Genomic DNA, 72,089 nt, shown 5'->3' with positions numbered 1-72,089 from the left:
TTTTCTCTGAAAAAAAAAAAAAACCAAACTTTGTCTAACTGATCATCCTTTGTACTTCTCGTGAATCTGGAAAGAAAATATTTATATTCTCCTAAACCCCAAGTGGAAGGAGAACTTAGAGAAGCCTTGCCCAGTATTATCTATCCAACTTACTTTCCTAGCTAACAGTGACAAAATGCTTGACACAGCCAGTCTGAAGAAGGAAAGTACTTCGGCTCACAGTCTGAGAGTATCTACCCATGGATTCCATCAGCAACCCATTAAGACTGGAAAGGCAAGGGCAGGAGCTTGAGGTGGCTGGTCACATGACATCCACAGTCAGGAAGCAGAGAGAGAGAGGAACGTTACCACTGAGATTATTTTCTCCATTTTATCCAGTCTGGGATTCCAGTCCATGGAACGGGGCTACCCTCATTCCAAGTGAGTCTTCACTCCTCTGTCAAACATTTCTGGAAACATCCAGAGGCATATTTCTAAGGTGAATCTAAATGTCTGTCCCCAAATTGATAATGAAGAGTGACGATGTATCATCCTTTTTGCTGTTAGGGAATTCATCTTGTATTGTTTTAGTTTTTCAGGATGGGATGTCACTCTGAAGCCGAGAGTGATCTTGAACTGATAACCTCCTGGCCTTAGCCCTTCTCAAATGCTGGGGCTACATGTGTGCACTACCATGGCCAGTTTATTCATTTTATTATAAAACGTCATTCTAATAAATTGAGTTATTTTTATTTCTTTTAATATATGTGTAATATATTAATAGCATACGTGTTTAAATATAAAAATATTTTAAAGTTCAATTTGCAGCAGAGATTGTATTGTTATGAAAGTCTTCAAATAAGTGGTTGGGTGTGGCATCTATCACCAACAGCAGACACAGCACAGGACAGATCAGAGGAGTTAATGATGTTGGCTACACATGTAATCAGTTCAGCAAAGTTGCAATTTGACTTTTCACTCATAATTATACGCAAACACTATTTGGATTCTCTGAACACTTTATTTCGAATAAAAATTGAAAAAAATAGGTGGGAAAATCAGCATAACATGCAAAGCAAGATTAAGAAAGGATATACAGAGGCGTCATATAGAAAGGTATCTTTTTCATTGCTCTTTGGCCATTTCACATGTGCATATATGAGTTTGGGGCATGTTCCCATTCTCTTCCCTCATCCCATCTCATGCCATCTTCACTCTTGATGCAATGATTCTTCCGAAGAATTCCCCTCCTACTTTTCTGTATTTTCTTTCTCACCGATTTTAACGTTTTCAGCATGCGCATGAGTAGGAGATGTTAACTGGAATAACAGTTTATTAGTGGCTATGCCTCTAAGGAAAATGGCAGCTCTCCCCCAAGCATCCTTTAATTGGTGAGGAGTGGTGAGCCGTGAGTCCCTCCACCATCCCTGATAAAATGGTGTCAGGTTCAATCTTGTGAAGGCTTGTGTAGGTAACCGACGTCCAATGAGTTCATGCAATGACTATATCATATCCAGAATACACTGTTACATGCTTCCTCCGTGACCTCTGATTCTTGCATTCTTTCTACTCCTCTTCCATAAGCGTTGAGCAGGGAGAATCAAATGTTCTGTTTAGGGATAAGCACTTCAGAATCTCTTGTTCTCAGCATCTTTGAGCATCTGCTCTTCTCTGTTACCAACTTACACGCATTGCAAGAGGAAGCATCTCTAATTGAAGGCAGAAAGTATGATTATTTTTTGTGCTTTATCTCTGTTGTTTTCCTTGTGACCGACCCTGTAAGGATAAGCATTCAGCGCTTCAGAGTAAGACCCGCATTTTCCACCTCCGGTTAGTGCTGGGAGAGGCTGGGGAACTGGGCTTGGTCATTTGAAGGTGAGTGTTTTGGATCACTTTGTAGAATTTTTAACTTTTGTCCCAGATAGAGATGTTATTTTGAGCCTCAAACTTATAAAACTAGATAACTCTGTATTCCATTGGACCCGTCTTTTATAATTATCTGCAATAAAATTGCTTTGTATCTTTCATATAGTCTACTACCCCACAGCTCTTTTCAAATTGGAAAAGTTTCAAATCTCCAGAAAAATTATAAAAATCGAAACAAAATACCCATATACAACTTTTACCAAACATCTCCCCCCTCTCTCTTCTTATCGCTCTTTCTCTCTCTCTCTCTTTCTATCTTTCAAACACACACACTTTCTGAATTATTTGAGAGTAAATTACTAGAACATGACCCCCCAACCTTCTGCATATCTCCTAATAACAAAGATATCCTAAACTGTCACAATGCTATGATTGCATTCAGTAAACTTTCTATTATCACAATGCTACCTTCCCAACAGGGTTCTTTTAGAAAGCGTTTTCCCTGATTCAGAATCTCATCTGAAGCTTTCCATGATGCTCAGTTGTACCACAACAGTGGGGTAACTTTGTCTGGCTACATTTATTTTTAGTCACTCCTCCCGTATCAGGCTAGATTATAAACTCTTGATGACACAAGTTGTCTTAACCAGCTATCTAGGTAATTAAAATCAGTGCTTTTGCTAAAAGCACTGTCTTGGCAGATCAAAGGGTCTCAGTAACTATTCCTTCAAAGACCAGTTGGAATTTATTGTGGGTTTCCTATAATTAACAAGTGCCAACCATGAATTCTGGCACAGTAATATTTATATTTTCTAACGGGGAACTCAGAAACACTGTGTTCTTTACATTTGTACTGGTTAGATGAAGCAAGAGTGTGCCTACGGTGTGAAGACCAGGTACCCCACTCTGAGCTTCACGCTCTCTGATGACCCAACTGACTCTTCAAACATCCTCATAACCTTTGTATCCACTCTACACATGTAAAATGCAGTTACCTTGCCGGCCTCTTAGTTTGGGGAACTTGAGCAATGAAAAGAACAACAAAGTTAAAATCTCATCCTGTCCTTTCTTGGTTTGAGTCATTCATATCTAGAAAACATCAGGGCACACAGGGTCAACCTTTCCAAGTTGAGGTGCTTTCGCAATGCCTTACACAGCAAGTTCTTTTCCTTCCTCACGTGGTACATTGTGTAGTGTTTAACTGGACTGTCCGAACATGAATATCATAATCAATTTAACAATTAGCATTTTCCCAGACAATGGACACATTATTGGTAGGAACACTGGTCAAGCCGTTAGACAGAGAACCATTGAGCCACTCCTGGGTGGCCCCCTTAGTACTTTTGTCTACGTAGGCTTAATAAACAAGGATGGCCAGTAAGAAAAAAAAATTAAGTAAAGTATTTTATTCAAATATCATGAATTTCCATATCTTTTCCAAAACAACACAAAATGAGAACAATATGGCTTTTAAAGATAAATTCCCCACAGTAATGTTCACTGTATACTTATAAACTCTCTACAATTAATATAACTGTTCATTTTATGCTATAAATATGATAATTAATATAATTATGTTATATTAACTAATTATGTAAAATAATATATCTATCATTTTATTAACTTTTGAAAACAATTTATGCCTTTAAGAGCTCAATGCATGTTGTATTTAATTATTTTGTATCAATCTAATTGCCTATTTCATCCATAAATTGCTAAATAAGAATTTTCCCTGTAATGGGAAAAGGAAAACAAGGTTTCTTTGAGATTTAGTAATCAAAGCAACAGAGCAGCTTTATTCCTAGTCACTAGGCAGATAAAGTGTTTAGGGAACTGGGCAGTTGAATAAGGCATTTCCTTCCCCTGATAAAAATTTACAGCTATCAATGAAAAGGGGCATATGTCACCTCGTCTATAAAAGAATCAAATAAGGAGCAAGAATGAGTTGGGGCCAGGGAGTAGCACTTGATTAAGAGGTTAATTTAATTGTCACCATCAGAGGGGCAGAGGTTGAATACTAAACTGAGGACAAGCAATGGAGTGGAAGCTGTGTTTTTGTTTTGTTGTCTGTGTTCTTTTCTGTTACCGTGAGTTGTTTAATTCCTTGTTTCCCCAAAGGCTGTGGACATAAGAAGTGCCTAAGAAATATTTGTAACTTGGAAGAAGATAAGAGGGCAGGATAGATGGGAGAGAGAGGAAAGAGAGGCCAGGTAGGTACCTGCCAGACCAAGGAACCTCCTGAAGAAATCCCGGAACCTCTCTCCTGCTGATTCATAAGTTTCTTCAAAATCTTCGTATCATTTGTGTTTTTTACACTCCTTTATCCCCTGCTTCACACCTCATGGGATTTATTGTGAAGCGCAGACACCAGAAAGCTGTATATTTCCTGCCCTTGCCTAACCATGAAATGTATTATTTTGATTGGGAGCAGAAATTTTGTAATACTTGATATCAAAAGATTCTTAAGGAAGTTTATTCTGATTCGCTCAGTATGAGGTGGAGAAATTGGATACACTGTGCTTTGTAATCTTGAAACAATGTGGCCGTCCCATGTTAGTGTTGAGGGCCTGGGACCCCAACACTTACAGTCAAGAAAGGAGCAGGAGGATTTGAGTTCAGATGAAATCTTATCTCAAGGAACAAACAAACAGAAATAACCAGCTCATAGCACAAAACAAACAACAGCTTTTCCCAATTGTTTTTGAAACAATTTCAAAATTTCAGAACCTGTTTGGCTCTTCCACACTCCATTATCTGCTTACATATTTCAGAGTGTATTTTCCACAGTAAATCAATACAATAATTAAAAATACTTAAAGCATTATTTGTATGTATATTTATATAACATACACATTCGCCCTCTAATACACACCGTCCCATTTGAGTTTCACTGTGAACATCCATTTGAGGCAAAAAGACATGTATAAGTCATTTTGGCACGTGGCGTTCAATATTTCTTTGATGCTTTCACAATTTTCACCATCAGCTCTTGATCAAGTTTGTGTCCATCAGGATCGGTTACTATAGTGTTTCTTGTGAGAACTATAGACTGGCTCTTCTTTCTATTTTCTATTCATCTTTTCTTTTCTTTCCTGATCCTCATCCTCCCTTTCTCTTCCTTACCCTGTGTTCCATTATCGAGTGTCAACTTCAGGTCATTGAACAAGTTAGGCAAACTTTCCAGCAATGAGATACACCATCCTCAAACACAGAATGATGGTTTTCTTTTCTCTATTTTTCCTTGACTGAATAATGATAAGGATAATAGTCATAGTCACTATTATTATAATCCCTTCAAATAATTTTCCTGAGAAAATTCCAACATAAAGACTTACCACCCTTTGTGTTGATGTTTAAATTGTCCATTGGTCATGTCGTGTTACACCTTTTGAAATATTCCAATCCTTCATTGAGCATTTTTGTTTACTTTTTCATCATAACATGCCTAATTTTTATTTAATAACAATCATATCCCTTCCCTGGAGGCAGAAGTTCTGCCATTACAACATGGATTTTAGCTAAGGACTCCCGGTTCTTACCATGGTGTGGACTTTGTATGTTTGTGCGTGAGTGTTGGTGGAATACTTGGTACTAGGTGTCATTGCTCTGAAGTTCTCCCACCTAATAGAGCTGGAGACTGTCTGCTAGTCCACACAGGTTCACACAGGTATATGTGCTCAACACATCATTAGTACATACTAATCCATCTATAACATATATTGAAAACCTTGTGTTTAAACCAAACACCATCGAGTCCATGGACATTTTCTTCCTTACCCTCTTCTGTCGTGATATTTCACTTGTTTTTTTAATATATAAAGCTTGCCTGAAGATAAGAGAGTAAAACAGTCACACCGGTCAGCCTTACAGACCAGGCAGTGGTAACACACACCTTTAACCTTAGTAGCCACACTAGTTCGCCATAGAAGCTGGACGGCGGTGGAGAACGTCTTTAATCCTAGCACTAGAGAGGAATATAAAATGGGAGGAGACAGGTCTCAGCTCAGTCTCTTTCTGAGCATTTGTGGAGGCAGGATTGCCATTTCTGTCCGAGGTAGAGGAAAGAGTCAGTGGCTGGCTGCTTTACTTTTCTGATCTTCAGGCTGAACCCCAAAATCTGTTTCTGGTTTTTTCCTATTTGTGCTACGCTCTCCCCAGCCGTGAGAAGCCGAGCTCCATTTATCATCCCAGGCACTACATGTTCATTCGTTCTGTTCCCCAGGAGGCAACCAATTCCCCCACCCAACTGCCAGCAGCCATGTTCATGGGGATATTCTGCTTAGAGCACCCATCACTTGACTATTCCTCCAGCCTGAACTCCAGCTGACCTTGCCCTCCTGCTCCAACATGATGCCTTCTGAAGCCCATTTTCTTATTCCTAGACCATGGCTGATCTTACAGCAGCATCCTTCACCCAACACCCTGCTTCTTAGGCTTTAGTGGGCTTCACAAGACGGTACCCTTGCCCTTGGCCCCACTGGGGCAGCAACACACCTGGCAGGAGGCAGTCTTCTCTCAATACAGAGGCTCTTCCTCCCCTTCTGCATTCACTAGGCAGCCAAAACCTCAGCCTTGCAAGGAGGCTTTTTAATCATCTGAGCTCTCATGAATGGGGTTCATTCAAAGCCTACCCACCCTGGACCAGCACCCACACATTCTACTGGAAGGCCATCTAAGATTCTTCAAGCAGGGCATCCAAGCAGGGTGACTGTCTTCCCCATTCTCAAGAGTATTTTTTTTTCTGGCCAGGGTTATCAGACTGAAGAAGAGGTGAGGAAAGGGAATGACTTAAAAAGTGGTTTTCATCTTTTCATCTCTTTATTAGCCACACATTATTAATACATCTTTTTATAATGCAGAGAAGGGGCCTAAGAGATGAGTCAGTGATTTTTAGAGGGCCTGCTGCCCTTGCAGAGGACCAGAATTCAGTTCTCAGCACAACCGCTAATAATTCAAGGTCCAAAGCCCTCATCTCGCTTCTGTGGGCACAATCACTCACATGTGCCCTTGTGACACACACATACACACACACACACACACACACACACACACACACACACAGAGCGTACAAACACACGCCCTACAGATAAAAACTTTTTAAAAACTCTGTGGTAATATCTAGGACAGGCCACCTCCCTACTCACTGGGTGGTAAATACTTCTTTAAAATGGTCCCAAGCACACAGGATATAATGATGTTTCTTCTGGGATAATCGGCAGGTAGCAATTGATGGAAAAACCTATGGAATTACATTGCCACATACATAGCAATTCAGTTGCAATTGAATTCCACATATAATTTTGGGACAGCTATATATTCTTTATTGTGATTTATAACTAATGAATTGGGTACATATTAAGGGAGTAGGTGAATAAATTTAATCTAAGTATATTCTAGCAATTATTCGCCCTACTTTTTTGTATTCTAGCCTTAAGCATGAAAGAAAATTCTTTCTCTTCATAATTTTTAATGAAAAATCCATACTGAATAATGCTTTCTTTTGATCTAAATCATGGCAATAGGCAAGAAAGACACAACTGTGACCAAAATCTATGCCTTCAATTTGACAATAAAATGTCTATTTTTTTTGTAAATGATTTGATTTGCAACAGCCATAATGTCCCATTATAACACTGGCCACTTGAAGTGACTCTCTCCTTATGCCTTGGCATTTGCAAAACTGAAAGAAAATCTATTTTTACAATAAGCTCCTATTGGAGGGATAAACATTTAAAAGAGCTGGTGTCAAAGAAGTCAGTAACGGCAGTACAGTTTTTATTTAATTTATAATTGAATGTCCCCTAAAAACCTTTGTAAGTTAACAGTGGAGTGTGTGGTATATTCTGTTGGTTTGATGGCTGTCTAAATATTATTAAAGTGCCATAAATAAATGCATGGTATATACACATTGCAAATGACAGAGACAAATTTCCTGTTTTACCAGTCAGCCCTTCAGGTGATTGGAAATTTTACAAACCAAGAAATGGCAGAGGCTGAACACTAATGGACAATCAATGCACAGTTTTCATCCATATCAGGAGCTAAAAGTAATTCTGCCCTGAAACCAAGTCACTGAGCCCTGGGGAGGATGTATATGATCATTTAAGGATGTGGCTTGAACTGCATTGAATTTAATCAAGATTTCTCTCAAAACATACTGATGTGTCTTTTGCTAAATATCTCATACAACACTTTTGTTGTATCAGGAGAAAGAAACCCAGACAGACATCTTCGGATTTTTCTACTCTGCACACTGTGAGCTGGAAACTCCTGAACAGCTGGGACCCCGCTGGCTAAAGTCCTGCTCAGCTTGGAGAAACACTAAAGTTAGATTTAGATCCCTGCACTGTGGGTGGTCATGGCGTTTTAAATCCTCCCTCTTAGATGGCGTTTATCAATTTCATCATGACCTGTAACTCAGAAGCAATTTATCAAGCATAACCCCACCCCACCACACCACCCCGTGAACAATCTGGCAGTCCAGCGGCAGCTGTGGGTGTGGGTCCTGTCTGCGGAATCCTCTGCTTTCAAACAGGTCCTGTGGCTGTCTCGCCTTAGGCTGGTGATTCTGTATTATCAAGAAACCCGGAACAATGCATATTGTGATTCGAATCAGATTACCATACTTTAATTGCTATCTTTATTTCTGTGACTTATTTCACTCTAATTAAAGCGAGTAAAATTTTCACTGGTAATTTAATTAACAAAGCAAACTCTTCCTTGTTGGGCATCTCTTTTTTGCTTTCCTTCACAAATCTAACCAAAACCTGGTACCCAAGGATCAGTCACATAATGCGTCTGTCTGACCATGGAAAACCCTTTCCTTCCTCAGAAATGTCTGTAGATGATAGTGGCCCCAACAACCATCTCTAAAAGAATCGTTTCTCTTTCAGTCCCTGAATGATTTGGACTTCAGCACCTTACATTTGTCAGGCCCAATTCTGTATCTGTGCCCCCAACATAATATACCAAAATAGTAGTCACATCAATTAAACCCGTGAGGTGGGGGTGATTAAAAGCCCCATTGCACTGATTGAGTTAATTGCTTAGTTTAGATAGGATGTTTGCTATAGTTTTCATAGAAACCTAAATTCTAAAATAACTAAAAGGTCCAAATGGATTTATAAATCCAAAAGTTATTTCTTCCAATATATGTACCTGGAAGCTGGCTTTCCCAGTTGTCTCATAGAGCATATTTGACCCATGTATATTGGCCCTAAACTTACTCCCTGAATTACTACATCTCAGAAGCAAGTTCACACTTCATCTAGCACTGAACTAGAACACATCTGGGTCCTCATTTAATTCCAAGATTACCCATTTTCTAAACTATTCATTTCAGGGTTTTTTTTAATTTTTTATTTTTTAGACAGGTTTTCATGTAGCCCAGGTTGGCCTCAAACTCATTATGTAGTCAAAATGACCTGGAGCTGCTGATCATCCTGCCTCCATCTCTAGTGCTAAGATTAGGGAGTTGCTCCATCACTCACTGTACTATAAGGCTGGGGATGGAACCCAGGGCTCCATGCAAACCGGGCAAGCGCTCTATAAACTTAGTCCCAGTCCCTGCATCTCTGAGTGTTTTCATAATATTTTTTTTTAAAAAATGCTTGTGTAGTTAAATGCTTCATATATGATGAATATTTCTTAATGTCAGGATACCCTGGTGATCAGACTTAGCCATGTAAAAAGATTGTTAGTGTGACTAATGTACAACTTCAGTGTTTGCTCTGGATGAACAGAACCCCCAAGAATACCCCTCTAAAGGCTGACCATGTTCAGCTAGGGAGGGAATGAGTTAGGAGTTCTTCACGGATTTTTTTATTCTGAATATACTTCAGTTCTTTTGATTTCTGATTGAAAATGATGGGCCATGGTTTTGTTTCCCCATCACTTCAGTGACTAGGATGTTCAGAGGATACGTGGATGTCTGTAAATTAGTCACCTCTGGCACACCAATCACCTAAAACTGTTGCTTGAAATAGCTGAATTGTGAAAGTTTAGTTCGGCTCACACTCAACAGCCATGCAGATTATGAGACACTGTCATACACTCATCCCAGCGATGACTTCAATTAGCTCCTAGGTGTCTTTGCTTCCTCCCAAGCTGATGTTCATGTTGGCCTTGTCATCTACAGTGAACAAGAGGACATCAACAAAGGAGATACCAGCAGAGACTGGAAAAGCTTTTCCTCTTGCTGATCTTACTACCTCTTGTCATGGGAATGAGCTCAAGCTAGCTTGATAGATGATAAACACATGGCTCGGTTCTCTCCATTGCCCCTGCTGACACCCAGTCAAGCCCTGAAAGCAGAGCTGCTAGGGAGACTGACAGCTGACTACAGACACATGACTAAGGCCAAGAGAACAATTGCTCAGCTAAGCACATTCCAAATCGCTGACACATACAGTTGTCAAAGAAGAAAGTGGCTGTTCTTTTGCATTGTGAGTATTGTGTGGGTCGGGTACCTAGAAAAGATTAGCCCACGTGAGAAGCAATAAGAACTGCACATTCACAGAGGGACACAGGTAAAGAGGAGCACCTCATTATAAAGTTCATAATTAAACTCTGTCTACAGAGGAAGACACCATGAAATCATGATTGAGCGCCTCTGAAATGAGCACAAGTAGGAGAACTCTCACAACCCAACTTTAAAACTTGCTAGATGGCAAAAGTAATGTAGAAACTAGGGCTGACACAAAGACAGACCGACAGATTGTTGGAAATGAATACAGAAATCCAGAACTCCACCTCTACACTGGTGTCAATTGATTTCCAGCAGTCAGAAAAATTCACTGGAGAAGTTTTTGTTGTTGTTGTTGTTATTCAATAAATGAGACCCTTACAATTACATATTTATATGAACAAAGAAAAATAATTATGACCTAGGATCCTTATCCCATGCCATCTCAGATGAAAAAAATCAATTCAAATGTGTCAGAGACCCAAATATGAGAGCCGAAGCGATAATTATAGGGACAACACAAAATAAAATATTATTGACACTGATGTAGGCAAGGATTTCTTAAATATGATCCTAAATTGGCGATTAGTTAGAGAAAAATTGACAACTCAAACTTTATCAAAATTAAAACTTTCTCCTTTCCAAAACATATTATTAATATTAAAAGACAGACTACAAATTGAAAACATTTTAAAATATATATTTATATCAAAGATATTAAGAACTTCATAATCCAATTAACCAAACAGCCCAAGTCAAAAATGAGAAAGAAGTTATAAGGACCATTGTACATAGATAATAAGCAAGTAACCAATAAACGTGGGGTTGGGGGAAGGTCCGTGGCAGACTGGAGAGACAGTAAGGCATTTGTGTTGCAAATGCAAGGACCCAAGTTCCATTCCCCCAAAACCCAAAATTGAAAAAAATAAAAAAATAAATAAAAGATATGGTGGCAAATGTGCTGGAAAGATGGCTCGGTGGTTACGAGCCCTTGTAGAGAGTGCGAGCCTGCTCCCAGCACTTATGCTTGCCAGCTCATAATGGCCTGGAAGTCCAGTTCCCTGGGATCCAATGCCTTCTTCTGGCCTCTACAGGCACCATACACAGAGACATATATATATATATATATATATATATATATATATATATATATATATATATACCAAACAGAGAAATAAAAACAAACCTTTTTTAAAAAAGTAAAGAAAAGATCTGTGGCAAAATCAATACCCCTTCATGAAGTCAATATCCCTTGACTAGAGCAATAAGAGAGAAATGAAGAGAGACAAATAAGAAAGGAAGATTCTAAGTATCCTTGTTTGCAGATGACCAGCTCTTGTACTTAAGTGACCTAAATGACTTCAGCAGAAAACTTACAGAAGTGATAAACACTTTCAGCAAAAAAAAAAGCAGAATATAAAATTAACAAACAAAATCCAGCAGCTATTGGATAAACCAGTAAAAAACTTGTCAAGAAAAAGAATTCTATTTATAATGGCTTAAACAAACAAAAATATATACAGGAATAAACTTAAGAAAAGGGACAAAGGTCCTCTATAATAAGAAGTTTAAGATACTGAAGAGAGGATTTGTAGAAAACATTACAAGATGAAAATGCTTCCCTTGTTCAGGAGTTTGCAGAATAAGTGATGTAAAAATGACTGAGAGCAATCTACAGAATCAATGCAATACCCAGAAAAATCCCAACGACATCCACAGAACCTGAAAGAAACCTTAGAATTAATGTAAGACACACAATACCGTGGACAGTCAGAACACTAAGTAGAAAGCAAGGAGGAACCATCAGACTACCTGATATCAGATTACACTACAGAGGCATAGTAACAAAACAACACGATAGTGCCAGAAAAACACACAGAGATCAATGGGGTAGAATAGAGGACCCAGAAATAGACCTGCAATCCTATGGCACCTGATCTTTGATAAAAGAGGACAAAGTATACATTGGAAAAAAAAAAAACTTCCAGGCAGTCAATGAATAAATTGGTTAATAAACTGAAAAGAGAATTCTGTTCAGAGAATTCTAAAGAAAAAAATACAAATTACTGATATTTGAATAAAATGCTCAACATCTTTAGTTATCAGGTCAACTAGATTTCATCTTATCCTAGTCAAAATGCCTGCCATTAAAGGGGGAAAAGTCAACAATAAATGTTGCCAAGAATATGGGGACTATGGGGGGGGCAGAGACATCTAGAAGAAGGAGCAATGAAGAAACAAGAGAAGGCAATAAAAACATATAACATGAAATCATAGTGTGGTAGATTATTTGGGGAAAGGGTGGGGCCCATCACGAAGTATAGAGAGGGATAGAGGATGGCAGGGGTGGTCAATACAGATAGTGTTGTATGACGGAGATCAGTATCACAGCTAAATCCATTCTTTGTATGTTAACCAAAACAAGAACAAAAATAATGGGAAATGTTTGTATAGATGATCATATTGGACATGTTGGAAAGAGCAAAGACACGTAGGTAAGAGCTGGAGACATAGCTAAGTTTCATACAGTACTTGTCTAAAATGCACAAACCCCTCAGTTCAGTCCCAGCACTACATGAAACCTGGTGTGTTGCAATAGGCTTGCAATCCCATCACTCTAGAGGTAGAAGGAGAAGGACTGTGATTCAAGATCATTCTTAGCTACAAAGAAAGTTTCAGACCAACCTGGGATGCAAGAGATACCCTCTCAAAAACAAAATAGAGAGGGGAGAGGGAGGGGGATGAAGGAAGGGAGGGAGGAAGGGAGTGGAGATTGGCTGCCCATAGACATAGGAGACCTAGAGTGACCACAGTGATGGCGACACAATTTAGAGAAAAAAAAAAACCTAAAAACTTCAGTTGGCATAAAATGGATGGATTTTCACACAAATAATGTCTCCATAAACCCTAACTACTAAAAATCAAACAAACTTTGATGTCTTTCTTGGAGAAATGGGAATTTTAAAAACCTAAGTAACTATGGTTTTTAATTTGACTTTAGCTGAAATTTGAGGGTACACACACACACACACACACTGACCTACCTCAGCAAGGGTGAGAGCAAAAGAGCCCAAGTCCACATAAGTTTGTGTGCCAAGGAAGTGTGGTTAGAATGGTCAGCAATGAATGACCTTAGCTGTAGCATTTCTGTGTCAAATGAAAACGATGGTGGAGAACAGGCAGCAGGGGATCATATAACAGGGGCTGGAGCAGCCTGTGGTGTGAGGAGACCAATGATGGGTGCCTGGCAGCTGATACAGGTTACGAACATACCTGTAAAGTGGGCCTCCCACCCCACCTCTTCCCCCAACCAACCTGTCTTTGCCATCTGCCTTGGTGGTCAGCTCTAGGTTCACATAAGGAACACTGGGTGGTCCTGCTGCAGGACATGGTTCAGCTTTGCTGACTTGGTCCAGGTTTTTTTTTTAAAGTCCCTGTTAAAATAGAGTACTATTATCCCATTTCAATATCTCTCCTAGAAATTTGAGGAAGAACCAATATCAGATGTGTTCCTGGTTAGATTTTATACTGAGGGTGAGAAATTTAGTATTTTATTGCTTTACAATGGACAAGAAGATTGCAACTGAGTTTTGCTTTGCTACATCCATAAAAACATTGTTGTGACAAATTAAATCTAGCAAGGAGAAGGAGAAATATTTCCATTTAAGTGATTGCGGGGCTTAAAGCCACATCGATGGGTCAGCGAAACCATCTATCTGCCCCAAACAGGCCATACTTGAGCTGCTCCCAGACAAGTGAACACGGATTCTGTTTTAACAATTTCCACAGAAGAGGATACAGGAGTTGCTGCCCCTTAAGACATGTACTGCATCTGTGAAATCCATTTTATATAGTAATGTGATAGAAATAATGGGAACGTTACTGTCTGCTTTTTACCAGATCCAAGAAATTTTATTCTGAAATAGAAAGGACAGAGTGGAAGACGAAATTCATGCACTGCCAGGCATCCCTGACTAATGGATGGCGCCCTCTGTTTCATAAGGATAAGCAAGCCCAGCCTAGAAGTTCAGCTTCTGCATTTTAATTTGGGGAATTTTAACAATAACAAATGCGCTAAAACATAAGGAAGCTAAAGCCAAGAACTGTTTCCCCTGAAATCCTCTATCCTTTCTCCCAGCTGCCACACTGAATGCACTGTGGCTTAGCTAGTGGGAGATAGCCTCAGAAAGGAAAGGTGTTTACGAAGTATTTTTCATTATTATTCTGAGATAGAGAACATCGCTCAGCAAAATGAAAAGGCCAGCTTCACGTGTGGTTTAAAATGAGACAGACCAAGCTAATACATACTTACATATGTATATACATATATATGTATATATATATACATACACAGAGAGACGTGTGTGTGTGTGTGTGTGTGTGTGTGTGTGTGTGTGTGTGTGTGTGTGTGAGAGAGAGAGAAAGAGAGAGAGAGAGAGAGAGAGAGAGAGAGAGAAATGTAAATAAGCTTCTGGGTATATTATAATTTAACGGAAATCAAAATTTCTCTAAAATAATTTTAATCGCTCAAATTCCCATCATCCTGAGAAACCAAATCTCATTGTTCCTTTTTCCTAATTGAACACGATCATTAGCTTAAACTGTCTTCCTCTCAGTGGGTAATGGGCACGAGCTGACTTTACAAACAGAACTCACTTAATAAAAATGAATCTTTCTCTCCACTTTAGTTTGTAATTTTGCAAAAATTTCTTTTAAGTAAAATTGAAAGAGTGGGGTAGAAATGGAGCTGGCTTGAATTCTCTCAGGCAGTGGGAGATAAACATTAGTCCTTGAATATCTAAGGAGTTCAATTGAAGGCTCCCCAGCTGCCCAGCTTAGCCCCAACCCAGGCCTTGAGATTCAGTAAGAATGGCGCTCTTGGTTCTTGGTGCCACCCCCTCCTCCTTGCCTTCCCTCCCACCTTTGCCTGGAAACAAAGGAACTAAATTATGAAACAGGCAAGACCAAGGTCAGAGCTAAATATTTATGCTTCATTTCCTCCACATTTGCCACCCCACTCGAAAGATATTAGCATAAATATTGCTTATTTTACTTCTTTACGTGACACGTACTGTACCTTTAAAACGGAGCATGCCGGGAATGGGATACACCAGCTTGTCTACAATGCCAATGTATCTGGGACACCAAGGAGAACAGAACGAGCCTTTGAGGAGATGCCATTGTCTGTTGTTTCCTAGCACTCTGAAACAGAAAGCAACCCAGACCAGTAAGCAGAGGAAATTTTCTTTGAAGGCAAAGTGGGGGCAACTTGGGAATGTGGTCTTCAAGTGGAAAGAGGTCACTGACCGCAGTTAACCCATAACCAAGAGCAGAGAGAAGAAACTGCTGCACACTCGTGTAAACCATGTGGGCCTTTATCATCTGCAGGTGACCTGGGGAGAGGCTGGACGGACTTGACCATCTTGAGGCTTGGCACAAGTGGGGCGTTTTGAACAGGCACAGAGCATTATGTTTTGATGTAGGGCTGTATCCCTTTGAGCGTACCAGATCTGGTCTGCTATGTGAAGCTAAGCAGAGCTGGGCTTCCTTTGGAGAGAAGAAGCAAAATGCTGTGGATAGTCTTAGAGTGTTACAAAGAAAAAAAAGGATTCTGAAAAAATTGCTGGGAAAAAACAAGCTAGCTTGGATATCCCTGGTCACCTTCCACCTGCACAACAGGCAGGGTAGGGCCAGAGAGAGATAAGGGTTAGTTTTGACACAATTGGAATGCTGTGTTCTTCCAAAATTTCTATGTGGGGAGTTGAACTCAAAGGTGATAGGACTAAAAGGTAGGGCACCTGGGAGGTTAAGCAGGTCAAGAAATTATGATCTGCACAAATGATATTAATGTCTCCACAAAAGGCCTCAAAGAAGGGAGTTGATCTTTCTTCATCCCAGCATAGAGAGCTTCCCACCTTCCCACAGCATGGGGCCTTTTCTTGAAAGTAGATGGCAGTCCTCAGCAGACACCGAACTTGTTGGCACCTTAATCTGGGTCTTCCTTGCTGTGATTGCATTTCTGTTGTCTGCTATTTGTAATTTAGTGTGTGGCAATTTGTTACAGCCGGTGGTGGTTTCAATAGGAATGGCCCCCATAGTCTCACGTGTTTGAGTGTTTGGCCCCTAGGAAGTGGCACTATTTGGAGATCTGGCCTAGCTGGAGGAAGTATGTCACTGTAGGGGCGGTCTTTGAGGTCTCATATGCTCAAGCTACACCCAGTGTGGCACAGGGTCTCCTTCTGCAGCCTGAGGAACAAGACATAGAACTATCAGCTTCTTCTCCTGCACCACATCAGCCTACATGCCACCACACTTCTCACTATGATAATGGACTAAACCTCTGAAACTGTAAGACAGCCCCCATGAAATGTTTTCCTTTATAAGAGTCCTGGGTCTCTTCACAGCAACGGAAAACTTAATTAAGACACAACCTATAAACTGAAGCTCTCTCATACTTCACCATGAAACATTTCAATAGGTTTAAAATACCCAGAGCCTAGAAATGGAAATGTCTTCAGCATTTGGGGAATTCACTAGGGATGTCCTTCTTCATAACTCTAGTCTAGATAAAATGTCCTGTGGTTTAGAAGAACAAATGGCTAGCAGTTCATGACAAAGGGACAGAAACCGTGTCGGGAAATTTGAGGTGCACTGAACAAAAAAAGTTTTCTGTAGTAACAACTGTTTAAAATTTAGCTACTTCGGGATGGGAATTGTCCAATGAATCTCATAAGATCATTTAACTAAGATTAATTTACGAAGTTATTCCTCACGAAGAAAGTCTTCAGCTGCTTGTCTCCTGCAAACAACGGTATTGGACCTGCATATATCTTATATGTGCCCTCCCGCATGCTTTTCATTGTGTGTGTGTAGTAAAGAGAAGGCACAGCACATGTGTAGAGGTCAGAGCACAACTTTGGGAAGTCAGTTCTCCCCTTCCTCTATGTGGATTTCAAGGATTGAATTCAGGTCATCAGGCTTGGTGATAAGTGTCCCCACCCTCCAAGCCATCTCACCAAGCACTTCTTACATACTGCAAATAGTTTTTCACTTTCTCATAGGCTTTGGAAGGGTCACTGAAGATGTGAGATATAGGGTACCTGTGTGTTCTGCACAAGAAAACCCTCTGCGTTTTCCTTACTAACTTAAATAATTTGTCCACGGTACTCAAAATAAAGCAGGAAGTTCAAAAATGGTGCAAATTATTTCTAGAGTACTTACATTCTCTAGTACAGAATTAATGTTATGCTAGCTGTTTGCCATGTTGTTTAGGGAATACACAGAAGAATAATGCTTGTACATATTCAATACAGACAAAATGGTTGGTTTGTGTTTTGTTTTATTGAGATAGCATCTTGCTATGTTACCCATGCTCATCTCAAACTTAAGATCATTCCTCCTCAGTCTCTGGAGTGTTCAGGATTACAGGGGCACATTGCCATAGCATTCTTACAATTTTAAAAAAAAAAGGTATTTTTTAACCAATAGCAACTGGAAGCTACTTGCAAATGTAGAGGACTGGTTTTACACTCTTAATTTTAAAATCCTTTGTGTTCTTATGTCAGGCATTGTGTTATACAATTCACATAAATCTTCTATTATAAATGTCACAAGAGTTACTAAACTCTTGCAGTTAAATAATAGCTGGACTCATTGAAGCCATAATTATAAAGTAAATGACTTAGTATCGTTAACTTCATAATTTCAAAAGCAAGCTTAAAGTCCTATTTCTTTAAAGTTTTTTTTGGGTTTTGGTGTTTGGTTTCTGTTCTTCTTCTTAGATTCCTGAAATCTGGATTTCTACAAAGGTTTTACAGACATCAGTGGAGGAAGTTCCCTGTGGTCATGACTAGATGCTTTTGCCCTATAGAAAGCTTAAGCTACAGCTGATATCAGAGTCCTGGTTTTCAAAGCTTGAAGACTCTGGACCCCCAACCAAGCAAATACAGCAGACAAAATTGTCAAGGGTCTCAAAAGTACCGCCTTCATTCTTTTTCTTCTTCCACTAAATCCATTTTGAAGTCCAGGTGTTCAAGAAGATTCATGTTGCTACCAGCTTGAGGTGAGTTTCTCTGAGAAACAGATCTAAGAGAGATTTGCTCAAGGAATTATATTGGGAAGCTCATTCCTGAAGAACTTCTGGAAGATACTGGGCGCATGGAACCAGCAGACTGTGACACAGCTACAGCATAGACTTAGCAACAACAATTTGCCTCCCAACGGTCCTTCTAGAAGCTATCAGAATAAGTGCCTCCTTCCTCAAGAGTAGCTTGTGCTACCTCACAGATTCCAGAACACTCTGTCTTCTTTGGATTTTTTTTTAAACCACCTTGACTTAGCCAAGTAGAAATGGACTCACTGAGTGAGCTGGAGACTCTCTGGGTAGCCATTTTACCACCAGCAGCCAATGCTAACCCTTTCTTTATTTGACTCACATCCTCAAGAAGCAATGTCCCACCCATGAAATGGCATTGCTTAAAGATGCTGAGGTGGAAACAAGATCTATATGAAGTAGCTCCAAATGTCTGTACTGCATACATCAGGGACATGGGGGGCTTGATGATCCATGTGCAAACAGGTACTCGACAGAGTGGAGCATGATGTCTAGCTCTCTCTGCGACCATATGCTTACCACAGGGCCTCAAAGAACATCTATAAAGGAGAAGACTGGGGGAAAAAATCTAGTTCATTCAACGTCTGGTTGTTCCAGGTCACCAGACTCAGACAAGCACTGCTAGGGTTGCTTGCTTTTATTGAAATGGTATGGTAGTCTGAGTTCAATCCACACTGACGCTTCGCGTTAGCTCACTCAACAACACTACACTACTGAGGAGTGCTGGTTATTACACATCATGGTTTCACTATTTCCCAAAAGATCCAATGTTAAATCTTATTAAGCTACAAGTTTTTGTCTCCTAAGTGATTGTCGTGGCTGGGATATCTTTTACCCATTCATTCGCACACGCATAATGAAATAACATTGCTTAAAGACGCTAAGTTGGAAACAAGAACTACATAAATGTGTGTATGTGTGTGCGTGCGTGCGTGTGTGTGTGTGTGTGTATGTGTGTATTCAACATTATTCTAGTCACTGGGGATAGAAAATTTTTGCTGAAATAGTGTTTCCTGTTATCAAAAGTTATATGTACTGAATACATATAAACAGCTAGTTATAGCCCAATCTGATGAGTTCTGCAATAGCGATATGTAGAAATTGCCATGAGAGCTCAAAGGAAGAAGTAATCAGAGGGGCAAGCCAATAACACAATTCAAAATAAAGGCAGGTGTGGGACTGAACACAGGGAGAAATTTGAACTCCGAAGACTCTATAGTCCAGCAGCGCTGTCTGTTTATTCATTTAAGCTAACATCAGCACTGTTTCTGCTGCCATGCTCACAGGGACTCATGCGGAACTCTAGGGTATTGGCAAGAGAAGAAACAGAGGGAAAGACATATTCCAGTAAGGCAGGTCTTCTGAAATGATTTATCCCCAAACCCAAACAGAACTTGACATTTTCCTTCAAAGAATGCAGATGGAAAACAGAACATGAGCACAATTAACGCAGCCAGGCCTCACATCTTTTCCCCAGCCTCTCTGACTCACATACATCTTGTCAGCAAAGATCACTCACCTTGGTTTCAAAAGCCACGATCGAAAGGTTCCCCAAGCTATCTCCTCAATATGCATGGCCCCAAAACCCGATTCTTTTTGAAAAAGAATTGAAGAATTGCTTCTTGTATAGGCTTTCCTTCCTGTACCCATGGACTCTGTGTGTGTGTGTGTGTGTGTGTGTGTGTGTGTGTGTGTGTGTGTATGTGTGTGTGTGTGAGTGTGTGTCAGGGGTGTTCTCATGGCTGCACACGTGGAGGTCAGATGACAACCTCTAGTGTCTGCCCTCTGGTGCTTTTCAACAATTGTCTGAGATAGGGCTTCTCACTAGCCTAGAATCGGGACAGATAGAGCAGGCTAGTTCACCCACGACCTTTCAGGAATTCACGTCTCTGCCTTCTGCCTCATAGCACAGTGGGGTGACTGTCGGCATACACTAGACCATCCGACATAGTTATCCTAGGCAGCAACATCAACATGCAGGCAGACGCTGCCCTACTTTCACAGGTGAACCGTCTCTTTCTTGCTGACTGCTATTTTTTAAAAACCCATCCAAGAAGTGGGGTGACGGCCCAGTTAGTAAGTGTAAGGACTTCAGTTCAGATCCTCTGAGCCCACACAGAAAGTCGAGTGTCTGTTGCTCACACCTCCTCAGCTCCGTCCCACTCTTTGGCAAAACATTCCTTTCCAGAGGAAATGAGTTGAAGAAGGAGCCTGATGAGGTTAGCTATAAGGAACCCCTTCCTCTCTTCCAAGGAGATCTCCCTACCAGCTTAGAAGCAAGAGTATGCCAGTACCCATTTCGCCTGGGGAGAAGGACAAATCTTGGGGGTGGGGGGACATTATATAAAATATCTCTAGAGAAAGTGACATCACAGAGAAAAGAGAGGGTGGGGATGTGAAATTGTAAATACTAATCTAATACTATGCAAGGGGTTTGAATTGTAACAGCACCTAATAGCTGAAGACAACATTCTACAAAAGCTCTAAATGAATTGCTAGGGTCAGAATCCAAAGGGAGACAATTATATAAGAAAACATTATCTTTATCCTCTGCTGTTGCATTATTTGATTCTTGTAAAACAAGTTGTCAGAGAGTGAAAATCTGCCCAAGAGAATGGTTACTAGAAATATATGACAATCCCCTCATGTGGAGTAGCCTTCACGCAGAGGCGCATCTGTCCTGAGCTGCCTGTCCCACAGCAGTGATGCCCCGTGTTTTCCATCAGTGTTGGGCAGCCCTCCTGCCATCCTGAAGCCACAGTGGTCTTGGCTACAGCATGAAGGCAAAAAATAAGGAAAACAATGAACAGAAATGAAATTGGAGGAAACAGAATTCCAGAGCTATCGGGCAGCGGCAGAAAAATGTCTCACTGTCCTGTGTGCCACAACATAGCATTATCCCTATCTATCTCCCGCTGACCAAACCACCCACAAGGCTGTCTTAATTATGGGCATGCATTGCAGTAGCTTGGCCCCAATCCAAAAGCCAACAGTCCTTTTCATGCAAGTGGATAGGACCAGAGAGAAAATAACTGTTGGTAAATATACTGAGTAGAATCCAGTAAAAAAAAAAAAATAATCGTAACATTCTTTTCATTGACTGGGGTTTTAAAACATGCAAAACACTATCTGTAAAATAGGAAACCCTCTAGAAGTTGGATTAGGGATTTTACTTATTGCTCTAGCAAAACACCTGATGAAAGCAACTTAAGACAGAAGGGTTTACCTTGCTTGATGATTTAATGTATATGGTCCATCAAGGCAGGCGACACGGTGGCATCAGGAACTTGAGTCAGATGGCTACATTTCATTAGAAGTCAGAGAGCAGAGAGAGAGAAATGCTGATAACTTGTTTTCCTCTTGTTCCTTTTTCTCCAGTTTGAGATCTCAGTCCACAGTACTCTGGCGGTTACATTCATGGTAGCTCTTTTCTCTTCCATGAAACCTCTGCAGAAATGCCATCACGGGCTTTTATGTAGATTTTGGTCCTAAAGTTAATTCCAAATCCAATAAAGTTGGCAATGAAGAACTGAACATCACAGAGGTTAAATGACTGCTTCATGCATACATCAATACCACAGTCTAGAGATTATATGTCAGTCTGATGCATCTAAGTTTTCTCAAATTGCTGTGGATCCTGCAAACATTAGTATTCTCAGGCATTATTTATTAAAGACACACACACACACACACACACACATATATATATATATATATACATATACATATATATATATATATGTCTTCATATTAGTTAATGCTGTTTCCACTTCACAAATTCCATGGGAAGTCAAAGTGTTCACTAGCCAAGGTAAGGCCTTTGAGTACCTGTTTTTTAGCAGGCATGTTAGCTACCAATTATGTTTAGAATGCACATGAGATTTTATGGTGTCTACATCTCAACAGTTCTACCAGGGTCTCCAGAAATTTTAACTAGCGCTGGGTTCCTTATGCATTTTATATAGTGATATGACTCAAGAACACTATTTTTTTCACCCACAGGAAATAAAACTGCATTAAATTCATAAGGATTGAGAATTATTCAAATGCAGTTATCCAAGGCAGGGATGAAATCCATGCATGGCTATTAATTAACATCTACCCACTTCTCTGGATACTATGTCAGTTTTCAAGCCTGCCACTTGATAAGAATAATGTTTCTCATTATAGAAACCAAATGAAACGATCTCCAGAAAACACCTAGAATACTGTCTTCCATCTAATCACTTGCCGTTGTTATTTTCGTATGACAAGTAATGATTTTATAGCTTGTACCAATTGGAATTCTCTGTTGTGAAAGCCCAGAGCAGCCACGATGTAACATGTGTAGTGCTTTTAATGGCTTTAACAAGGAGATAAAGTGATATCCATCACTTGAAATGGTTCAAATCATCTTCAAAATGATTTCCATTCTCAAACCCCCCACTAAGGTCATCTGTATCTCCAGCCAGCACTTTGGGCATCAAGGACCTAAAGGACAAGGAGATGTGTATCTTTTATTACTGAGCTAGCGTCTCTTAAGACACCTGTCCGAAAGGCTTATGCGGTGGTCTGCTTCCAACTTATCAATCATGTCTTAGTTATGGTACCACAGTAGGCCAAGTGAGAGAACCGAAAAGCATGCTTTTTTTTGCTCTAGAAAAAAAAATATGTCCAGCTAAAAACATCAGGATTTATTTGTACAGAGGATTGAAGGGCGGATGGGTATTGGAAAGGGCAAGTGGTATTCCTGCCATGCCGAGTAAGAGTAATGTCTTCCTGACCACAGCTTGTCAGGGCTGATAGAGTACAAGTGACCGTTTATTCCCATCATTTCATTTTGAAGGGTATTAAATGGTCATCCAGGGAGGCAGTTGGATGCACGCACTGGGACGTGCAAGTCACAGCGGTGCCTGAGCAGACCTCAGATCACGTGACTTCCAAGTGTTCTGATGCACTTCCCTTCAAATTCACTGCCTCTTTAACAAGTGATGTTAATAAATAAAAATAAATATAAATAAACTCCCTTTTGGGCTAAGAGGTAGGTGTTTCTTATAAGGACTTCTTTTCCTGTTTTGAACACACTAGTTGCCAGGCGAGCACTATCTACTACAGAATGCATTTGCCCTCATATTCACTAATAGCCATGTTACTAAAGGCAGGGCAGACAATTCTGTCTGTGTTGTGAAGGAACTGTTTCCTAGGCTTTTCATTATCTCAGAACCCCACCAAGTCCTTATGCTCCTTCAGGTTAAAATCCATCCTATAAAGAGGTAGTGTTCCCTTCCTGAGTCTAGACACAGACACATTACATTCTTCAATGTGTAAGCGTATGTGTTTCTTCAATCAAATTCATATGATTCTATCACATTTAAATCCAACTATTCCAGATACTGGAGTATAATTTACTGCCTTTGTGCTTCTTGGGAGCTTTTAAAATAGGATTAGAAAGTGCCCTTCATTTTTAGAAATAGGAAAATCAATGTGGTGAAAGACTTTCTGATACATAGACAAAACAGTGAGCGGTTAGAATTGTAAGACAGGGAGTTTAAATGAAGTCAATGAACTTTGTAGCTCCTAATTAAAGAGGTTTTTATCTTAGCTGGTGAATAAAGTATAGATCATGTAAGATAAGAAGGAATTCGTATGACTCAGATGGGATGTAGCTCTTTGGAGAAAGTCCATGCAGTCAGATTAATTCACCGCACCTTCAAGCCAAAGACTCAAAATGGAGACTGCTCTCTTTCTGTTCTCTAGAAATCAAAATTTTAAATCACATATTTCTTTAAAACTTCAGATAATGAATGGAGAATCTATGAAGCCTGTTTTTCTCTTTTGTCCATGTCAACTAAATGTATAATATTTTTCTAAAACAGAAAAAATAGAAATTTGTATTTTCATTTTTAACCATGTCTGCATGATGAACTAGCTTTCAGAGAAACAAAATAGTCTAATTTCGAGGTGTAAGTTTTCATAAATGAGCCAAATCCATCCAATGTTAATTTTATGTTGCGTGTAAAGAAAATTTTATACTTGGAGAAGTTATGACTCCATTTATCAAAAAAAATTGACCCTTCTAAGACAGGAGACCTTTATATTTATACTTTTAAAGATTTTCAAAGAAAAATCATTTTTCCTAGGAATTCCACATGTTCCATTACTTTTGCTATAGCATACTGGGGAGTCAATGAAAAACAGAAAAGCAAAATTTCTATATGCATGTGTTAGCATTTCAAATTAATTCATATTTTGTAATATTGGGAAAAGTAATACAGATGCGTGACACAGCATTCTTTAAATCTACAAAGAGTGACAGTGTTCACGATGCGTTGATTAACCATTGTTGAGGATTCCAAACCCTCAAGGACCTAAGATCCATGTGTTGGGTACATCTGAGGTGCTTGACATCATTCAGGCTACATCCTGACTTATTTGTACTTTAGTTGATACAAAAGAACATATCCCAGAAGCTAGTTGTGACTTTATACTTTCATCCCCTTTCTCATATACTTTCTCTCACCTGACCACTCTCCTGTTAAGGAGCAGGAGACAGTGGCAAGAGATAAAAATCCCAACTAGAGCCAAAGAGCAGGGGCATGTCTTAAGCAGTACATATCAAAGAGAATGTTCAGCTTGTGTTTCAATGCCTTTCTCCAAGATAGTTTGTTGGAATTTACACTCCTGAGCTACTTTCATCACAGATTAAGCCTGGCATCCACAGCAGGCAAATCTTATTGAATTTCCACACATTTCTATGTCATACCATGCATGTAGAAAGAATCTACATTAGCCGTGATTGTGTTGTCTGTGTTCATTTCTGGATCTCATGCAATTCTTATCAAAGCTGATGAGTCAAGACCAGATCCCTATGCAGTTCCATATCCATTGTGTTACAGATCTTGGAAAACAATCCATCTTTGTAGGGTTTAAATAAACACTTGGCTTCTAGTAAATGGAGTGAGGGCCAATGTGACAGGCAGTAAGCAAATTTTGATTCAGAATTAGAGGCCCTATACTTGAAACATAAATTTTGTGTTGTAAAGACCAATTTATCAAGTCATAAGTCTCCACAGAAGAAGTGAGAGTCGATAGTTCTGCCATTGATACTATGGCACCATCCAATTTTCCACTCAACAGCTGGTTCATGGTGAGCGTTCTCCTGCCAATCTGAACTTTTTTTTTTAAGTAATTTTATTAAATTATAAAAGTTTCCATTTACGCCCCTCTTCCCAACACCCTCCCACTCCCCCCACCTCTCTTCCTCCCTCGTTGTCCCTATGGGCAGTCAGGGTTTCCAGCCCTGTGGGAAGTTCAAGTTCCTCCCCACTCCCTCCAGGTCCAGGAAGGTGAGTATCCAAACAGACTGGATCCCCAAAATCCAGTATATGCAGAGGAAACTAGTCCCAGTGTCATTGTCCAATCTGAACTTTTGAAATAACAAAGGCTGCCACAAAATAAATCAAACATAGTTTTCTAAATTTCAAATGTTAGCTTTTCTGTTTTCTTTACTGTGTTGTCCAGCATGGTATGGACCAGGAAACTCAACGGGAGCAACAAGAGAATGAAGGAGGAGCAAACACGCAGACAAGCATACTCAAAAGCTGGGATCAAGTGGGCTCTGCTTGCTCTGATGGAGTGCTGCCAGCTATACATTAACCTAGCCCAAGAAGGAGAGGTTAGCGTCTCAGTAGCAGGTCTATAGGGGAGCTATATTAGATTGAACTCATCTGGGAGAAAGACGAGGCAATTGCTAATTTCTCTTTTCTCAAAAACCAGAGAAAGGTTTTGTCAGTTTTCTGAGCCTCCCTCAAGGTAGGCTTTGCCAATTCCCAGCAGTTTGTGTCAATAATATACATTCACTCAGGATTTCATCCACTCTGCAGATTTTTCAAGGCTTTCTTTGCACCCCAAGATTTACTTCTTGTCAACAAAATGGATCTGAAGAACTAATTCTTAAATAATAATCCCATACAACTTTTTGGAAAGTTCTGAAATTTTCTGTCATTGACATCTATATCCTGTACCAAAATTATTTCAGAAGTTTCTCCAATTTGTAGATATTTCACTCAAGAATATAGTTTGTGTTCTTGGATTAACTATGCACCTTCTTGCATCTACCCATTTATCACAGAGCATGGGATGTCCAGGTGTCACAAGCTGGTATGGGAAGTTGTTCTGTACATGTGCTGCTGTTATTGGTTAATAAATAAAGAAACCACCTTTACTTGTGATAGGGTAGAGTAAAGCTAGGCAGGGGAAAAACTAAACTAAATGCTGGGAGAAAGATGGCAGAGTCAGGGAGAAGCCATGTAGCCCCAGCAGAGACAGACGCCAGTCAGGAGTTTGCCGGTAAGTCACAGCCATGTGGCAATATACAGATTAATAGAAATGGGTTAAATTAAGATGTAAGAGTTAGTCAATAAAAAGCTAGAGCTAATAGGCCAAACAGTGATTTAATTAATACAGTTTCTGTGTTGTTATTTCAGGGCTGAGCAGCCGGGTACAAGCAAGTGTGCTACTACAATAACGAGCCAACCTAAGCAATCCTGTAAGGTATGGGACATGGACCACTGTAGTCAAAGAGGGATGACCTATCTGATTCTCACAGACACAATCCATTTCACGGCTTTCCAATTTCCAATGACCACCTACACTCAAAGTATCACATTGCTCTGCCATCACATTATCTTTGAATCCTATAGTCATATCTTTCTTCTGTTTCCTATGGATGCATGTAATTAGATTTAGGGGCCACCAGAACAGTTAGGGTGCTGTGCTTTGGGTCCTAAATTTTCTTTAAGGCTCATATCCACAGATTCAGTGTTGAACATGTCATGTTATTAGAAGGTATAAAATCTTTAGTGACAAAAGCACGTAGGGTGTTGGAAGGATGCAGTGAAAGAGAACACTGGGGACCCTGACTCTTCCTCTCTCTATTTCGCAACCACTACTGTGAATAAACAGTTCTCCCACGTTGTGCTTCTGCTGTGACATACTACTCTCTTGCCACAGAATCAAGGCAACAAGCTGACCAACTATGGAATAAAACCTCTTAAGTCACATACTGGATTAAATATTTCTCCTGTTTTAAGTCAAATTTTCATAAGTATTTTGTCACAATACCAAAAAGTAAAGTCACACATCAGATGATATTGCCATCCTGAGATTCCTAACTTTAAAATTCCTATAAATCCCTGCTGCCATGTAAAGAAACATTCACACATTCTTAGGATGATAATGCAGACATCTCTGGGGAGACCATTATTCAACCCAGCAAAACCATGAAATAATTATGTCTTTGGTGGAAAACATTGCATATTCTGTAGACATTCCGTATTCTTTAAGTATACATAGTATGATTCTCAAACTGCAAAAAAAGGCAAAACTACCATTTAAGAGTTGTGGATAGAAAATAGAAAAATTCTTTAATTCTCACGTAAATTTCCATGTGAATCACAGTGTGTATGCAAACGAATAATACTTTGGAATGTAATTTCAAACATTTAAAGTATTACAGAGGAACCAAATGAATCCTATATGCCCACCTTTTACTGATATGCCATGAAAAGTAGATCTGCTCCACTCTACCTTCAGCAGATTAGTTCTGAATTATTAAAATCCAAATGAACCCATGCCCATTGACTTGGGCTATGCAAAAATCTATAATTCATGAGGCACCTGCTTCTGTAGTGGAAGGGTGTTTGTAGTCATTAGACACACAAAGCCCAACAGATAAGGAGAAGCATGAGGAATGGGGATCACACCACCCAAATCAGCCTTGTTGGTTAAAATATGATAATAAAGAGATGAAAAACTAGAGTGTGTTAATGCATCTTTGTCAATGGAGACTATAATCCAATAACATAGACCCTACCTAACCATCACTTGCATAATTGGTAGGTTTTTATTGCATTCTAAGAACCAAAGTGTATTAGCATTTTAAAAATTGATAAAGACCTTACAAATATGATAATTCTTAAAGCCGAACTTATGATAACTGTTATTTGTAGTGAACTCTATATATATTTTAAAAAACAAATTATATGAGTAGAATGTAGTAAAGGCATGTATATGTATAAGTATATATTATATATATACTTTATATATATATATGCACACACACATATATGTACTTACTATACATATTTTGTTTATTAACGTGACTAAAATTTTAGGTTTTTCTCAAATCTTTTTTAGGTGTGTTTCTGCCCATCTATCTGTATGTATGTATGTACATGTGTATGTATGTGTGTGTGTATGAATGTATATGTGCTCACATAGGAAGGCAAGAAGAGTGCATTTGGTCGCCCAGAGATGGAAGTACAGTTGATCCATTTCTCCAATCTCTGCTTTTCAGAGTTCTTAAAGCCAGGAAGAAAAATAGCCACAGAGAACATCTCTGAAGTTGCCACGTTGCTGGAGCTACTGTCAGCACTTCATCTTCTGAAGAAACACCAGCTTCGGCAAATAGTATTAGATTCTGGAACAAAAGGACTTGATGCCCAAATGGACAAGGCAAAGCACAGCTAACTGAAGGATTTCCTCTAGTGGAAAGTGCTTTTTAAAGAAGTTATGTTCATGTTTACATAACAGAAAAGTCAAATGCCAATGAAAGCTAAGAAATAGCAATTTAGAGGATCAAATCCTATCCTATCTCTTTCCCATCATTGTTTTTTACCTTACTCTTTCCCATCAATAGGACTTTGTTCAATTGATAGTCAGTTGATTTTCCACTTACAAATAATACATTATGAATATATTAGGTAGATATAGGTAAGACTCATAAGATATTATATATACATACAATATTATCTCTAATCATGCTTTAATATTTGGGCTAAGTAATGTTTATGTTTAATAATAATGTAATAGATCAAAAGCAGAATCAGGGAAAAGCTGATGTTTATTCAGGCTTGTTTGAAATCTAGTAAGGGGTTGTAGTAAGTTTAAAGAAATACCCTTGCCTAATATAGTAACACACATCTGTAACCCTCACACTTTGGAGGGAGAACGACGTGGATCTGTGTGTTTGAACCATCCTGGTCTACATAATTAATTTAGGTTCACCCAGAGCAACCTAACGAGACCTTGTCTGAAAAAAAGTAAATATTCTTAACAAAATGAAAGATATTTTTAGCCCTAGAGAGAAAATCCTACTCTAGAAACTGACTTTAAGGAATGGCATATATCTAAGCATTTATTTACCACCTACTTTGTGATGGATTATTTTTCCATTAATTATAAATAGATGTGTCCAAAGATACTTTTATATTCTAATACAGTCTAATCAGCTACCAGTTAATTAATCATCCACCAGCTGTGGTAGCATATACCTAAAATTCCAGCACTAGGGATCCTAAGGAGCCATAATCAGACCCTAAATCAATCAATCTATCAATCAATTAGTATAGCCTGGGAAGACGACTCAGGGGATGAAATGTTTATGACAAAAGCCTGAGGACCAGAGTTTGGATCCTCCTCTCGCACATAAAACCTAACACCTGAAACTCCGTGCATGCGAGGCAGAGACAAAGGGTCCCTGGAGCAAGGTAGCTGGCTAAACGAGTCAGAACCAGCAGCCTCCAGGTTCAGCAAGAGGCTCAACCTGAAAAATATAAAAAGAAGGGCACCTGAGGAAGATATGCAATGTCGATCTCAGGCTCAATCTCTCTCCTTCCCTACCCCTCTCTGTCTTCTCTCTCTCTCTCTCTCTCTCTCTCTCTCTCTCTCTCTCTCTCTCTCTCTCTTTCTCTCTCTCTCTCTCTCTCACATGCACAAATGTGTACTCATATACATGTGAACAAATGACCATCCATATAACACAGGGTTGTACACACAAATAACACAGAAGACACATATAATACAGAATATATATATGAACTGAAACACAACTTTGAAGAACCCAGAGAAGGGGTAGTTAACCCACCCTACAAATGACAAGAGTAGATGCCTGGTTCAAGGATGGAATTAGGCTCAAGAGAGGGAAAGGGAACCAGGCGAGCTGGGAACTATTGACAGTCACAAGGAAACTGAAATAAGAGCAAATTCAAGAACCAGAAAACAGTAAGCAGAAGACAGTGTATTTAAGAGAAAACTCGATTATGAAGCTAAAAAGGAAGAAAGTGCATTCTTGTTTCTCCCTGACCACAGTGCTCTGAACACTCTAAATACAAACACAACCTTGGGAGTCTGGTTAAAACAAGATGTACACATCATATACTAGAAAATAGTTTTCCTTCATAGAAGGACATAGGTTTTTAAATGATGAATTGCTAGAATATGTAGTTATTGAGGTGAGGGAAACAGATCAGTCTGAACTGATCTTGTGAGTCAACACTAGGACAAAGCTTGGGAGAACCACTTGAATACTTCCCTATGGGAGCATTTCCCGTCTCTTGTCTTCATATGCAAAATATACTTCTAGAAACTAGACATGATATAATCATATTTGGGTATGGTAAAATGCCTTTTAAGATGAAGGGTTTAATATGATTCTAGTATATAAATGTTCATCAAAGAATCACTACAAAAAGAAAAAAGAAACTACCTAAATAGCCAATCATAGAGAACTAGATCAATAGTTGATGATGCTTACATAGAATTCAGACTAATAATAAACATATGACAGAAAGTAGGAGATAATAGCACATACTCTTTAATTTTAGGCTTTATAAATAAACATACTTAGTTAAGTATATAAATATAAATAAATAAGACATACATGCATATATTTTACCTACTTGCATTTGTACCTATATTTACCTATTTGTTTTGGTATTTGTAGCAAAACAGTAGCAAATTGTCAAAACTGAAATTATTTTCAATTATGCCTTTATTTCTTCTTTCATCATTTTAGCTTTTGCAACAAATATTTGCTAACTTTATAAACATAAAAAACTTCTCTAAAATTGAAATAGAGATCATAGTAAATAAATAAATAAATAAATAAATATTTAGTATTCTAAAAACAAATTCCACCTCACAGTCTCTGTTAGTCAATGCTTTTACTGCAGACAGGGCTCTGTAGATTGCACAAGGTCATTACCCACATGCCATTCATCAACATGAATGTTTAAAGTATCTTTCTATTTAATATAGTCTCAAAGGAATTTGGCAAAATGCCTGCCTGAATGCATTATTAAGTATATTCAAGGGGAAACTCTTTTGATTCTTTTTATAAGTCAACTTCAGAAGACAACGAAAATGGATACCACAGCATTCTGAAGTAATTTATAACCAGTTTGCTTCTAGTCAATGGTAACTTGATGGCCCTTACATAAACCATGCCAAGACAGTCACTCCCGAGGGGCTACATCCTTAGAACTTGGCTCATGGGAAGAATATTGTCTAAATATTTTCAATTCATATGACCACTTTATTTGTTTAGATAGGAGATCTTTCAACCCCTGTGGAAAGAGTTCTGACCATCAAGGGTAATCAATGACCACAAGTTTCTTTATCACCATTTGAGATGGTTTAACTAATTAGAAAAAGAATCACTGGGCTAGCTTCAGGCTGGTGATACCTGGAGAAAAATAAACTGTAACTACACATTGGGAGGTTCAAAATTCAGGCAATTTATTAGGCACACTTCCTCCCCGAGATGAACTCACATGTAAATATTTATGTCAGGCCCAGGGGGAACTTCGATGCAACAGATGGCTCTTAGGAAGGGTAAAGAGTTAGAAGTTCCTTGGAGAGCCATGAAGATTCAAAGCAGATTTAATGGAACAATGGGGGGAAAAGGCCATCAACTGACTAGGAAATGAAATTGAACATCCTGATAGAATTTTCAAAAGCTCAAATATTGTTTCACATTATCCATGGAGATATAAAGTAAACTTTTGTATCTTTGATTCATTCTTTTTTGGCCTTTCAGTGTATTTTTTTTCAACCAATTTTATCAATGTTGGAGGATTCCTAGTATTTTAAGAACTGCTCCATTTTCCTAATCTTATATTATTGCAAAATAGTCCCTTGTGGTGAAGGTATTTTTGTTGAATTCTCTATTAAAATGTGAATTACATTTTAGGATGTTTCAATAATTTCATGACTAGAATCTAAAATGCACCTGGGATTGTTGCATATCCAGGATGAAAGTGGCCCCAGATTCACCAATGTGGTGGTTAAAAGGAATAGATGTGCCGCTCTGACAAAGTTTCTTTGGAAGCCACAGCACCTTATTTGATTGCATGTTTTCATTTTATAGAAGACTATTGCAAGCCTCTAAATTGGGTATAGGATGACAAATTGTTTCCTGACTACTTTTATCTACAAGACCTGGGAGTTGAACAAAATCATTTCTAAATTCCCTTCCATTTTTAAAATACTCTGATTCCACCCTTCTCAGCACTACATGACATTAGTGGTCACCCTAAGCTACACCAATATTTCCAGAATGTTATTTTAATGACCATCGATGACCACCTATTATTTTCCATGTCACTGGCTTAGGGAAAAAAAACATTGTTTATAGAAAAGTGAGGTATATGAAGCACCAACTGAAGGGATATTCATCTTCGAGAGATCAGGGATACAAAGAACATACCTAACCATCGTAAAGGCAACATACATTAAGCCAAAAGCCAACATCAAACCAAATGGAGAGAAACTCAAAGTGGTTGCACTAAAATCAGGAACAGGACAAGGCTGTCCACTCTCTCCATATCTACTAAATCTAGAACTAGAAGTCCTAAATTGAACAATAAGACAACAAAAGGAGCTCATAGGAACAACTGCAAGGGAAGAAGTCAAACTTTCATTATTTGCAGATGGTATGATAGTATAAATTATACCAAGGAACTCCCACACCTGATAAATGCCTTCATAATGTGGTAGGATACAAGATTAACTCAAAAAACATCAGTAATCCTCCTATATACAAATGATACATCGACTGAGAAAGAAATCAGAGAAATACCACCCTTTACAATAACTACAAATAACATAAAAAATATCTTGGGGTAACTCTAACAAAACAAGTGAAAGACTTGTATGACAAGAGCTTTGAGTCTCTGAAGAAAGGAATTGAAGAAGAAATCAGAAAATAGAAAGATCTCCCGTGTTCTTGGATAGATAGGATTAACATAGTAAAAAGGGCAATCTTACTAAAAGCAATCTACAGATTCAATGCAATCCCCACTAAAATCCCAGCACAATTCTTCACAAACTCCAAATGAACAATACTCAACTTTGGAAAATCAAAGACCCCGGGATAGCCAAAACTATCCTGTACAATAAAGGAACTTCCGGAGGTATCACCATCCCTGATTTCATGCTCTACAACCAAGCTATAGTAATAAAACCAGCTTAGTTTTGGCATAAAAACAGACAATCGATCAATGGAATTTAATTGAAGACCCTGATACTAATCTACATACCTATAAACACCAGTTTTTTGACAAATAAGCCAAAATTTTACAATGGAAAAAAGAAAATATTTTCAACAATGGTGCTAACATAACTAGATGCCAACATGTTGAAGAATGCAAATAGATCCATATCTATCCCTATGCACAAAACTCAAGTCCAAGTGGATCCAAGATCTCAACACTGAATTCAGTTACATTGAACCTGATAAAAGAGAAAGTGGAAAGTAGCCTTGAAGGTACTGACACAGAAGACCACTTCCTAAATATAACACCTATAACAGTAGATTCTGAGAGCAATAATCAATAAAAAGGGACCTCTTAAAACTGAGAAGCTTCTGTAAAGCAAAGGATACATTGAATAAAACCAAACAACATCCTACAGAATGGGAAAAGGTCTTCACCCACCCCACATCTGACAGGGAGCTGATCTCCAATATATATAAAGAACTCAATAAACTAGACACCAAAATACCAAATAATTCAATTTAAAAAATGGGGTACTGATCTAAACAGAAAATTCTCGACAGAGGAAACTCAAACGACTAAAAGACATTGAAGGAATTGCTCAACATCCTTAGCCATCGGGGGAAACACAAATCAAAATGAGTCTGAGATAACATCTTAACACCTATCAGAATGGCTAAGATCCAAAAGAGTAACGACAGCTTGTGCTGAAGAGGATGCGAAGTAAGGGGAACACTCCTCCATTGCTGGTGAGAGTACAAACTTGCACAACTACTTTGGAAATCAGAATGACAGTTTCTCAGAAAATTGGGACTCAGTCTACCTCAAGACCCAGCAAGATACACAAAGGATGCACAATCACACCACAAAGACATTTGCTCAGCTATGTTCATGGCAGCATTATTTGTAATAGCCAGAACCTGGAAAGAACCTGGATTCCCCAAAACTGAAGAATGGATAAGGAAAATGTGGTCCATTTACACAATGGAATAATACTCCATGACAAAAATAAAAAACAAAAAAAAAACAAACAAAAAAAGACAATGACATCTTCAGATTTGCAGGCAACAAATCTGCATGCCAGCCTGGTCTACTAGAGCTAGTTTCAGGACAGGGTACAAAGCTACACAGAGAAACCCTGTATTTAAAACCCAATAATAATAATAAAAAAACCACTAAGGATCAAAATCCTTAGTTATAGGCATATTAGTAGTATAAATTAATCTTCTAATTTTAGTCTTAAATTTTAATTATTTATTCTACATATACCTGTAAAAATATGAGATTTATTTTTGAGACAAGATCTCACTATATGGTCCTGGCTGGCTGTGAGCATAGGCCCAGGATGGTCTCAAACTTGCAGTTATCCATCCTATTTCTGGGTCCCAATTGCGGATATTACAATCATGAACCACTATAACTTGCTACAAGAGCACTTCTTTAACCTAGTAAAAGAACTTTCTGATTTTAATCTATAATAATTCTTTCGGCATCCTTTGTACCATCATCCAAATTAAGATGAAACAAAGGTTTCACTTTCTCTATATAGCCTGCCTGCCAGTTAAAAGAAACAAGGAATCCAAACATAGGCCTCCTCCAGGTGTGGCCAGTTTCTGAGTGAACATAGGTGGTCCTTTTTTTTTTTTCTGTTTAGTTACTGATTTGATACAATCTGCAATCACTGCAATGGGGTTATTGTTTCCAGCCTTGGACTGCTTACTCAGGTAACAATCACGCATATTGAGTGGCGCTGAAAATGAGATCTTCATTTGTTTCACTAATGGAGCTTGGTGTCTTTCTTTTGAACTCTGGCTTTGATTATTTCCTGGTGACAAGGGAAAGCGGCCATAAAGCATTTTTACTGATGGTACCTCAGTGATATTTGTCACACCTGCTATCAAGTAATTAGTTATTCAACTGTAATAGCTTCTTATTAAAATGAAATGCAATAAATATCATAAAAATCTGTAAGTCAATTTAGCTACTTAGGAAAGTTATGGCCCGTTAAGCTGCCATGAGCAAAGACCTGCGTTTGTGATCTCTCTGGCTACTTTTTTTAATGCACTGTGATACACTACCCCCAGGTCAGTTGTTAGCAAGCTGGTGTCTTCATTATACATAAAGCATAAACAGTCACAAACAATTCCCCCTGACAGCAGAGAAACAAAACCTCCAATTCTTACAGAGAATCACCCCATCATAGAGATGTTCTCTCCACTAGAGACTGCATGGAGAGGGCTTTTTTGCTGTGTTTGAAACCCGCATGGAGAACAAACGCTACTTTGGAGACATCCACAAGCATGAAAGGCAGATTGTGGCCAAAACGAATAATTCCAAGGCTCTCACGAGAAACACTCTCCGACTGCCTCTGCCAATGGAGTTCAGTGACCAGGAAAGGGATGACGGGAGCGTTCCCTCCAGCTCAAGCTAAGAGCACCACAGATCTTAGGAATCAAATGGTAGAAAAGACAGTTCATCTCTGTAGCTTCTAAAGTGAAAAGAAAAAAATTTACTTATGTGCTTTCTTGGACCATTTTAAAGACAACTCTGCAATCATAAAAGAAAGTATGGAAAGGCTTCGAGAAAGCTGAGATTTATGACCTCCAACTTTTGGCACCCCAGCTGTCCGGCTCACACTTTGGTCCCATAGTTTCTATTTACTTTCTACTTACAATGGTAATTTTGCCTCACAAGGTGACCAGTTTGTCTAGAACCTTAAGACTTTGATGAAAGCCCTTGATGACCTTGAAGGAAAAAGAATTGCACACATATACATTATCTTACTGCTTGACAATTCATCATTTTAGCTTACCACTCACCAGTATTCCAAAAAAATATACACATTTGTAGATAACCAGCTGTTGATATGTAGAAAGCTCATTAGATGCAGATATTATAGTCCGCTTCTTCTTTAGTAAACATCTGAAGATGGTTCTTATAACTTGTGTGTATAGAAAATGTTACATGGAAACATCTGTGTAGTGAGGCTCTGAGAATTCCTGCCTGGAATTCCTTATGGAAACGCCCATGGATAGACTCTTTAGGCTTCATTTTTATTTTGTGGAACTTTTGTTTTATGTTTTTTGTTAATGCAACCTTCTTCCTACATTCTCCAGAATGAGAGCAATTTGAAGAGCATAACTTGACTCAGTTTGTCCAGGGATCAGAGATTTGCTCTGTTCATCACTTGAAAGCTCACAACAGAATTCACTTTAAGGTATATAATAGCAATGAATATAATTATTCTGACTAAAATGATATATTTTAATCATATTATTTCCCTCCCCTAACTCCTCCAAGATCCTTTTCATTATGGCTAAAAATACATAAATTCACAACTTTTACCTTTATTTTGCTCTCATGGGGAATTGAAGTTTTTTGACCCTCATATTTTATCAATTAACTGTCCTCCCATAAGTAGCTTTGGCAGGTGTTCCTCGACTCCTGTGTCTCTGATTGAGAGAAGGAAGTAGAACCCTGGAGAGAATTAGGCTGGCTGATCAAACACTGAAATGGCAGGTGGAGGCTTATTTTCCCACTTTTATAGGTTCTAGTGTTCTCATGTAGGAAAAGGCTTTACTAGAACATAGGGTAGCCTACTGAACTTCCTGCAAAGCTGTTGTATACTCCAGATTTATGTATTTACCACTTGTAAAACTGTGAGAATCTAGGAATCCAAAACATTAGCAAAGAGCAAAGATGCTGCTCAAAGCAACCTCTCTATGCAAGCAGTCAGGGTGTAAGATGAAGGGGCCTGCTTGTTGGGGCATCTGTCCCGCCCAGTACCCCACAACCAGCAAGCCCCAAAGAAAATCATACACAGGAGTCCATAAGATTATAAACTGATTGGCACATTAGCTCAGTCTTCTTATTAACTAATTCTTACATCTTAGGTAACCCATAATTCTTGTCTGTGTTAGCCATGTGGCTCAGTACCTTTTCCAGTGGGGCAGGTTACATCTTGCTTCTCTATGGTCTGGGCAGGAATGGAGAGGAAGCTTCCTGCTTCCCAGATTACTCCCATTCTCTTTGCTCCACCTCTACTTCCTGTCTGATTTTCCCGCCTATACTTCCTTCCTGGCCAATCAGCATTTATTTAAAATATGACTGACAGAATACAGACAATTCTCCCGCACCATCAGGGCATGCCACCATCACTGGAAACACAGCTGTTGTTGGCCAGCCATACCAATGTTGGCCTCAACAGAACAGTGCCAAGTTCTTTCTTTTGCCATGCAAAGATAGCTCTCTATTCAAAACTCCCAGGACTAAGTAGGAAGGTTGGACTGGTCAACAGAAGACAATGAGCAGCTTAATCTTGGGGTGGGGGACATGCACTGTGCATGATATATTGGAGAGGGGTACATGCCATAGCATGCATGCATGGGTCAGAGGACAGCTTTGTGGAGTCTGTCCTTCATTATGTGTGTTCCAAGGGTTTGAACTAAAGTTACAGGCTAGCACACAGCAAGCTCTTTCATCCACTGAGTGTTCTTTAAGAAAAAATATCTATATGTACATTTATAGAATTAATAAAATAATACCTTCATATGCATCCTTTTAAAGAAAAAGGATTTTTTGGTCATATTCTTATCAGTGTTGTTTTCTTGGATAAGAACTGTTATTATACAGAATCTCATATCTTTGCCTCTAGAAGGAAACTGAACAACAGACTCAGGTCATACACTCTCTCTGCTCAGAAAAATCAATGCAAGGACTGGAGCAGAAGGATGTAGAAAGGTGATGCTTGTTTCCTCTTAAAGCTTCCAAATGTCACTTCTGGGCTTCCTGATGAAGAAAAAGTAGTAATACGGAAGTATTTTCATCATGTTCACACACCCATACGTGTGCACACATGCACACAAAGGGCTTCTAATATCAATTGTGGGCATGATGATTTAGCTCACTGGTGGAGTGATGGTGTAACATAAACAACACCGTGGGTAAAAGTGCTGGGCCCCATAAAGGCAATTTAAAAACTTAAATAGATCAAATCTGTTTGCTGTTCCTTGGCTATTCTTGGCTACAAACGCCTTCCTCTTGGGACCTCCTTTTGAGGGAAGAGATGATGAACTATAAGATGATAACTATAAGGGTTTTGTGCATACTCGTGCTCACGAGAGAGACTTTACCCCCAACCAGTCTGGATGACCTCTGCCTTTTTAACTTATGTGTACATGTGTGAGCCTCTGTGAGTTTATGTGCACCAGATGCATGCATGTTCCCCTGAAACCTGTATAGAGGTGATTGTAAGTCACCATGTGTGTGATGGCAACCAAACCCGGGCCTTCTGCAAAACCAGGCAGTCCTTTAAAGTGCTAAGGCATCCTTCCAGCCTTCTCCTGGCTTTTGTATAAACACAGATAACACTCTAACACTAACTGTATCATTCACAAGCAGTGTTGAAGAAAACAATTGTCTTCAGGGCACAGATGGCTCTACTATGGGGTATTCTATTCTACACCCCAGGTTTGAGTTATTAACTAATTGCCAAAAAAATTCCTTAACATGTTTTTGCTTCCTCTTCCTTTCTATGGATTTAACCCAAGACCCTGGGCATGCAGGCAGATTCCTGATCAGTAACTTGATAGAACTTCTTTCCTTTGCTTTTCTTCCTCTTTCTTTCCTCTTTATTTCTTCACTTAGTGAATTTGACTTTCCCCTTGAGTCTTGCTTTGAAGTGGTTTTGGAGTGAGGTAGCAGGGTAGATGTCAGAATGCAGGTATGGCATGGAGGTAGAGATTGCAGGAGGAACTGAGTCTTTAAAGAAGACAGAGTTTCTTGCAATCGACAACCTTGTAGTGGGAAGGAGGCACAGCTGTAAGCTCCAAAGGTCTAGAATTTCTTTAGTCTTTCAGCAGTGTTGCAACATCAGAGGAAACCGGTCAGCAGGTTTTCTTCCAGAACTGGTTTAGTGATCACAACAGAAGATTAAGGGATAATGGAGCCAATACTGTTGGTGAGAATTATACTAAATACTATGGAGGCAAAATCTGGGACAAAAGCCTTAAATAAGCTGGTAAGCTGAAAGTAATAGGAAAGAACAAGATTCTTGAAGAGACAGGGTGTCTACACAAGGCAGGGTTGACAGAGGAGGGTTTGGCTAGATGTCGACTGTTGATGGCTCAGATACTGAACAGGCTGAAATCACCGAATGCTATTGCAACTACACGCACATTGTCCCAGGGCCCTGTGATTCTCCAGCAATATCTCTGAGCTATATGGAAAACAACAATGCCCAGCCATTTGCTGTGACCTCCTTTGCACTCTGTAAGACCAGGAACCGATTGTCAACCAACTCCGAAAGCTGCTCTCCCCAATGCAGGGTCACTGACAGCCTTGCTAGTGCGTACACTACAAACGCCAGAGAGTCCAAACCTTCAAATGCCTTTCGACCAAAGGTTTAGCCTCCAAGGGTATAAGGTTAACTGAAAGCCAGCTTTTCAAAAATCATAAAAGAGAAGGAATAAAATAAAGTGAGAAGCATGAACATAGCATTTGCTAGAAAAAGAGATTGTGCTCTCAATCATCTATGGTCCGAATATAGAATAGAAAGACTTGACCCCTCCAGCCCCCACTTTAAAGAAGAGTTTTCCCCATATTATTTCAAATGCATAGCATGCTTTATCTTTAAAGAGCACCACCAGATAATCCATGAGAAGGGAATTCTAAATTTAGTCAGGCGCTTCCTCTTATATTTTATTGGTGACTGACTGAAACACTAGTAAAAGGCATGAGGAAAATATAAGCTTGCTTTGAAGCAAGTGTATTAAAAAAAAAACTAGGATTTTAGTGCCATAAGGTTCTGTTCCTGGTTCTGAGTGTTGAAATCTTGTAAATAAACAGATTTCAGTAAGGCTGTATGGAAAGTGATGGAGGGACACAAAATAGCATTTTAATACCATCCCTAAGTCCCATCTGTAAGTGATGATGATGAATTTTTGGAAGAAAGGAGAGGAGAAAAAAGAGAAGGAGTGGGGGAAGGAGAGAGAGGAAGAGAAGAGTTAGGAAAGGAGCAGGAGAGAGGAGACAAGAGAAGGGGGAGGGAGGGAGAGGTTTGGAGAAGGAAGGAGTTCAATTCACCAAGAGTCTATTTGGAGTTCTCTGCAACAGTCCCTTGAAATAGCATTAAGGAGAACTGAAGCTTTGTACCAAGGCGCAGTCAAGCGCTACTGAGACCAATACCCAAGCCCGTTCAATTAACTTAATATTCCTTTTCATTGCACCAACACTATTAGAAGGGATCCATTTCATGGCCTGTGCAATGATAAAAAGGATTATTATTTGGCCCATATCTGTAATGTTGACTGAGGAATTGTAGCACTTAAGAACCTCACACACACAGTTCACAAACTGAAGAATCAGCTCTATCCTCTTCCACCATTCGGCTAACCCTCAGGCTCTCTCACCCAGCAAGAACTTACACAAAAGATAAATCACTCCCGGCAAGGAAGGCTGCACGAACTCTGGAAGACCCTTCGGAGGTGGACATCTGCGAAGGTGTGCATTCAGCGTAAGGTGTGCATCCAGCGTCAGGAGCAGAGATTTAAGTTTAGCTGCATAAGCAACCATGTAGTAGACTCACTGGTGTGGGTATGTGTGACTTTTCTTCCTGAGTAAGCATATACATCCACACATATATGTATTTGTGCACACACATGTACGCATGAACACAGCTGTTTCTTTGCTTTTCTTTCCAATATTTAAAGGCAGAAGGTTCAAATGCGAACTTGGGGAGAAATCTGGGAGAACATACACACAAGCGTAAAAGAAAGAAGCACTGTAGGGTTTAATGGAAAACAGCATGGATTCTACAGGAGGAAGGAAGTTGTTTGGTAGTCAGTTCTGCTGTGGGTTTTGTTTGATTTGCTTTTCTCCTTAACGCGCTTAACAACTATTTACTGATTCTTAATGAACATTGATTTGTCTGTGACTATTGCCACAAACAAAATCCATTCCCACACCAGTTTGCATTCTAGAGCAGAATTCTACTTCATTAGAATTGCTGGGTTCTTATTGTCAAAGTTGTTAGCAGGGGCTGGGGTAATGGCTCCCTCCTCTGTAGGCACAGTGTTTGCCACTCAAGCATACGAACTTAAATTTAGTTCTGCAACACCCACATAAAATACAGGTGCAGTGGCATGCGTATGAACCCAGCGCTAGTGAAGCAGAGACAGGGGGATCCCTAAGGGCTGCTCGTCAGCTGCTATAACCGAATCAGTGAGCTCTGGGATCAGCAAGAAACCCTGTCTCAAAATAGCAGACTAGAGAGCAACTGAGGAGGACACCCAACATCTGCCTCTCACCTCCACAGCGTGTGCACAGATGGAAACCTCCCCTCACACAGACACACACGTGCACACTCAAAACTTATTCCTACAAGCCCCCTCCTCAAACAAGTGAATAGCTGGAGGGTGCTGAATAGGCCAACACTACTGGCTGCTAAGTAGTTTCCAAGAAGCCTGCTAATGATGAAAGACAAGGTTCAGTCCTGTTAGTGGAGCTAGAATGAGAACTAGATAACACACTGCGTGGTGACACCAGTCACTTCAGAAGTCTGCAGCACATATAATGCCAAAGGCACAATTCTATGGGCAGGAACATCAAACCATCCATGTCAGACATGCTGGAACTGGTTATGTGATAGGGAAGGGTGCTGGGGATTCCACACTAGGGAAGATGACTCCTTTTGCACTGAAGCAGAAGGAGAACACATCCAATATATACTTAGGATGATTATGTGAAGGTGGGCAAGCCTCAAAGGACACATAAAGAACTATAGGCACTGTAGCGAAGCATTAGTGTTTTAGCACCAGACAGAATATCAGCTTCCATCTTGACACATCGCAGAAGAACACCATTTTCTTTCTATTCCTTAAAAATAAAATGCACCTGAAATTGATCCAAAGGGGAGGATAGGGGAATTTAAATTCCCATTCGCTGACTAAGAAGCAATATTGCGATAGATACAGAGGCAGGCGGATGAATTGCCTTTCATCAGTAATCTACAAAGTATAAGGACAACTAGACTAAGGTATGTTCTTATCCATTTGATTCAGAAGAAGGAATGTGTATATATGATCCATATCTTCAATCTTTATATGTTCTTATCATTAAGTAAAAAACTCAATTTAAAAGTTTCCGAGGTCTTTCATGTTGCAAACCAAACAGCCTAATATAATATTGTATGTTTATATCAAGTCTACTGATGGGGGTTGCTTTTGTCAGTCTGACACAAGCTACAGTAATCTGGAAAGAGCAAATCTCAATTGAGAAAATGCCTCCCTAAGACTGGCCTGTAGACAAGCCAATGGAGCATTTTTCTCCATTAGTAATGGCTTTGGGAAGGGCCAGCCCACTGTGGGCTGTGGTACCCCTGGGCAGATGGGTTGTATATGAAAGTGAGCTGAGGACACCATGAAGAGCAAGCCAGTATGCAGTAAGCAATATTTCCCCATGGTTTCCAGTTTACTTCCTGCCACCAGGTACTTGGTCTACTTGCATTCCCGCCTTGTCTTCACAAAGTGGACTGTGCCCTGGGGATGTAAACCAAGTACATTCTTTCCTCCTTGAGCTGCTTTGTGTCATGGAGTCTTAGTCACTGCTCTATTGCTGCAAAGAGACCCCGTGAGAAATGCAACTTATAAAACAACTCAACAAAAACACTTAATTGAGGACCTGCTTACAGATAGATTCAGAGGGTTGGTTTGTTTCCATCATGGTGGGAGTATGGCTTCAGGCAAGCAGGCATGGTATTGAAGAACTAAGTGAGAGTTTACATTTGATCCAGAAGCATGAGGTAGAGAAAGAAGAAGATTGAAACATCAAAGCCCACCCCCAGTGCCACACCTCCTCCAACAAGACCATGCCTATGAATCCTTCCCAAAACAGTTCCACCAACTAGGGAACAAGCATTGAATTATGTAAACCGATTTTGAGGCATTCTCATTCAAACCACCACATGTGGTCTTTATCACAGCAGAAAAAATGAAACTAGAACATCAAGTCTAATTCATTATATACTTGATGTGGGATTCCCCTCTGTATGCTATTAGTAGCATTGGTTAATAAAGAAACTGTCTTAGGCCTGTGATAAGGTAGAGTAGAGCTAGGCAGGGACAACAAAACTGAATGCTGGAAGAAAGGAGGCAGAGTAAGGGAGAAACCATGGAGCTGCCACTGGAGGCAGACATGCTGGAACCTTGAAAGTAGGACATGAGCCTCATGGTAAAATATAAAATAATGGAGATGGGTTAATTCTAGATGTAAGAGATAACTAGCAATATACTTAAGTAATTGACCAAGCAGTGATTTAATTTACAGTTTCTGTGTGGTTATTTCAGGAGTCTGGGCAGTTGGGAAATGAACAAGTAGCCTCCTACTACATACACTATTATTTTCCAAGTAGTCAAAGGGCTTCGAAATTCTAGAAATATGTCTTAGATGTTTAACTATAGCCTTCCTCTTCAATTTTTAATAGACCAGTGAATAAGTGAATACTCATCCATGCTATATATATATATATATATATATATATATATATATATATATATACATTGGGGGAGATATTAATTCCTTCAGAGCGATTTACCAGCCTCTTTAATTGAAGCTGTTTTCTCCTATAACTATAGACATTTCCTCAACTCAACTGAACTATGAAATATAGAGCATAATTGAGGCATTTGTTAGTAAACAATACATCCAACCTTATGTGACTATTATTTCTCTGGGAAATCCTAACTTAGTTTACAACACCCTGAATAAATCACGCTCTTGCACAGTAACTGTTTGTTTTTCTTCCCCTTGCCCACAGAGGGGCTGATTACCTGGCAAGGCATTGCAGCAGTGGCTCAACGTTCAAGGATGCATAACAAATGACATCCAGTCCTTGGCCAAGTAACAGGGGTTGTCTGATTAACGACGTTATCAGATACACAGTGGGCAAATGATAAAGTAGGGGGCCGTTCACAAAGAAAAGGTGGGGTTTTAGGAAACTGGGGTGGACAGAGCAGTATTTTGGAGGTGAGAATAGCAGGTTCAATTAGCATTCATTTCTGCATCTATCAGGATGCAGATAGGAAGGTGCAGTCACCAGAGTGAGGGGAGGCAACAGGTGGGGAGGACATAAACTGCATGCAGACATGCATCCAGATTAATTATTTTCTGAGATTCCCAGGGGTTCCCTCTATTGGTTGGATCATGCAAATAGCCTAAAGACAAGAGACATATTGGTAAGGAACCACCTGATTAATCCCAGAGCATAGGATAAGGGAGAGAAGGTGAAGTTTGTCCTGGAGAAAGAAAAGGAAGATTCCCTTTGTGACTATAGAGCTGCAAGGTAGGACCTGGAGTTTTACCCTTACAGTGAATACAGCAGTCATTAGTGAACTTTGAGCTTCAAATTTTCAGGCTGATATCTGGTCTGATCGTGTGTTACTCGTGTTCTAGTGTCCATTCTTTCATTCATTCATACAGTTTAAAAACAATGTTCTATGAATGTAGATAAATGGTAAGGAAAATAAGTCTGGTACAGTTCATCGAACACATGGTGAAGAGAACGTGGTTCTAGGATTATATACTTCCATGTTCTGCTCTTTCAGAAAAAAATGTGAAATTCATTGGCCAAGCAAAGGATTTCCCATCTGGTCTGTAATCCTAGCACTAGAGAGGCTGAAAATGGAGAGTCAAAAGTCCATTTTGGGCAGTTAGAACTACAAACTGAGTTTGAAGCTAGCCTACAGAATAAGACCCTGCCTCCAGCAACTCCCCCTAAAATAACATCACCACCATCACCATTCTCGTTGTGCACACTATTCTTAGTCATTAACCTGTGATTGCCAACGTTTCTGAAGATTCTGAGCTTAAACACAGGAAGGATTGTTGAGCTTGTGAACTTAGTTTGAACATTTCAATTCACGGGCATAGCTAATCCGTTGGATTCCTTGCAGTTCTTTGAGCTTGAGTTGAATCTTGAAAAATGTCTTAATTAGAATTACTTTCACTTTGTAGTTCTGTGCCCCCTCATTTACATGCACCATAAGCTAATTTGTAACATCATTAGCTACCTGTATTTATCTCTACCTCCTCTAAGTGTGTTTTTGTATTCTCCAGTAGTCCTACAAGCAGCCTTGCATCTCGCAGCAACTGATGAAATTACTTTGACAATTCAATCAGCATCTTTACCATGATTATTTGACTATAGTTATCTCTCATTTTCTAAAGTGCCTGTAATCTTAAAAATTATTTCAAAAGTATTTCTATAAAATAGCACTTTTCTGCATTGAAAAAGTCAAATCTTTCTCTGAGATAAAAATCTAAAAATGATTTTGATAAAAATCTTCAGACACATCAACCCATGGCATCCTGCGCGTGTATTCTAAATATTTCTCCAAAGACAGTTTAAAGATATGTGGCAAGAACGGTGCTATATCATCTAAAGGAAGCTTTTCCCTGTTCACTTTTCTCTAAATCTTCCATCATGGAAAATAAGAAGGCTGGCATAACAATTTAGAAGATTGTTTCATGCTTAACTATGTTTCAGTGTCCATGTAGCTGTTTTTCTGGCAGCAAAATAATAGCTTTCAATGAAAGGGCTAATATCCTAGAGCAGGGGTTCTCAATTCTCCTAATGATGTGACCCTTTAACACCGTCCCTCACGTTGTGGTGACCCCAACCAAAACAATTATTTTTATGGCTAGTTCATTACTGTAATTTTGCTACTGTTACAAATCGTATTGTAAACATCTGTGTTTTCCAACAATCTTAGGAGACCCCCATGAGAGGGTAAGGCAGCCCCCTCAAAGGGATCTCGACCCACAGGTTGAGAACCAGTGTCTTAGCGTTTTTCATGAATTATATATGAATTATATCTATATCAAGATAAATTCTAAGTAAATGAAACATTGGTCATTACTTACTACATGACATATTGGTGCCATCGAGATGGTCTTTTCTACTTTTGTCTACTATACCAAAAATAAATATTAAAGATCCCTATTTGAGTAGTGAGTGCCGCTGCTAGAATCCGTGAATCCCTGTTCTTCAGTGTCTCCATCCAGTAAGAGATGCAGCTTCAACTCACTTAATGACGCCTGCCAAGTGCCCTTGTTGCCTGCAGGCCTGTGTTGAGCAAGGTTGTAAAGCTACACCAAAACTCAGCAGGAAAACCACTCGAATCAATTTGAAACATCTGCCGAGAGAGGCAGGCCTATAGAGAGGGGGATGGTCCAGCTTGGACCATTCACAGCACGGGCAGGAGACCCCAGCGCACTGTGGCAGCGTCTCCCTACAGCATCTGATGTACAACTCGGACATTTTCAGGTACTACAGCATCTGATTGGGAAACTCACAGATGATTAAGTCCAAAGCCAGAGTCAGACATAGAGGAATATCTCTCTGAGTTTGGAACAGTCAAATTTTTAATTTTAGGCAAATGAAACCATGCTGTTAATTTGATCCCTTTCAATATATGAGTGTCGAGGACATGTGTAAAACACATGAAGAGGCAAATTTCTCAACACTGAAATTGAAAAGCTACTAAAAGGTGAATCATGATGTTCTAAGGTAGGTTTTTGTTGCTGTTGTTGTTTACTTTCTGTTTCTCTTCGCTGTGATGGGTTAGATGCATCAAGAAACTTTGCAATGGTTAGAAAGCCAATATAATGGACTCATTCTATTCTTCTGGAACTCTCCAAATTATAATTTCCAAACTATATTGTCCACATTAGAAGATACATTGAAAAACTAATTGGACATCTTACACTTGTAAAATTAATATTTATAATCTTTAGATTTAGAAATATTCTTGTGACACAACTGCATCCTTTTTAACCACAAATGCTTTACTGATAATAGGGTGCTTTGGATTTGAAAGGAACCAAGCAAGTTAGTTTAATATAACATTATCAAAATAATACAAGACACACTTCTATTTTCTTCTGAATTGGTGCGACATCAACTCAGTAACTTAAAAAAAAACATACTATTTAGATAGAGATGAATCTTTGCCAGAGTGAACTCAGTTTCCACACTGAACATGTTCTCTCACGACAAAAGTGAAGTTGACTTTTCTGTGTGTTCCCTTCTCCCAGTTGCTAATAGCTGTAGCTTGGACCTTTCAGTTCTTACCAGGATAGCAAGGCCAAGGTTATAAGAAAGGAGGTCTGTGGTTCGCAAATACAAGAGATGCCCTGGAGAAGCGGAAGGAAAATGATATTGAGTGCTACTCATCTGTTTTGTCTCTTATGAAAGCATCAAACATGTTGGCCTAAGACATGTGCAAATAAATGGCTTGATTTCTCAACACCCAGCAAACACCTTCCTCTACTGATGCTCCCCACTAGGAGACAGAAATTCTCTTTATTAGACAGGGCATAATTCGTTTACACGAATAACATTTGTCTACATCACAGGTAGATATTTTCTCATTTTTGTGCAAAGCAGACTTCCCAGTGAAATATTTGGTTTACCTCAAGTCAGAGAATCAAGTTCACCAACTACTGAGTCTGATAGATATACTAACTTAAGATTACCCTGATATCTAGTTTGGTGAGGTCAAGCTCAAAGGAGTGAATCATGACTAAAGTATGTGTTTTGTATGCAGCCGTGATCCTTATGTTAATGTTTTACTTCAGCATCTAGTGACTACTCTTCTGTGAGCTCTACTGGTAGATGATTAAAAAAAATAAATTAAAAATAATAATAAAGTTATCTTACTGTAATGAAAATCTAAAACTCTACATCTGTTTATTTTTGAATTCATTATATTTCTAAATTTGATTTTTTTACCAATAGGTATTCCTTTTGTAATAATAAAATAGTAAAAACATCATTTACAAAAACTTAAGATATGCTAGCTTTGTATTCTCCAGGCAGGGAATGGAGAGAGTGCACTGGGAATCTCAAAAGAGGAAATAGTTCTAAGAATAATGACGATGAGGATCTTAAAAGAAGTATGCTCAGGCATCCCTGACCTGTCCATGTTCCCCACAGAAATGGCACTGTGAAGACGCCCTCCTTCACCTCTGGTATCCTAAGGATAAGAGTTCCCCACAGATATCTAAATCCAGGCTTGCCAAGTACCTTAGAAAGCCTTGTATAAACCCAGGCGCATCCTCCTTTAATCACTCTGAATTTAGCAGTTTTATGGTTCCATATTGTTGTTATTTTCTTAGTTTTAGTTATTAAATACTCAGTTCTTTAATGGAATTCACCATCAACATTTCTGTCACCTCTTTTGCACCTTTGCCTCTTACTTCCTTGTCCCAATGTAAAGACATTGAAAGCTGATTTTAGTTAGACCATTATCAGTATCCACAACTCTCTATATTAGAACAATACAAACACTATTGCTCCCTGACCCATATAACATACTTACTTTCCTAACCCCACTCATAATTACCTCTCAAAGGACATACTCCTTATTCCCATCACACTAGGGATTGGGATTTCAGCATAGGAATTTGGGGAGATGGTCATATTTAGCCCATAATATAAAGCTGCTTTGCTTTTGGTGAGAGAAGGACTGAGATAAGATTTTTGTTTGCAAGACAGTCTGCCAGAGTATTCCATGAGAATAGACAAAGGGAGCAGCGTGTAATTTACAAGAACTGCACTAACCCAAAACAGCCTTTGCTCGTCTCCCGGTAGCTCTGAGATGACTTCCAACCAGTCCCACTGTGCCTCCCCACCTCGGCTCCCAACCTCCAATAAACTCAAATTGCTCAAAGCGTGACCCAAACCAAAAGCCTTCCCAGAAAAAGAAATAGCAAAATACATATGGCCATCTAAATCTGGATTATAGATATGTACAGATTCTCTCCAGGAGAAAGAACCTATGGGGCAAGTCTTTAGCAAGAAGAAGCAAAGCACTGTGGCTCTGCATAATAGAATTTGAAAACATCCATTCAAGAACAGAATTTCAGGACATAAAATGTGATAAAATAGCTTTGAAGAACAAAAGGACAATATTTCCCGAGAATAGATTTCTCCTCATGAGAATTACTCACACACAGGCGTACTGTTAATCATATTTTATTACACACACACACACACACACACACACACACACACACACACACGCCTTATTGGTTCTGCTTCTATTGAGTATTCTAACATGCTCTTCATAACAAAACAAAAAAAATCTATTGTAATTTTATTTTACATTTTTCCACTGTCTTTCTACAACTTGGGTTGAAATAGTTGCTGAAACAAAATAATTTCTGAGTTCAGACCAAACCAAGGTTATTTTTTCATATTTGACTAAAGAGCTGACAAGGACAGATAACATTTCAATAAGTAATCCTGTTTTGAAACCTCAGACTGGAAAGCATAAAGTTATTCATTAAAAGGTTTGGAGATAAAGAATAGGAATGGGTCAAGAAAAGTCATCGTAGAATCTTTGTGAGTAGTTTCAGTCATCCGCTTGAAGCCTCCCACAGAGAAAATAGCTGTGTTTTCATACTGATCCTTTATCAAAATGCCTGTGTATTAAATAGTGATGCTGAACAAATAATATGGTGGATAATATTTGAGAAGTATTTGCTTCATAGCAATTTCTCATTGTGAAATGAGACGGAAATGTACAAGAAGGGATTAATAGCCCAATTTGAAATGTGGCATCTTGAGAAATGGCTGATGACCATGCACAGTGTGACTGTTATTCTTAATATGCCACTTCCCATAGACGACACTTGAAGTTCATTATCATCTACGATAACTTAATGGCTCTTGTAGTGGTGTGTTATTTGTATTTTGATAAATAAATCTTGCCTGAAGACCAGAGGCAACACTAAAGCCACTAGAGGTCAGACAATGGTGGGACACACCTTTAATCCCAGGATTTGAGAGTCAGAAGCAAACGAATCTCTGGGAGTTCGAGACCATCATCGGCAACACAAAATCAATACAGAAACAGATCCAGGTGGTAGTGGCTCACACCTTTAATGCCAGTCCTAGGAAGTCACACACCTTTAATCCCAGCACTAAAGGGAATGTAATATGGGAGCAAAGGCTTAGCCTGCAGTGACCCTGCCTCGGTTCAGTAAGACTTCTCCTGCCCAGCCTCGGTGCAGGTAAAACTTCTCCAGTGACTTGACTGCTTTGCTTTTCTGGTTTTCAGCTTGAACCCCAATTTCTGTCTCTGTGTTTTTATTATTCGTGTACTCATTTCTTTTGTTGTTTTTACCTTTGATGTCATTAATATCTTGTTACCAACCATTATATATTGTAGGAACTACTTAGGAATCTCATGTGGGAGCAATTCTATGATGTCAAACGTAACTCCAAAACATTTATGAGCCCACTCTTTCTCAAAGGTACCTAGGTAATAAACTAAGTAGTCTTACTGGACTGGTGTAAATGATTACACCTTAGTTCACAGTCCTTAAGGGACTAGTTTTTCTTGGTTTGTGAAAATATATCACAGGACGATAGTGAAAGCAAAATTGGGTATTGCACTTGGGGTAGATAGAGTCATGCCTGGCATGTGCTATGAGCTTGTTCAAAGACTGTCTGTGATTATAATTACCTGCTCAGCAAAGGGCTCTGTCAGTGGTAGTAGCTGAAGGACCCTGCAGTCTGCTCAGTGTGGGAAAGATCACTCCTGTCCTCAACATTAGGTTTCCGTTTAGTTCTGCGAATGCCCATTCGTCTGTGCTGCTGTCAGATAGATGTTTGATCATACTACTTAGCACAGTTTGTCATGCTCAATTTAGCTCTCACTTGTCTATTACCTTCCTTCTAAGAACCAAACAGTCTCACGTTTTCCCTTCCATTATCATTCACAGCATGGTCATAAGAGACTCAACTGAATATCCTGCATCTTCCGTATTTTCCAGCCACGTCTGCTCTGCCTTTGCACCCAAATGAATGCTGCCGCCTCTGCCACGAAGTCCCCTTCTTCACTTTGCACTCCATCCTCTTTAAAAATCTTTGCGAGATGATTTTGTCTCAATTTGTCATCTTTCTTTGTTAAGACTTAGTACTGTCACAGTTCGAAAACTCCTTGGAGAAAGGAATTCTGTTTCACAGATCTCATATTCTCCTCTACCATCTCACGATAACTTGTGCCAAGTACGCAAATACTGCTTGAATCGAAAGGCAAACTCCAGAAGTGAAACAATATTGTAATATATTCTGTACCAGTGCTGATATTGCTTGCATTCTCCTCTTGGACTCAAATTGCAGTATTTGGTACACACTGATGATTCTTAGCGTTAAGAGAGAATAACAACTATCTCTAAGCCAGGCTTCTCCTTACCCAGCAAGCTGGTAACTGTTCTTGAAATATTTTATTTAGGACCTGACAAGCTTTATATTTTTTTCTTCTCCTTAACGAAATTTATTTGTTTTAAGCTATATATTTTAAAGCCAAATTTTTACAGTGTTATCACTACACTTTGGCTATGTTAAATCGCACTCAGTTGTTATTTGCTTTACATTTAATGAACGCCCTTTGCCACTGTCATAAATTTAATTGATTTTTATCATTGGAAAATTCAGCAAGAGTGACAGGAGACGGACTGAAAGAGCTTGAACACTACATCTTCATGTTTGACTCAGCTTGAGCAAAGGATTTCACTATAATTATCACCCTTAATAGTGGAAAATCAGACTCTAGAAGGTCCAAAATTTCATGCAGCTTGAGTCGTTTAGCTCACAAACTTCTGTCTCTTCAAGTTGAGCATTTGACAGAACAATGGTGATAACAGTCACAGCATTTCTTCCAGTTTCTCTATAAAGAAGCAGCGCATTCTTTTCCAGGGCGTATGCATTAAAGGATGATCAGTCCGGAGTTTTCCCTTTCATGCCTTCACGATTCTTCCCATTGCTTCCGAATTCTCTGAAAATCCACCTCACTTTCACATGCAGGCCTTTTCAACAAACTCACTAACATGAGCTAAGCTTTGACTCACAGGAGCAGAATTTTAAGGAAAAGAGTCTACACACAAAGAATTCACTAGGGCTGCTTTATTTTTACTGGATGTATTATATAATTACAATATGTCATAGTCACAGTTAAGTTGCTGGGAAGAAACGCCATGACCACAGTCACTCTTATAAAAGAAAACGTTTAACTGGACTTGTTTATAGTTCAGACGTTTAGCCCATGATCATCATGGCGGAAAAACATGGTTGCATGTAGGTGGACTGCTATAGCTGAGAGTTCTACACCCAGATTCACAGACAGCAGGAAGAGAGAGACATTGGGCTTGACTTAAGCTTTGGAATCATGAACATCAACACTGACTGCAGTAGAGCCATGGACCCAGACGTGGCTCTCAATCACAGTTCGAGTCCAAATGTCACCATAGCCCTGGGTGACAGCACAGACCTTCCAGATGCGTATGGGCCCAGTGTCAGCTTGACCCTTAAACACCATCATGGTCTAAGGTGTCAGCTCATACAACAGTCCTCTGCACAGGCCTCGGTGGCAACAGGGGCCACAGACATCAACACAGAGCCCAACTGCAACAGGACCACAGACCAAAACACGGCCCTTGGCAGCAGTCCAGCCTGGATGACACTATGGTCCCAGGTGGCAGTGTAGGCCTTTTAGAGTGGCATGGCCCCTGTGGGGTTACACCCTTTGGACAAGTCACAGGTGGTATCCCAGACCCTGGGCATCTGCAGGGCCCTTGGGGGTAACAAGGAGACACAGGTATCAATCAACACAGACCACCAGAACTACATCAGGACCCCAGATGCAGGCATGCTCTTTGGCCACAGCCCAGGTCACGACATCATCAAGGCCTCAGGGGTCAAGCATGCTACTCATGCCGTCCCATTCCTCACAGCCCTCTCCTCTTCAGACTGGCCTGTCTCACCAGCACATAAACCCTTCTGCCTCTCCCTCTTCCTTTACCCACCCCATACTCATTCATCATGACTGTGCCTTACTGCAGGGAGCAAGGTGGCCTGGGACCTGGCTGTCTTCCTCTCACCCAGGCCTAATATCGCTGGGTCCAGAGCTATATAACTAACTCATTCACGTCAAGTCAGTCTTTCCTCAGCAAGAAAATTATAAAACACTGTCTAATTTAGCCAAAATTTCTCATGTTAGTTCCCTTATTTTGTGTACATTTCCTTTCTGTGCACTAGGTTATGACATCCTTCACAGCAGAGACCATGTCTTATAAGTAGAAAATGTCTGAGCTTGAGGCCTGCATTCTCAGGTACTGACAGACTCCTGTGACATTTATAATCATCCAGACAAGAAAATCACAGACACACATACACACAGATACAGAGACATATATACATACACATATACACACACATACACACAGACGCAGAGACATACATACACAAATGCACACACAGAGACATACACACATAGAGAGACATACATATCCTACATATATACACAGAGACATACACATACACACACATACACTCAGACACAGAGACATATATACACAAACACACACAGAGAGACATACACACATGCACAGAAACGTACATATCATACATATACACACAGAGACATACACATATACACACACATACACACAGACACAGAGACATACACATATGCACACACAGAGACATACATACACACACACACGCACATGCACACACACACACACACACACACACTCACACTCCAAATGCTAGTGTTCCACTCAGTGATTACAATATAAGAGACTGAGAACAGAACTGTGGGAAAGATACACTCCGTGTGATCTTGAACCCTGCCACATCACTTAGAGGCTGCAAGGCAATTAGTAGTTACACGGACCAGCCAGTGAGACAATTGACACGTATGTAAGTGACAGTTGTAACATGAGGGCTGGCTTGTTGGGGTTTCTGTACCGCCCAGTACCCCACAGCTGGCAAGTCCCAAAGAAAATAACACAGAGTCTACATTAGGTTATAAACTGATTGGCCCATTAGGTCAGGCTACTTATTAGTCCTTGTAACTTATATTAATCCATTATCATTATCTATGTTAGCCACACAGCTCAGTACCTTTCTCAGCGTGGCAGCTCACATGTTGCCTCTTCGGTGATCTGGGCAGGAGTGGCGGAGGGAGCTTCCTGCTTCCCAGAATTCTCCTGTTCTCATTGCATCACCTCTACTTCCTGCCCGGTTTCCCGCCTATACTTCCTGCTTGGCCAATCAGCGTTTTATTAAAATACATGATTGACAGAATACAGATAATTCTTCCGCACCAGACAGTGGTAGCTCTCAGTGTTACAATTTCTAGAATGGTTTTAAACTTTTGAACACAGAAAGGAACATAATTCCCAGTTTAATCCATTTCATTACTGAAGGATTATTTATTTGAAAAATACTTACTGAACACTTGTACATGTGCTGGAGACTCAAATCAATTATATGAATTCTGCCTATAAGCTGCTTAAAGTCTAAGGAGTAATATATGTTATTGCCAGGTAACTGAGAAACGAATGCTCAGAAGACCTTTAGAATTGTTTTAATAATAGGCAGTCATATGGAGGATCAAATGAGTCAAGTCTTTGCTACAAATGCCTGATCTGGGAAAAGCTCGCATGATTCGCCCAGAAGCTATGTATAAACATCTTCTGAAAGGTCTGCCCATAACCCAAGTACCAATGCAAATGCAGGGTGCTTGTGGCCTACATTTACTGCAAAAACAAAAAAAAAGGACAAAATAAAAGGACACACACTTTTTTGTGTGGTGTACTTATTTCAAGAGTTAATAAAATTACCAACTCTCTGCCTCTGAAGGTTGGCCTGCGATAATCTGTCTCTTTAATGCTGACAGGATCCATCTAAACATTAGCATCATTTCCTCTAAAAATGAATGAATATTCAATTCAGGATTCTCAGAGCTCTGCATCACCATCACTCAACAACTTATTAGACATTACTTTTAATCTGTCTTCCTGAACACCCTTTCTGATCTACACCTTCTGGAACTAATATATTCATGACGCTGATGGTAATATTTGTATATAGGAGATTTATTTTGTGAGCCATGAAGCATGGCTTTCTATTTTTTAAGTCTGGTTTGATGAATATCTGAATTACCAGTACCCTTCCTCCCCTGTGTGTATGTGTATGTGTATGTGTGTGTATGCGTGCATGTGTATGCTAGAGGAAATCTTAACTAAATATAACTTTTGATACATTGGTAACTTTTTAACAATGGCTTGACAAAAGTCATGATTCTGATAAAAAATAAAACTGCATTATGATTTGAAAACAATCTTTACTTCCTAATTAAAATTTCCTGTTAAGATCAACTAAGATTGTGTAAATGAAAAGAAATGAAGAACTAAGGCATAGAGCATAGAACACCAACCAATATCTCAATTATGTTTCTAGTAATTTAGATAATTTCCTCAATTTCTCTACACATTTTAAATGTACACAGTATGCTTGGTATAAGTTTTTCATGTATCTTGAAATAATAAAAGAAAATGCCCTCATTCCCCTCCCTCATATTTCTGAATATGCTACTTTGGATGTGTCACTAGTCACTAGGTAGGACCCAGTTTACACTTACACATTTTCATTATTGCTGGATTCATGAGGACTGTACCTGGATTTTGTGACTCTAAGTTTCCTTCCAGTTCTTAATAATATTTAAAAATAAAATTCCAAGGATGTCTTCACTGGTAATACTCTGAAACATTTCAAGGCAAGTTAACACTTTATCAAACTTCTTCTACACAAAAAGAGAAAGTTACCTCTGAAATCATTGTATGTTGTCAGAATTAGGCCAATGTCAAAGTCCAACAAAATTCCTAACACACAAGAAAAAAAACTAGAGAGGAATGTTCCCATCTGAAGATGCCAAGTAGCCACAACAAAATAATACATGAAATCACTAAAATATAAGCAAAATTATTCAACATGCCCAAATGGTAATTATCCTAGGAATGTAAAGGAGGCCTGACAAACAACAATTGACTGATATAGTACACCCCATTATTATAACAAAGAGGAACACAGATTTGACTCAACTCATACAAAAACAGCATTTGAAGAAAAGCAAAGCTTTCTTGTGATTGAAAACACAGAATGAACTAGGAAACAGTGGAGAAGTTTCTGAACATAACAAAGAATGAGTATGAAGAAAATCTACAGTGAATGCCATACCCAATGGCAAAAGACTCAAAGATTTGCTCAAAGGATTAGCAGGCTAAGGATGCTGCTTTCAGGGCTGCTGTTCAGCTTGCCTTGCAAACTCTGACCAGGGACTCAGAGGAGAAAAGGAACTAGCAGGCATGCATTTCGGAAAGAAAGTCACGCAAGTCATCACTGTCTGCATAAAACAGCAATATGTATGCGTCAAAAACATTAAAGAGTCCACACACAAAAACATCTGTGAATTTTAACAGCAAATTTAGTAAGGTTGTAGAATTGAAGATCAAAAATGATATCAGTTGTATTTCCACAAACTAGCAATGAATGAACACAACTAAAATTAAGCAGGCAATACCATTGTAGGAGCATGAAGAAGAGCAATAAAATATAAGATAAGGGGCAAATTTATGCAAGCAGGGATATGTTCTGGTTCAAAATACAGAAAATTAGCAAAAGAAATCAAAGACAGAAAGAAATAGAGGTATAATATGTGTTCATGGACTAGAAAACATAACATCAAGATGACAATGATTTTAAAAAGATCTATACATTCAAGACAACCTCTGTAGAACTCATAATGGTCTTTTTGGCAGAAATAGAAAAGCTGATTTGTGATTGGAGGTTTCTCTCCTGCCCATCAGTTCCCGAATAACTACTCCTTATAAATGTTTGGTCAAAAGCTCAGGCTTATTATTAGCTAACTCTTACATCTTAAGTTAGCCCATTTCTATTTATCTATGTATTGCCATCTGTGTGGCTGAGTGGTGCTCTGGCATCTTGATCCTTTGGTGGCTACATGAGTCTCTCTAATCTACACCCTTCTAATCCTGTATCTCTGTGCTTGGATTTCCCACTTGGATGTATCCTACCTTGCCATAAGCCAAAGCAGCTATATTTATCAACAAATGAGAACAATATATTCACAGCATACAGAAAGACATCCTATATAACTATGAAATTTCTAGGGACCCTAATAATCAAAGCAATATTACAAAAAAAAAAACCAGGGCAACATGATTGAACTCAGAGATGATGATTACAGAGTGCACAGATTTGGAGTACTCAACCCAATATGTTTCAGGCAAAAGGATAGGAGCATAGAACAATAGAATAAAATAAAGATCTTACAGATAAACCCCTGTATATACAGTGAAATGGTTCTGACAAGGACAATGAGATGCTTCAATGAAAAGGCATAACTCTGTAAAAAGTGGTACAAAGGCAGGACAACATACATCTACAAAATAATGATATTAAAGCTTTACTTCATGACAGATGTAAAAAAAACTAAGTCAAAGACCTAAACATAAAAGTTAAAAATCTAAATCACTTTGAATAATACGTAGGAATAAATATTGATGATGTTAGATTTGATGTTAGATTAGTTTAAAGATTAGATCGAAGAAAAGAGCAACAAGACAGGGAGAAGAAAGCAAAAAAAACATATAGAATAAGAGAAAGCACCTGCAAATTACATATTTGATGAGGTCTAATATTCACTACAGATATAATTTTTTTTAAAAAGTCACAACTCAACAACAAAAAGACAATTGAGCATAAGAAAAAGGACTGGGATAGACATTTTTTTCCAAAAAAAGATACAAATGCTCAATCGGCACAAAATAGTACCCCAAATTATAAATTAGTGGAGAAATACAAATTTAAAAAGCACTGTGAAATACCATGTCGTACCTACAGCATTGCTGTAACAACAAATAAAAGCTAAATATGATGAAGTTGCCTACAAGACTGAGAAATGAAGAGAGAGTTCCGTAATTCCAAGCCAAGATTCTTATTCAAAAATCAAACAAAATACTTTCATCTTGAAATACCAGAGAAACTGTTGAGAAATTGGGAAATTGTATACTGTTTGTATATTGTTTATGCAAAATGGTATAGACATCCTAGAAAATACTTGCTTTTATCCCAAATTTAATACAGATTTAGCATATTAACTGTAGTCTCACTCCTATGCTATACCCGCTCCCCAATTTATTTTTAATGGTCTGTTTAAAAATTCAATTCAATTCAATTACGTGACCAAAAAGTTTAAATTGATAAGCATATCTGACAGTGGAGACAATGGAGAGAAAGAATTTGCCCTCACTGTTTGCATACTGTTCTTTTTCCTCTTTTTATTTAACTATTGAGATGCAATGGAAAGGGAATGGAGCCAACTCAAACTCAGATCAAAACACAAACTCCACTGACAATTACTCATCAAATAATTCTCATTTTACCTGTTAAACCTGACTTTATGTCAATAAAAGCTCCAGAATCCATGACTTCTCAACTTCTTTTACCCTAAGCTGGAAATAGAGTAAGTATTGTTAAAAATCATCTTTGATTGATAATTCCTCTATTTTGAACATAACTTCAATGGGGATCTTTTACCTCAAGGGAAATGACTTTGAATTGTTGAAGTGTTGCTCAGAAAACTCAGTAAAATAGGTATGTCTGTGTCATGTGAGTTGGCCAGGATTCTTGCCCAAACAATGGAAATGTGTTAGATCACTTCTTATGCATGGTATTTTGAAAGGAAAATTGTTGACATAAATATAAAAAAAAATCCCACTCCTCCAGAGGCAGGTATTAGGCAATCCGTGCCTTAATTCACACACACCACACACACACACATCCTTCTTAATTCTTCAGTGAGTCTTTGAAACACTAAACTTGACAGTTTTTGAAATGTTGCCTTGTTTCAACAAAAAACTATGAGAACACCCAGACTGCTGCAGTTACCTTTCAAAAGAAGGAATGCAGGGGAATTTTTTTCCTGTTTAAACAAATGCTATTGTTTCATTGCCAATTTTTCTCTTAAAAGTACCATTAATGAATCCAGCAACCTTATTAGGTATTTTAAATCAGTTAAATATTTCTGTCAGAACTTGCTCTAAATTCTCAAGCACCATATAAAAATGCCCTCTTCTCTAGTCTTCTTTGAACATATAACTACACAGATGGCCATTTACTTCCAGAATGATGTTTTTACATTGCCCACATCATTAAATTATGATAGGATTTCCTTAAAATTCCATGGGGTGGGAGAGGGAAGTTTCATTTCACAAAGCTGATGACTAATTCATACTATATTAACTCATTGTCTTATCAGCTCCTAGTCTGTGTACTTGTACTGTGTACATGCTACGTGGCACCCTAAGCTGTAACTAGAATCACCAGCAATTATCTCCTCCAGCCTGCACAGAATAGTCTTCTGCCACATGTAGTACCACGTGTCTATAATCCTAGCACTTAGGAAGTATGGGCAGAAGGATCATGAGTCCTAGGCCAGCCAAAGCCACATAGATAAATCTTTTCTTAATTGATATTTTTGTCGTTATCATTTCTTTATTTTAAAAAAAGTTCAGAGACTGAAACACAGGGAGGAACAAAGGGAAACCAGGAGGGAAATTATCTATTGCTGTGATGAGATACCATGGCCATGAAAGCTCTTATAAAGGAAAGCATTTAACTGGGGCTTGCTTGTAGGTTCAGAGGTTTAGTCCATTGTCATCATGGTGAGGAGTGTGTCGGTATGCAGGCAGACATCATGGGCCTGGAGAAGTTGAGAGTTCTATGTACAGATCTGCAGGCAGCAGAGAGATAGACCGGGCCTGGCTTAAACTTTGAATCCCCAAAGCCTACCCCCAGTGACACACTTCCTCTAAAAAGGCCACACCTATCCCAACAAGGCCACACCTCTCTTTCCATCTCAAGCAATGTCATTTCCTAATGACCAAGCATTCCAATATATGAGCCTATGAGGGCCATTCCTGTTCAAACTACCACCACAGAGGGAGGCTGGGATATAAATATAAATATATAAATTGTTTTTAAAATGTTATGAAAATGTTTTTATATTTTTAATATTCTATTCATTTGATATTGTAAAAATCATAAAACTACACCATGACTCAAATATCAACCACAATCAAATTCAAAATTACTGTGTGTGAAGAGTAGGGCTTAGGGAAATGACATTCACCTATACACACCCCAACAATAGTCTGTGCCTCCACATCTCTGGATGTATTTTCTATTTTTCTCAGCTTTTATTTTTAACCTTCTAAACATAAAAATCGAATAAAGTTAAATTCAACAGTTTAAGAACACTTTTGAAGTGAGATTTTGGAAATTTTACTTCTTCAAAAGTTGGAAAGTAAGATTGACAAATTGGAATTTCAGTTAATGGCTACAATCTACTTGTTTATACGCCTGCTATCATGCAATCCACACTATATTGGCTTCTCTAGGGAATATAAATGAAATTGATACTGTGTTCTCTCCCAGTGCAGTAAAAAACATCACCTTTTAGAAGAGTTGTTCTCAACCTTCCTAATGTTGTGGTGACCACCAACCATATAATTATTTTTGTTGCTATTTAATAGTTATAATTTTTGTTACTGTTATGAATCATAATGTAAATGTCTGTGTTTTCTGGTGGTCTTCAGCAAGCTCTGTAAAAGGGTTTTTGGACCCCAGGAGGGTTGAATATTCACAGGTTGAGAACTATTACCTTAAAAACACTGGATCCAAGTTGATGGTATCAAAGGAGATTCACGACCAGGAAAAGAAAAAGAGTCTCATAGTTGCCAAATACAATAACTTATTTGTATTTGAATGGGTGTTCTTCAGCCAGGTCACCAATTGAGATCAAACACCTCAGTTTCTCCATCCAAAGAGAAGGAAACTTCCACCTTCAAATGTTCTACCTTGAATATTATAAACCAGCCATCTTTCAGTGCCAGGTAAATAACATGCCATCAGTCAACACTAGTGATGAAATTAAAGCATGAAAAGGCACTAAGACATGCTGCATTTATAAACTGAGCAACCATCCATCATCTGTCATTGACAAACATAGCAGCTAGTAGCAACTAAGGCAAATTGAGGGGTTTACAGAGAGCAAAGAAAAGAAAAAAGAAAGACTGCAAAAATAAGCAGTATCAAAACCAATAGGATCCATGGGAGAAGAAAACAGTGTCCATAAAATGAGGAAAGATAGTCATACTTTGATTTAAATCAACAAATCTTTTAAATAGTTAAGGGCTACTTATACTAGAGATTCTTAAAGTTAGAATATTATACCATGTACAAAAGCATAGCCTCCATCTAAGATGTGCAATTGGTGACACAAAGTTTATCTACAATGACCATTTTTTTGTTACAGGAATTTACAAGATCAAGCAATTTTTAAGTTAGTCAAGGATATATACTATCTACATCTTCCAATACAATTTAATCAATGATTCTTATGGTAAAATACTACTAGAATGAGACGGGAGTTTTCTAATCTCAAATACTGTATTTGACCCTCTCGGATACTTTGATAAATATGAGGACCAAGGTAGCTTATAGAAGGGAGACTTTATCTTGGCTTACAGTTCTAGAAGAATAAAAATCCATTATGGCACCAAGGATGGCAGCAGACAAATATGACAGCTGGAGAGGGAAGCTGAGGTTTTACACGTTCAACATCAAGCACTAAGCAGAGAAAGAATGAGAAGGGAATGCGGCACTAAATGCTCAAAACCAGACTAGTCACATACTTCTTGGAGCAAAGTGGCCCTCCCCACAACCTCTCCAAACAGTAACACCAATGGGCATCAAGTGATCAAATGCTTGAATATGGGGGGCTTTTTCTCACTCAAACCACCATAGAAACCTTTTCTTAACTCTAGTAACACATATCATCACGCAAACTAAACATCAGAGTATGGTATAGGTCAACCTAGAGTTAGCAAGTACATATTTTGAATAATATAAGAATTTAAGTTGCTTGTAATCCACTTTTATTAATTATAAGTTAGACATAGAGAGTTCATTTCTACCTAGAGATTAATAGTGTAACATTATGTGAGCAACAATGTAATTTTCAAATCTGCTTTGTTTTTAAAAAATGACATTTCAAATTCATTAAAAGAACACAACTGGATTTTTAAAAAAAATTCTACAATGAACAAAAGAAAAGTGAGCACTATTCAATTCACGTGAAGCATATTTCCCTTCAAAATACCTAGAACACATGCATGTTTATCCATAACATCAACCCTTATAGGATGTAGTGAACTGTACACTAGGGAATTTGAAGATGGGCTTCTTCAGAAACAGAATTCAAAAAATCCAATAGTCCACCTCCACTGCTGCTGAGTATCTTGACTTGGGGCCAAAGACTGAGAGAACCTACCTGCAACAACAGGACACACTACAGAAGGAAATGCAATGGTGATGCTTGACCCTGAGCCAGGAGAGATAGAACTGAGCCAGGGAACAAAGGACAGCTCCACAGCCAAAGGGCCCAGTGCCAATTCATCACCTACTATACAAGCCAGGCAGCTCATACATAAACACTTTCCTGAGCAAAACAAGCCAACAGTTTTCACTCTCAGAGTTAAGGACAGAATGGAGTAAAGACAAGAGAAATAGAGGGAATTTACAAAGAAGAAAAAGAAATTTCTATCCTTTCCAGGAATCTGGCAATGCCTGGAGTTGTGGCAGGAAGGAGTTAGAAGCAAAAAAACAAAAACAAAACAAAACAAAAAAAAACAGTAACAATGTGTGCTTCTTGAAGCCCCATTAACACTTACATGAGGTAAAGTCTATGGTTTCAGAGATTTTAATATGTTAGTCTGAAATGAGCCCTTCACAGTCCAAGCCAAAGGAGGGTCTAAATCATTAACTGATTTGTCTTAATTCAATGTTCTTTGGAAGATTAAGTGCATCCTGGCATTTCAAAATACTCAATTTTTTTTTTACTAAGATTAGATCAGAAAGGCCTTTGATTCAGTTGTTTCGCAAACTGCTCATAAGCTCAACCATTAGTGGCTAAAAGAAACCAATCTGCCAAGTGCTAAGAACTGGCCCCATCACACCCTGGGAACACAAAGGACTGAATGTTCTGCCTTCAATGAAAATATAAGGAGGTGAGTCAAATACATGGTTAATATCGTCGCTGTAGTCAGTTCATCGACACTCTTTTGGCATACGCCAGACTTCTCAAACTAACACAAACAGAAGTCAACTCACATTGTTCTTGCCACATTCCGGGGAAAATAATGAAATTGATTATGGTGTTCCCCAAGCCACAAAATGTGTCAAGAAAGAGAGAGAGAAATATGCCTATCTTCCCTTAAGAAGGACAAATTATTGCAAGCATTCACATATACCTTGAGCTTTAATATGAAGGACAGTCTCCATTAATAAGCACTATATTGGGAAGAATTTTACCATCCATTAGATTTCTGAAGCTCACTAGCACTAGTGAATTTGTTAGGGATAGTTGGAAAGTTGTCCTGTCTGTTGTAGACTACATTGCAATTTTCAATCAATAAGATTTTCTCTACATCTGTGACAGTAGAAGCTTACCAAATGTCCCCCGGGGGACAAAATCATGGCAACTGGAAACCACTATTTAGATGAAATATTTTCTTTATTTTCTGTTTTCTTTACTCGGCATATCCATCATCTTAGACATTTATTATCTCTTTTTGTTGAGAACATTTAAAATCCTCTACAGGGTTGTCACTAAGGTGGTTCACCTTTAATCAGAAATATAGTTAGGCGAAACAGTTGTCCGTAACCAAAAGAGACATGTATGTATGCCTATGTTCCTGCATTTATGGTCCTGCCTATTCCTCTCAACAGTTCAATGACTTTCTGGGGTCTTGGAAGATTTCCCATACCATTGGCATACCTACAGTCCACAAGAACAAGCCATCGTGAAGAGGACCAACAGAGATCTTAAGGAGCTGTTGCCAGGACTCTCTCACCAGAAGCTAGGAGAGATCCCCATCTGGCCTTGACAGAGCTCCTTTTCCTCTGCTAATGTTAAGACCATTAGGCCCAGCAACATCTGGCGCCCAGAACAGGGTCTTCTAGCTGGTTTCGAACTCACCTGATCAGAGTCCTTTTTTTCATTGTGGCTGAAGTTTTTCGGTTTTGCCCAGAACAGATTCTAGTCATCTTCCTCTCCTCACTCCCGGTACTGCACAGTGCCACTGAGACCGTGTATTTTCAGTGAAAAGGCCCCTTGGTACCTTGGGTGGGTAAGCACTGGGACCCCTATCCTGCCCTTCTTTTGTCTGTCAACCCATTCAGTTAAGAAGGCATATTTTTTCTCTGTTTCAGTTAGCCAGGCATCTCCATATAAGGGTTGACCCCCCACCCCAGGAGGCGGACCCAAGGCTCAGCTTCTGAATACCGTCCCTCGTCAAGAGACATGATGTGGACATAAGGCTGTGGCCTAAAGAACCGCAGAAGTTCTCCCACTAATCACTAGACATAAAAGTCTGCTACAACTTCCCACCCCCTTTGACTGTTGATCGCCAACTGTTCCTCTCAGAGTGGTGCCGACAGGCGGCATGGAGTGACCTGTCGTCTGTGGGAGTGCTACATTTCTGTCAACATGGAGAAGTGAGCAGTCGTGGTGGCATGGGAGATGAGGACCCAGAAACCAGGACTGGTCAGGTCGGAGGTGTGTGAACTGTGACTGGTGTGAACTTCCTGCTTGACTGAGGTCTCAGGATGCTGTCTAAGGCTCTGCTGTAGGTGACACTCTGAGGCATGGGTTCAGAGATAATAGGCTTCCCTAGCCAGGTATGCCACTAGGCCGCAGTGAAGGCTCGGGGCTCCTCTCAAACCTCCACTGAACTGTGTGCCTGTCATCTGAGCCTCCTGCTTCTGGTTGCTGTCCTTCCAGGTGGTCCCAATAGGTCTGTGGTCCTGTGCAGCTGACCCTGCAGGCCTCGCAGTAGTGCATGGAGGGTGGCTTGGGGACACCTTGGGCTTCAGCAGCCTGTCCAGGCACAGCAGTGTTGCTGAAAAAGCTGGGATCCCAGGGCTGAGGCTTGGCTAACTGGGGTTGATCTTAAGTTGGGTGTTACTGGCTCTTGGGCTTCTTGCTTGGTGCTGTAGTAGCCACGTACTCAAAGCCAGCCCCACAATTCTATTTCTCTTTTTTTCTTTTTTGACTCTTTAGTATGTGCTGAATAAGCAATTTAAGTATATATTAACAGACTGATAGGTAAAATAGATAGATGATTGATAAATAGGTAAGTAGATGAGAAATGATAATAGATGTGACATATATGTTTAGTAAATTATTATTACATTTTAACATATTTATCTTTAATTATTTGTGAATGTATGTCTGCATTTATGGTCCTGCCTATTCTTTACAATAATTCAGTGACTTTCTGGGGTCTTGTAAGATTTTGCATGCCACTGGCATACCCTACAATCCACAGGGACAAGTCACTGTGGAGAGAACCAACAGAGATCTTAAGGAGCTGTTGGCCAGAGCAACTCACCAGAAGCTAGGAGAGATCCTCATCTGGCCTTAACAGAGGTTCTTTTGCTGTAGGAATTATTACTTCCTGTAGCCTTTAAGTTACCCATCCACTTGGGCATGGCTTCTTATACTATATATGCCAGTGTAAAGTGCATGTCCATCCTATTTTCTGGCTGCAGGATTTAGTTGCTGTTCCCCAGATCTGTGAGTCTACCCCTAAATAAATAACCCTTTATCATACTCAATTCTGAGCTAGTGTGGGATTTCTTTTAAGCATCCTTTTTCATCTGGTACCCCATGTGGATCTGAACTCCACACCTACAGTATGCGTTCTCAACTTCTGAGCCATCTTTCTACCCCCTATAAATGCTTGTGACTTTTAATCCTCTTGTTCAGAAATCTTTGTCTTTAATTTCAGTCACTGTGGAAGGATAAGCCAATAAGGACAGTATGGTACATACTAGAATTTTAGTTACTAAAAAAGGAGTAGGGGAGCTAGTAGGATGGGTGGAAAAGGGATTAGTATGGGATTAACTTGGAAAAAAAACTCAAGGTCAGAAAAGTAGCTGGGAGAGCAAAGTCGGGATACTGGCAGGGTTGACAAGTTTGCAAGGTTGTTAAAGCTGTCGAAGATGATGGACAGGAGTATAAAGAAGGGGGGATAAGCAAGAGAGGCAGAAAAGAGGTAAGATGTAGAAATGACAGGGAAAGTATGAGTTGTGTATGGAAAGAATAGTATGGCATCCAAAAATAATACACTGGTGGATGTTGTCAGGGTTTCTGTCCTGCCCAGGGCCTGAAATAGTTAAGTCCCAAAGAAATCACACAGAGGTCTATATTAATCATAAACCGATTGGCCCATTAGCTCAGGCTTCTTATTAACTCTTATAACATATATGAACCCATTATTCTTATCTATTTTAGCAACATGGCTTGGTACCTTTTTCAGCAAGGCAGTCACATTTTCTGTCTTCTGTGGTTGGGACAGGACTGCAGAGGAATGGGCTTCCTCCTTCCCAGAATTCTCCTGTTCTCATTGACCCGCCTCTACTTCCTGTCTGGTTTTCCTGCCTATACTTCCTACCTGTCTACTGGCCAATAAGCATTTATTTAAAATATAATTGACAGAATACAGAACATTGTCCCACAGCAGGTGGAGAAACAGAACAATTGTGAAGCCTAAATTAGGAAGACAAGAACTAAAGCAAGACCATTATCACTGTGTGTCAAGTTGACAAGGGATGGACTTGTGATGGCTATTCTTGGTACATACATACATACATACATACATACATATACATACACACACATATACACACCTTCTCACCCTAGAGTATAGATACCACCAAAGTCCAAAGTCCAGCTTTGTAAATCAATGAGTTTTATTGGTTTACCCACAGGAATATAGTTGACTGATTACTTAGAGGAACAGAAACAAATCAAAGACAGCTTCATCCCCAAAGCCCATCACAGCATGGGTAGCAGCTCACAAAAACGGGGAACCTGGAGCACAGTGCACAGCGTATGGGCAGCACCACAGCTGGAAAGTGTCCCTTGAAGGTGACTCAGTCTCCATTTTTTCCAGGGTACTTGACTAGTCCCTGCTGCTGTTCTGCAGCTTGGACCATCTGAGAGTGACTCTCAGCTGTACTTGTGAGAAGGGAGGAGCCTAGTGAATCTGGTCAGTTTCAGGAAATTCCTGAAGCTATTTCGAGTTGCTTACTTTTTGTCGAAGGAACTGCCCTGCAGGGGGGATATGTTTCAATACCATAACAAACTGGCTAAACAACAGATAAGAAACACAGTATTAGGAGAAAGAAAATGGTGAGTTGGAGATGTTGGCATTAGGAATTATGATGCAAAGCTCTTAAATTAGTATCTTGAATATTCAGGTAACAAATAAAATCACTTTGTGGTCACCTCCTATTCACCTATTCTAATAAAAAAGGAATTGGAACATTTGTTGTAGTCTAGTTGACACACATTTTTTTTTTTTTAGTAGGAAGAACCCATTATTAGCTGAGGTTTGCATAAATCCTAAGAAACTCCAGTATGGAAAAGTCATTTTCTATCCTTATAGTCAAGCACAAGATACAGTACAGCTATCCAGAGACAGAAAGAGTACTGTGGAAATTTACTGACATCACATTTAGGAAGAATTAATCCCCCCAAAGACTATGTGATATTGTATCCATTGACATGAAGGTTCTACTCTACATGAAGGCAGGTTATCTTTCTCATATTGAAGGTTCTTTCCCTTGAAACTCTGTGCATTCCTATCTAACCCAGTCTGAAGGATTGCTATGCCTCAGCATGTCTTTGAGTTTATTTCTAAGACAAATCAATCCGCTGTATTGTGTTTCAGCTCTCTTTGCTTCGTTGCATATGGGGAAAACATATTTGTCGAATCTGAGGTGCTTTTCTAGCAGCATTTGTGACATTTATGATGTGGATTGCATTATAACGTGGTTCTGCAGATAGCATGTGGGGGAAATTATTAGGATGCCAAGTAATGTGACCCACAAATTTGCAGTCAATAAATCCTATGACATATTAAACTTAAGGATAAAAAATTGTAATATTGTTTTTAGTTTCCTTCTAATGGTATACTAAAAAGTATAATCTGTAAAGAAAATAGCATATTTCAAATAAACACTAAGGCTTATGATTACTTGGTATACCAATGCCCAATACCGAATAACCTCTTGCCATCTAAGCAACTTATTAAAAAGTAAGAGTAAATTTTCTTTAACAATATTAAGAAAATGTTATTAAAGAGCATTAGGGCCACTATCCTCAGGACTCCCATATTTATATGACTTATAAACCCACAAGAAACTGATAGTAACTTTAAGAAAATAATTTAGCCTTCCAGATTTTCTGGGTTTATCAGAAAAAGTGGGTGTGATTACTTAGAACTAGTTGATTAGTTAGCTAGTTGTTTTAAGACAGGGTCTCATAAAGCCTAGGCTAACCTCAAACATATATATATATATATATATATATATATATATATATATATATATATATATATATATATATGAGACCTAGCTTTCCTGACCCCCTTATTTTATTTTATTTTATTTCTCAAGTGGTTGGATACTAGGAATTCATAATCAGACCCAGGTACAAAGTGTCAATTCTACATCATTTTAAATAAAAATTAAATTTCCCCAAGTAGTTATTTCATTTAAAAAACAACTTTTGAAATTAGAAATATTTCTTGTTTCTTCATGACCATTTGCAAATGCAAATGAAGGGTAGCTGTTTTGTTTCTTCCTTATAGGATAGTGCAAAAAGGAAAATATGTATAGAACTTTGTATATATTCAGCTTTTTAAACAGACACACAACATTACGCAGAGTTTCACATTTTACTTATGCTCGACAGCACTTGTATAAGACTTCAGTGTAAGCTCTGTATTTATATGCTTTAATATTGTGCATCTTGGTGATCTCACCGTGGAAATAAATCTTTATCCTAATACCATTTCGTCAACTATTCTCTAAGACTCTCACATTGAAATTGTTTCAGTGAAGCTATCACACATTTGTAGACACCTGATCGCAATCCTCCCTAGAATATCCTTCGAAAAGAAGGTCTACACTTTCTTCCTGAAAGTCTACTGCTCTCCTGGGAGAGAGTGAGTTCTATATTGCTAATTACCTGGGAATATAGTCTAAAGAAAATAACCTCTACTAAGTGAAGTATGAGGCTACTTAGCAGTTAAAGAAATAGAATACTTTTCTGCAAAGAATCTCAATCATTTTCATTACATTTTCTTTGACCTGTTATAGCTTGGGAAGGTGGATAAAATAGTATTTCTTCTTGTAGATCAATATTTCCATAGTTCAGCCTTATCACAAGATGGAAATGCAAAATGATGACCATCTCTGTTTTCGATATTATCAAAGTCTAATAAATGAGATAATTTTAGCACTAACTAAACAACATGACACCCCGCAGTAAAATGGGTTTGACCCACGAGGTCAGTAATTTCAACTTAACAATTTCAAATCGAAATATGATGAAATTTCAATCAATTTCTGCTTTATTGAGATCATTTTATCTCTTCACCAATACATGACCCCAAGAGTTTCCTTTAAAGGCGGTGAGTTATAGATGAATTATTCCCGTCCAGAGGCAAGTTGAAGTGAAGTCTCGAAAATAGCACAAGCTCCAAGTAGGTACATTCATTGCTCTTCCAGAGTTGGCATCCTAATTCATCCAAGATGGTAAGTGGAGTGAAACAGGCACCAAAGAACAATATTCAGGAACACAGCGACAGAATAACCAGTTTGATCCAAACAGCATAATTAAATGACAATACTATTTAATGAATCAAAATTGAAACATTGTCTCAAGAAAATTGTAAGACTAGGAGAGGAAAAGCTCTGAACAAATGACCACTGAATGACAACAAGTTACATGGGACACCTCTTCACGATAAAAGTCCAAAGAACGCCTGCTGCACGGGGCGTCTTCCAAGGACATATCCACGTCACTGTTGCAGAAATCTAGACAAATGAGGAACCCGATTCACTAATCTGGTATCTACTCATTGTGAATCTTGCTGTGTATTGTGTAGTTTAAACTACTCAGACCTGCCTTGGTGCAGCTAACTCTGATTCTCCTTGTGTGTCTGGGTATTCATCTTCCTTCCTTAGGTCATCATCAGTGGCCGAGCACAGTTCCTGTTACATATTTTTGGAGGAAAGCTTTTTCTGATGACATTAAAAATTCCTTGAGCAATGTTAAGAGACTGAATGGTACCCGTCAGGAGTGTTTTATTCCTATTACTGTTTGTGTCATCCTACAGCTCATTCTGTTCCACCACTCAAGATTTCCCAAAAAACCACATCTATACTTCATCTTACCTTACAGGCATCAGTTAGAGTTGAAATAACAAGTCACCAATTTCTTACTGTCCTAATATTTCTGGTTCCATTTTTAAAGCAAATCTATTTTTGTTTCAGTGTCAGGTCTATTTTTTTAATAACAGAGTGTGAAATACACACACACACACACACACATACACACACACACACCATGCCACTAAAGTATAAGAACCGAATATGAAATAAAGTGCAAACATTTGAGATAGAAACAAAAAGTTTAAGCATTCACTCATATTTCTGCTTTTATTACTCAATTCAAGTCAACACATATTTATTAAAACAAGCAAGAGTTCATCAAAAATGACTATACTGACTGCTGCGGGCCCTTTGCCTCCCGGGTCCTGGGAAGACCAGCTAGCCCTGTTGCACTGCTGAGGCTCTCTTCCCAGAGAGCTGAGTGGGTGCTAGCCTGGGCAGCCTGCCTGCCTGTCCGGGAAGGGAGCACAGCCCTTCCCCCCTCAGCTTCTTCGGCAGGGTCTTCGCTGTTCCAAGGGACCCCTCCACTCCCCCCACTGCTGCGGGCCCTTTGTCTCCTGGGTCCTGGGAAGACCAGCTAGCCCTGTTGCACTGCTGAGGAGTTCTTCCCAGAGAGGGCTGAGGAGCTCTATCCAGAGAGTGCTGTGAAGTCCTACCCAGAGTGTGCTGAGGAGTTCTATCCAGAAAGTGCTGAGGAGTTTCATCCAGAGTGGAGGAGATGGGCAGGAACCAATGCAAGAATTCCTCCAACAACCTGAAAGGCAACATGACATCGCCAGAATCCAGGGAGCTCGAAACTAGAAGAATTGAACACCCTACTCCAGAAGAAATAGAAGAAATCGACTGTAAGCGCTTCTTTATGAAAATAATAGAGGAACTTAAACAGGAGGTGAAAATCTGCCGTAAAGAAATGGAAGATAAGTATAAGTATAAATTGAGGAAATGAGTAAAGAAATGGAAGAGAAATATACCAAAAAGTTTGAAGAAATGAGTAAATCCGTAAATGAAATTCTGGGAAACCAAGAAAAAACAATCAAACAGGCAATAGAAACAGTTCAAGATTTGAAAACTGAAATGGAGTCAATGAAGAAATCACAAACCGAGGGCCAG

This window comes from Myodes glareolus, chromosome 23 (assembly GCF_982192425.1).
Source record: "Myodes glareolus chromosome 23, mMyoGla1.1, whole genome shotgun sequence".
NCBI lineage: Eukaryota > Metazoa > Chordata > Mammalia > Rodentia > Cricetidae > Myodes > Myodes glareolus.
The sequence above is the reverse complement of the archived record's forward strand: the minus strand, read 5'-3'. Positions refer to the sequence as shown.